The sequence below is a fragment of the Macrotis lagotis genome, chromosome 3, assembly GCF_037893015.1.
Source record: "Macrotis lagotis isolate mMagLag1 chromosome 3, bilby.v1.9.chrom.fasta, whole genome shotgun sequence".
NCBI classification, from domain to species: Eukaryota; Metazoa; Chordata; class Mammalia; order Peramelemorphia; family Peramelidae; genus Macrotis; species Macrotis lagotis.
In genome coordinates, this window is record NC_133660.1 from 275,557,323 (window position 1) to 275,620,343 (window position 63,021).

Consider the following 63,021-nt stretch of genomic DNA (forward strand, 5'->3'; position numbering starts at 1 on the left):
CCCTCAGCCAGTCACTAGCCCTGCCTGCCTCAGCTTCTTTATCTGAAGGTGGAGGATGGGATGGCACTGCTCTCCTAGGGCCTTGGTGAGGATGACAGGACTTACTGTCGGTAGAAGACCTGCCAACTTTAGTGTCCTGTATCCCACCTCTAAGCCCCAGGCCTCTTATCTGTTGGATGGGTAGGATGGCTCCCACCATGCCTACTTCAGGGGTGATCCTACGATGCCCCTCCATACAGACCAGCTCTCATCCTCCCTTTGTCAGTGGAGGCCAGGATTACCCCACCCTAACTCCACCAACCCATGTGGAACTTACGTGCTGCAAACAGCTGCTTCGGTTTCTCCATCGGTATAATGAGAGAGTGGGGCACTGTGTGAAGAGTTCTAGAAAGGACCAGCTATTCCAGCCCCAACATTTTACATTTGGGGAAACTGAGCTCCAGAGCAAAGGACTGAGGCATGGACTCAGGACACGCATCCAGAACTCCTGGACCTTTTCCACCACCAGCTCCAGGGCAGGACCCTAAATAAGGTGGTCAGGAACACAAGATACCCCCCTCCCCAGTCAGTGGGAGCAGGAAGCCCGGGGTGGGGTGCCGGGGCTAGAACTGAAGTCAGTTCCTTCTCTCCCAAACAATGGGGCTTCCCCCCAGCCCCACCCTCCAAGCACCCCCATCACCCAGGGTATTGGGGGTATCAGATCCTGTGCCAGGACAAACCAGCTTATGGTGGGAGGAGAGACAGGAAAGGCTTTGCCACAGCCCAACCCGAAGCTGGCTCGACTGCCTAGCAGTCTCCCTAGTGTTCTGGAAGCAGCAGAGCCATGAGGGGGTGTACCTGGGCTCTTCCTCTGCTCGCTCTCTCTCTCTCTTTCCTTCTCTTCTCCCTCTTGTCCTCCACACCCCTCCCCACTTCGAACCCTCTTTTCCCACTCCATCTGAAAACAAGGCTGCTGCTGCCTCTCCACAGAGCAGAACCAAGAGGGGGGGAGCAAGACCAAAGCCCCCCATTTGTCTCTGTTTCCTCAAGGGCAAAACTCTGGCTGGGTCCAGTGTTCCCTCTTCCTCCAATTGTTGCATGGATGTTTGTAGCAGCCCCTTATTGCAAACACCTGAGAATAGAACCTGGTGTTGGGAACCCCAAAAAAGGTTGAATTGCCAAGGACAAGGAAGGCACCAAGAACATGGCACATGGGCAAGGTCAAAGCTGGGATGGCCTTAGAACATAGAAGATCAGAGGTAGAAGGGTCTTTAGAACATGGAACCTGGGAAAAGTCAAAGCTGGGAGGGCCTTTAGCACATGGAACATGAAAGGTCTAGATCTTGGCCCTCAGACATCTTCTAACCTAGCTTTTTCTTATGGAGGAATCTGGGACCCATACAAGATAAGAGGCTTGGCCAAGGTCACACATTTTCTTTTTTTGGTCTAGGGAAGGAGAAAAACTCGTGGTCCCCATTTTTCAGGGGGGGATTTTGGGAGCACGGTGAGAAGGGTTGTGAAAGCTGGTCCAGTCTAGCCTTACTGGGCCTTCTGCCGAGGTAGATTTTATATTCCATTCTGGAGATGATAAGGAGCCACAGGAAGTTACTGAGGAGGGGTGAAGCCCTACACTTCAAGAGAATCCCTTTGGTGGCTGAATGTAGGCTGGACCGTTAGGGGAGAGACTGAGGCAAGCAGCCCCCGCCCCCCGGCAGCTGCTGCCATAGTCCAAGCAAGCTGGTTGGCAGCGCCGGGGGGAGGGTATATTGGAGAGATGCTTAAAAGGCAGAGATGGTAAGATTTGGCAAAGGACTGGATTACTGAGAAAGAGGCCTCCAGGGTAACTGGGGTGGTGGTGGGGGCAGGAAATCAGTGGTCAGAACAAGATTCACTGCCCCCCCAGCCCTCCCCCAGACTTCTAACCATCCACCTCCTCCCTCTCTCAACCCAAGACCTCCTGTCATTTCCTGAGCCCTGCTGCATTCCTGACAGACAGGCCACTGGTTTGGGGGTGATCTCATGTTGGGGACCCTCCCCTGGCCCCAACTGGTTGTTGTATGTCAGCTCCCTTCTGGAGGAATGAGTGCAGAGAGGAGCTGTGGGGGCTGAGGTCCCAGAGTTGCTGACATGAAACAGGAGTGGGAGCTCAGGGGACCCTGGGTGGGTCTTTGTCAGGGGCCCGATGTTGCCTTTGGAGGCTAGCCCATTCACCAGGCAGCCAGCAGAGCTCTGGGTGTGGAGTCAGGAAATCCTGAGTTCAAATCCATTTTCAGATACTTCCTAGCTGTGGGATCCTGAGCAAGCTCCTTATGCTCTGATTGCCTCAGTTTCCTCCACTGTAAAATGGAGATGATAATAATAATGATGATAAGCACTTTATTACCTCACACAGTAGGGGCCTTAGAGAGGCAGGACTGACCAATCCTCAGAGGCAGAGATTCTAACCTGTTTGACACCCAGAGAGGGCAGGATTTGAACCCATGTTCTCTCCTGGCCATGCTGCAGACCTCAGAGGCTCTTTCTTTCCTCCTGGATTTCTGAGCCCCGATGGCCTCTGATGATCTAGGCAAGGGCCCTGGGGAGATGGAGAAAGGAGGAGAGGCCGGACAACTTGGAAACAAACCCCTCCAGTGGAAAGCACTGAGGAGAGGTCTTCAGTGAGAGAGTAAAAGGAGCCTTAAACGCCAGACCAAGGATTCTGGATTCTATTGCCCAGCCTGCAGCCTCCATGGGCCTGCTGACCTCTAGCTTCCCTCTGTGGCTCGGGGGGCCTGGCCAGTGGGGCACTGGAATCTTCCCGCTGTGACCTTCTCCCCAACTTTGTCCCATTTCCTTCCTCACTGAGGTCTGGCGAGGTATGAGGGGAGTGTCACATTTCGAGGCTCTGTTCTTTTCCAGTTATTGGAATGAAAACTCAGGGTGGAATCATTTTTTTCTAAAGTAGAGAAGGCGCCCTGTATTTTTTCTTTCTTTACACTTCCCCCAATGCAAAAGCCGAGCCTGCTGCTTAAGAGAGCACCCCTCAACCCTGCTGTTGTTAGGCCTGCCAGGTCTGGCCCATGGGAGCCCCCTGCCCTCACCCATCCCTTCTCCCTTCTGCTAGCTTTTCCTCTCCTAACCCTGGGACCCTGGTCCTGTGGCACAGTATCCTCCAGTGGGTGTCTTACAACCTTGCAAACATAGCATCTTCCCTCCCCCCCCCCCGCCCAGTGGTGTCCTCCCTCCTGTTCCTACCTCCCAGAATTCTCATCTCCCTCCAAGTTCCCCAAACAGAACCCTGGGGATGACCCCTGGCAGTCCTCCTGCTGGGAGCTCCTTTCTCCACTCCAGTCAGCTCTACTTCCTCTGCTGTCACCTTCTTCCCTGGGTCTTCCCTTGGTTTGCTTTGTATAGATTTGTTTGCCTGTGGTCTCCCCACCTAGACTGGGAGCTCCTTGAGGTCAGGGACTGTGTCCTGTCTCTGCTTCCTCAGTGCAGAGCAGGAGCCTGGCACACAGTAAGCTCTTCATAAGCACTGATTGACTCATGGCTTGGCCAGGTGGCCTTCTCTTTGGAGCCTTCCCTGCTGCCCCTGGACCCAGTGGATCTCTTCTTCCCCAGGTTTTTCCAGAGCACTTTCCCCCTTTCCCAGAGTGCCAGGATCTCTGGATTGGAGGGGATTCTCAGAACAGGAAGCCCTTCCTACCATTCCCAAGAAGGCATGTCCAGCCTCTTCTGGAAGACTCTCCCATCCATTCCTTCTTCCAATCCTAGCCCAAGACAGAGTTGGGCCTCACTAACCCATCTGTTTGAAGCTGTGATCCCAAGCATGATTCAGTATTGGGGTTTTGTATCTCCCCAATATTGGGGTTTGATGTAAGATGTCTGAGAAAGAATTCACAAGATATGGGCTCTCTCCTAGGCAAGCAGGCATTTTATTGGGCACTGTGATGGCACAGTGGGCTGAAAGTTGGGAGATAGTCTAGCAAAGAGGGATCTGATATATTCTCATTTATATAGGGAGTGATAAAAGAAGAAGAGAAAAACTGATCTCAGATAAATAATTTAGTCGGTTTGAAGAGGGTGTAGATGTCAGAAGTTGGGGCCACCAAGGGAAAGTTAGAAGGTACAAAACTTAAAATTAAGTTAGAAACCTGCCTGTTTTGGAGATCAAAGAAGACCCCAGATTCTGATAAGTGATTAAGTCTCAAGGCATATCCTTAGGTAAAGTAATGGGAGAAAGAGAGCCCTAAACAGTGGGCACTGGTAACAAAAAAAAAATCCTTGGGCAAAAGCAGAGGTAACAGAGCCAGTAATTAAGTCATGGCTAGAATTCCTACTTTTAGTAAGGACCCAGGAATGACACTCAGAGTAGATCTGAATGCTGGGGAATAGGCTCATTAATTGGGACCCCTGTCATAATTCCCCCTTTAGAAACATGGGAATAAGTGCTTTTCATGGAAACAAGGGCCACAGGACCATCTTCTGTAATTTCTTCAAGCTGACACAAGGACGAAGGTGGGAAAGGGACATATTTCTCTAGATGATCTCTGGAGAGGGATCTGAACTGGAAGCCTACAGAGGTCAAGGAAGCAGTAGGAATGTGTTGATGCTCATCATGAGCTGCCATCTGGAATTAGAATGCTTGTAGTCTAGAAGAAACAAACTTAGCCAAGAGGTCAAAGAGAAGGCACATGAGTGTGCAAGTAGAATGACTCCCATTGGGTCCCCCATGCAAAGTATAAAAGGTGGCTCCTTGATGGGCTGTGACTTGCCCTCTTGGGATAGACCAGGCAAGAAAAGAACTAGAGAGTCTCAGAGGAACAGGTTTTGAACTACTAAAGCAGAGACCTATTCAACCATAAATCAAGGAGTTTTGTTAGAATTAAGTGTCCCATTGAGGTGTGGACAAATTAAATGAGGACAAAGGAGTAATGACACACCCAATGGTTTCAATGACCTGTGTTTGCCATAGCTGTACCCAAAGGAATTAAGAAGTTGTTCCTCCAAGAGTCAGAAGAGTTAAGAAGACCTTTGGCTGGCGGGAGGAAGAAAGAGAGGGAGACAAACAATAATGTGAAGCAACAAAGCATGGTGTCACAAAGACTAACCAACTGGGTTCAAGAGAGGGGGAAGTCATCACTCTCATAAGGGGTTTTCTCCAGACCAGGAGATTCAGATCTTCCAGTGGTCCATAGATGAATTCAGGATTGTCCTGAAGAATGTGTAGAGGGCAGTACAGGCTTTACCCTAGAAATATAAGTCCAACTGGGGAGACCTTCAAGTTTGACAGCTGTGCGAGTGGCAGAATGATATATAACAATAGAGAAAGGGAAGAAACACAAATAACAGAGAAGTATATAAAAAATTACTACTTCGTAATTCTCATCAAGTTTAGAGTCAGTTGGTGGTTGAGTCCTGTTTCCAGTTTATATCTTGTGACTGTTCCCTCATTAGGAGAGTGAAATTACATTGATCCATCAAAAATATAAGAATATGGATTTTAATACAAAGTGAAGTCATTAAAATTGCCACACTAATCTGAGTTTGTATAGTCATTTCAGAACAGTACATTAAAAGTAAAATATTTAATATTTAATATTTAAGTCATATATATATAAATAAATATAAATAAATATAAATATATATAAATAAAAATATTTAAAATAATTCAAAATCTTTAGCTGAAAATAGATTTCCTCTTTTTTTTGTTTTTTTCTTTTGCAAGGCAATGGGGTTAAGTGACTTGGCCAAGGTCACACAGCTAAGTAATTAGATTTGCTTTTAGGACAATTTTAAGATAGACCACAGGATATCCCTTTTCTGGTATAACTAACTGAACTGATATAACTAATTCCTTCCTTACAAAATTAAGACTATGATGTTAGAAAAACCATATCACAATGTCACAATATCTTTATCATTTTACTTAGCATTGTGAGAATCAAAGGATTTCAATTATTACAGGAACATGTAGCCAGTAGCAGATATCACTTGCTTAGCTGACTGCTAGATTTCAGATAACCGTAGGCCTAAATGGCTTAACTTTCATCCCTGTCCTAATAACGTCTTTATACTGACCACCTGACAATGATTATAGTAATTTACCATAAAGGCCCAGGACATGTGGGAGTTCCCTTATTTATTGGAATGTAAGCTTCCAGACCAGCTTATATAGATAGCCAACTGCATTGAGCCAGACGTAAGGTCTGCCAAGTGAGACAATGTTGGGGGCTGTTGAATCAGGAGAAACCCACTTTGGAGTTTGTTGAATAGAAGTTCTCCTGATCTTCCCTATGGGAATATCACCTGCAGTTTGCATGTTAAAAACCTCATAGGATTGCCAGCATCATTGATCATTGATCCAAATAGCATACCTTGACCACCATACCTGGAGCTAGATTCAGAGAGAAGGCTAATTTACAGTCTTATAAGATCTTTAAATAGCAAATTCTAAGGGCAGCTAGGTGGTGCAGTGAATGGAGCACCAGCCTGGAGTCAGGAGGACCTGAGTTCAAATCCGGCCTCAGACACTTCATAATTACCTAGCTGTGTGGCCTTGGGCAAGTCACTTAACCCCATTGCCTTGCAAAAATTAAAAAATAAATAAATAAATAGCAAATTGTAATATTTAAAACTTCACGTGAGTTCAGCTTATAAAGATCATATATTGGTGATAATCTTACAATGGCAGCAAGAGATTATCACAGGAAAATTACAACTCATTTGATCACTGCTCTACTGCCTCAAAGTGTTTATAACAAACAACAAAAGATTTGGGATGTGTCAGTACAAAATCCCAAACTGTATATAGAAACAGATTCTAAGAAACGTTGTCTATCGTAAAACACGTTCAATTATTAACCATGTTCAAATAGACATAAACACCAAACTTGCTTCCAGAGTACTTTTACACAATGAGAACATCTTAGGTGACTTTTATTTCTAGAGGTCTTCTAATTTCAGAAGAAAAAAAAAAAAACACAAGATAAATCAGATTTCCAAGTGAGGTGACTCATGAATTATACTTCACTACATATAATGAATATAATGATTCCATGCAGGAGTTTTATTTCTTAGAACAATGCAAATACCACAAAACATTTCTTTTTGTTTTGGTTTGGTTTTTTTAGTTTTTTTTTTGCAAGGCAAATGGGGTTAAGTGGCTTGCCCAAGGCCACACAGCTAGGTAATTATGAAGTGTCTGAGACCGGATTTGAACCCAGGTACTCCTGACTCCAAGGCCAGTGCTTTATCCACTACACCACCTAGCCGCCCCCACAAAAACATTTCTTAACCTTAATTTCATAATTAGGTGGGTTTCACATTTTTCCCACAAACTTGTATACTTTTAATTAAATATACTCATATCATTCTCTTTTCTTTTCTTCTTTTCTTTCTTTTAGGTTTTTTACAAGGCAATGGGGTTAAGTGGCTTGCCCAAGGTCACACAGCTAGGTCATTATGAAGTGTCTGAGGTTGGATTTGAACTCAGGTCCTCCTGACTCCAGGGCTGGTGTTCTATCCACTGCGCCACCTAGCCGCCCCACTCATATCATTCTCAAGAAGAAAGTGAGATTCTTCAAGAACTGAATCTTATACATGGCCTATAGCTATTGCTTATTATAATGATTTAGATGCTTCTTCATATTAACCCTATAGCGAATTGTTGTAGTATTGAAATGGCCAACCTCCCATTTTTGTTTTGTAAGAACAGAAATTTCTATGAGAGCTAGGAGCTCACAGAATGAAAATAGTGTCTATAATTCCCTCTTAACTGAAGGTAAAAATCCAGTTCTCTGGAAGGCAGGGACATCAGGGCCCAAACTTGCAAGCACTTCCTAATCACGAAATTATGTGCAGATTTTATCTCCTTATTTAAAAGGACAGACTGCCTTCTAAAGGAAAACTTATCCCTTTTTTTGAAGAATATACTCTGGACATTAACTTTCAAAATCAAGTTGCTCAAATCCCTTCATACGTCATCTTTTTATTTGAACAAAAACTAACTCAACATGCTTAGAACATCTGAAACTGGCCCAAGTCCAGCCTTAAGAAAGGCTTGGAGCATAGGGTCCCCCTGCCCACCCAGTAAACTTTACAAAGTCGATTTTATGCTTGCTCCCTTCTAAGGTCGAGCATCCCCCTAAGCAAAAAAAAAAAAAAAAAAAAATCCTCTCACAGCCCTTAATAACACAGATAGAGAAGAAAGTGTTCTGCAGAGAGAATGAGGAGGGAGTGAGAAGCTAGGTTCCCTTATGGGGACTTGAACTGTTCTCCATGGGGAAAGTGCTGAATCCTAACCACTGGACCACAAGATCCCTCCAGCATCTCCAGCAAGAAGGGGGGGAGAGAAATCCCAGAAGAAATGTGTAATTTTAAGATCTTGTGATAGAAGAAATTGAGGGTCTTTAGTCTAATCTCTTTAATCTTACCATTAAATGAAGTTGGACATTTTTCTTCGGCAAACCAAAAAAACTTTTAGAGATGTTTTAAATCTTACCCAAATCTTAACTTACAGCACTTACAAAGCATTTTCAAATTACTTTCTAGAAATCAGTTTCTCTTGAAGGCGCTAGACATAAGTAAAAATAAAGCAATCAAGCCAGTATAAGCAACTCTCCCAAGGGAGAGACTGCTAGAAGGAAAGGAAGCTCAAGAGAAGAACGTAAATTAAGTCAACTCAGAGAGCAGGATTTTTCCTTCCAAGGTGGCTTATTGACAGGTAAACAATGTCTTAGCCACATATTAGGCTGGCAAAGCCCAATTCTCCCATTCTCTAGTTTGAAAAGAAAAGGGAGAGAAGGAAATAAGAAGACACCCTTGTAGGGGAGGGAAGGCAGAGGAGTTGGGTGATGAATCAAAACTCAGAGACAGATAATAGCTAGAAGCATTCTAACAGCAATGAAAAGAAAATCTTAGACTGGCTTAGTTGTACTAATTACATAATTACCTGCAGGTTTCAAAATGTCTCATATTCTAGATAGCATTGACACCTGGAAAAAGGAACTTAAGTTGTCTGAGATCAGAGTGTTTCAGTGTTGGGGCTCTTCCACTCCTGCCCTGACTCTTGGGGTGGATTGGATAAAAGTATCCTGGTCTATCTGTGCCTTTGCTCAAGGGTCTTACAGGTGGAGAGTTTCCTAATTTGGGGGGGGGTGCCTGGTCCAGAGTGAAAACAACCCTTGATCACCTGATCTGCCCCCTTCGTCCATAATGAGAGAGGGGAAAAAAGTGTCTACTCCACCAAGAAGCATCCTCCTTAATGAGACTAGTTGCAGCTTTGGTTGCCTAGTAACCAAAGGGACCACATGCCTCTCTGGAGTTTCCCTCCAGCTCCCTAGGTAGAAGACCCAGAATTGTCCGAGGTTTCTGGGGGGCCCAGTCAGGGGACTCAGGGATTTACTTTGGATGAGAGTCCAGACAGGTCACCAAAAATGTTGGGGTATTCACACTCCAAAATTTGGGGGCTTGGTATAAGATGTCTGAGAAAGAATTCACAAGACACAGTTTCTCGCCTAGGCAAGTAGGCATTTTATTGGATACTGTGATGGCAGAGTGGAATGAGAGTTGGAAGATACTTTAGCAAAGAGGGATCTGACATTCTCATTTATATAGGGAACAAAGAAGAAAAGGGAAAAATGATCTCAGATAAATAATTAAATCTTTTCCAAGTGGATCTGGAGGTAAGAAATTGGGACTACCAAGGGACTGTTAGAAGGGCAGAACTTATAATTAGGTTAGAAACTTGCTCATAAGGGGGCCTTTTGAATGCCAAAGAAGATCTAGATGCTAAAGTCACAAGGCATACCTTTGGGTAAGGTAATAGGGCAAAGATAAAACCCTAAACAGTGGGCATTGGTAACAAACAACCAGAAGACCAAAAGACCTTGGGCAAAAGTAGATGGAGGAGAGCCAGTAATTAAGTTACAACTAGAACTCTTGGTTCTAGCAAGGACCCAGGAAGGACACTCAGAGCATATCTGAATGTTGGGGTTCATTAATTAGGACCCCTTCACTAAGATGTCCAGAGCCCAGACACTCAGAGACCCGGCTCATTATTCTGGCCTATTGGATTCACCACAGTGTCTGGCTTCTCCCAGGACCTCAACTTTTCCACTTCCCATGTGTTTGAGTTTATCTAGTCCTTGAGGTCAACTCTGAGCTTTCAGGCCTCCAACTGTTCCTTAAGGGACTGGGCAGCCCCCAGTAGTAAACTTCTCTCCTTGTGCTGATCATCCCCCTCCTGCGGGGCTCTGAGGCCGGACCACCTCTACCTCCAAATCCTGTGGAATACTTCAGTTTTAGGGTAAGACTAGAAAGATCTTAGTGCAGAAAGGGACATTAGGGTGTGGTCCGTCAAAGCCCCTCACGTCATAGATAAATTGCTGAAGCTCTAGAAAAGGCACATGGCCTTTCCCAAGTCTCCCAGTGAAAACCAACTCTCTCAGACCTCCTGACCTCCCCTCTGCCTTATAGCATCTCTTCTCTGGGGCTCTCAAACAAAGAGCTGATTAGTAGGGGTCTGACATAATGCTGCAGGTGAAGAAAATGAGAAGACACTCAAGACAAGGTGACTACATAGAGAATTCACCAACTTAGATTCACAAAGTGACAAGGACACAAAGCTTTCATCCAGAAGATAGTCAAGAACAAACAGCAAGATGAACCCCCAAATATCCCATAATGGAAAATGAAGAGTCCCCAAGTGTTTGTGGTGAGACAGGAGAAGCAAGACCTTGGTTTGGGGTGGATGGGACAATGAAAACTGATAGACAGGAGAAGACAACACAATCATCTCATTTATTTTCTCTGCCAAAAATGATGACTGTTGGGGTGGGACAGGCCAGAAGGGAAATGTGTAACTGGCAGTCGATCCTCCAGATAAGTAAGGAAAGATTTGGAGTGTGCAGAGGTAGGAAGTCAGAGCCCCTGGCCCACATGGGAGGCTTCCATGAGTCTCAAAAGACCTGGCAATGATGTTGGAATTGTTTCTGAAAGCCCATGGAAAACAGGAGAGCAACTGCCACAAGACCCAAAGGAGAAGGGCAAGCTTTCTCTGGATGTTCAAGACACAAGGGAACTGCATCAGCCAGTTAGAAGTCAGAGAGCTTGACTTTTGTTTCTGGCAGGATTCTAGAATGGATGATTTGATGAATGTCTGGAAAAGGACCCAGTGATTGCCAAGAGCCAGCCCGGCTCCGGCAAGGACCAGCCAAGCTGGCTTAGCTGGCTTTCCCTTCGGACAGGCTCACCAGGGTGGTGGATCACAGAATTCCAGGGATGCTGGGAGTGGTCCTTAAAGTCTCTTGGTCAGTCTGGAAGGTCTCCATGGAATGAATGAATGAATGAATGAAGCACCGGACATCCAAATACGAGAGAGGGCAAGACCATCCCTACTATCAAAGATTCTGCACTCTAATGAGGAAAACAACACATAGAGGAGAACTGAGACAGGTCATGTTTAGAAAAGGCCAAGAGGTGATGGAGAGGAGGGTCTGCTTCCTGGCCAAAGAAGATGAAAGACCACCTGTCAGAACTCAGGGTCTCAGGGCAGAGTCCAGGTAGAGTGGCCTAGCAATCTGGGCTGAGTGAGATACTGTTTAACCCTTTTATCAGTGCATGAGATAAGAACTAGGAGCTTGCTGAGGGTCAGGGCTGGGCCTACTCCTCTGTCTCTCCTTGCCTAGCCTAGCTTGGGAAGGTGAGGAGAGGAGTGGGGCATTCATGAAAGCTTCCTTCTTTACTGTACTGACATACCATGGAGGCTTCGGGGTTAGAGCTCTCTGGGAGCACAGGACCTGGCCTTTCTCAAGGTAGTGAGTGGGAATAGGGGCTAGCCCCACCACCATCCTAATTAATGTCTTGGAAACTCTGGACACTTGCTCACCTCTAGGGATCTGACCCACACAATGGGGACTCTGGCTGCAAGCCCATTGCTAATTAGGGGTTGGAATGGAGGCCTATTTTTAAGGGCACTTCCTTTTCATTGCAGATGACTTCTTCCTTCCCTCCTTCCCCTAGGGAGGCTTCAGGGCCAAGAGCTGGAGTCCCACATCCCATCTTTCCCAATGCAGCCCCATGAAGCCCCATGGCCTGGGCTTGGCTTGGGCTGGAAGCCCACAGGTCACATTCCAGGATGTGACCAATTCGAGAATGGAACTTGAGTCTCCAGGGATTTCAGTCATGAAGAAAGCCACAATTCACCAGCCCTGCCCTCCTTCATGACCTTCACAATCTGTCCTGATCCCCACCCACCCCCATCCTTCCTTTCCGATAATCCTCCATTCCCATATGAAATGGGACAGAGGTAGAAACTGCCTTCCATCCACCCATTGCCCCCTGCCACAGGCCTATGTGGACATAATACATATGTGTAACATACCTGAATATGGACCTGAAAACAGGGATGTGTTCTTGGGTTCATTTGTCCAAGCCCCCTCCATCTTCTCTCTGAACTTACCAGAAAGTGAATTCAGAGCTTAGAAAAGAAAAAGTCAAGAGTATAGGAGCCCCCCCCCCCAACTTCCTCTGACTGTTCTGTCCCCATCCTACACTGTTGGTGGGTGGGCGGGGCTGCCTAGCCCACATGGGCACACACATGTGCACATACACATGTACACATGTGTTTGCCTGTTCCTTGTGCCTTTCAGCACAGGAGCATCGCATTCCTATACCATAGCCTATTCAACCACTCTCCAATGGGCAGCCCCTTAGGTTCCAATTCTTAGTCATCAAGAAAAGAGCTGTTATTAATATTTTTGTACATGAGTTCCTTCCTTCCTTCCTTCCTTCCTTCCTTCCTTCCTTCCTCTCTCTCTCTCTCTCTCTCTCTCTCTCTCTCTCTCTCCCCCCTCTCTCTTTCTTTCTTTCTTTCTTTTTTTCTCCCCTTCATTCTCTCCTTTCTCTCTTTCTTTCCTCCTTTATCAATAGAGGAATTGCTGATGCACAGTAACTTTTTGGGCACAGTTCCAAATGCTTTCTAGACTGACTAGACCAATCATGGGTCCACTCTCAGAAGGTTCATGGACTTGTTTTCATGTGTTTGAACTATTTGGGTTTTCTTTCTGTTCATTTGTTTGTTTTGCCAATTTTGCTAATTTGATAGATGTGAGAGGAAACTTTTGAGTTGCTTTCATTTTCATTTCTCTAATATTAATGATTTGGAGTATTTTTTTTCACATAGCTATTGTTAGCTTGGATTTCTCCCTTTGAAATCTGGTTGTTTGTATCCTTTGACCATATATAATTGGGGAATGGCTCTTGTTCTTGTAAAGTTGAATCAAGAATTTCTATGTCTTCAAAATGAGACCTTTATCAGAGAATCTTGCTGCCAGAGAATTTTCCCTCCTAGTGATCTGTTTCCCTTCAGACTTCTGCTACATTAGCTTTCTTAATAAAAATCATTCCAGTTTTACTCTGGTCATGGCCTTTTTCCTTCTCCAGAGATCCAGCAAGATATCTTCTCCTTTGTTTTTGCTGTACTTTCCCTCCCAGTTGGTAACCTGATGGAGCTTGCTTTGGTGTATAGGGTAATGCTGGTTCAGATGGAGTTTCCACCCAGAGATTTTTGTCAGATCATGAGTTTCAACCCCAGGAACTTGGGTCTTGGGGGCTTATCAAACACTGGGCTGCTGAGAGCTTGTTTATTTCTGATGCTGGGTGCCTACTCACTTCTGCTGATCAGTGGCTCACTAGGAAGGATTTGTCACATAGTTTATAGAGGGTATAGGCATATAGGTCCTGCAAAGCTCCCTTCCTTCCCTCTTTTTTCACTATTTTCCTTGAGATTCTTGACCTTATGGTTATTAATGTTATTATTTGTGTTATTATTATTATTAGCTCCATAAAGTAATCTTTTTGGTAGGATGATTGGTCATCTCTTATTTTCTCGGCTTTGCCAACTCTTAACTTCTGTGTCCCGTGTTCCAGATCTGACATGCCAAGTTCTGTGCTCTAAGGGCCCTTCCAGTTCTGACATTCTGTGTTTTGGCATCCCCCCAGCCTGATCTTCCATGTCTTGGGACTGTAGGTTCTGCCTGACTCTGACTTCCAGTTTGCTTTTTAAAGGCCATTTTCACCTTGGTATTCTAGCACCTGGCATACCAAACTTAGTTCTTGTTAGATTGAAAGGAATCTTGTTATTCTCCTCTTGCAGATGAAGAAGTCAAGGCCTTGAGAAGCTGGAGGTGGGAGGTGCAATGATCAATCTGACCAAACATCCAGAGCCCAGACCTCCTCTATTCTCCATGGGTTGTCTAAAAGCTTGCTCTGCTAAGGTCCATTAGAATTGGGGTCTTCCCCAAGTATTCATGCATTCACTCATTCACTCACTCCTTCATTCAATAAGTGGACCCAACCCCACTTAGAAGGAAAGGATAAGAAGGAATTCCTCTGAGGAGGAATCTTCCCAATCTCAGAGCTGAGTGGGGGGAGGAGGAGGGGATCCCAAAGGCCTTTTGTCCAGCCTGTCACTGACTGCTCTACACCATCTCCAAGAAGTGGTCCTTAGAGCTCTAGTGGAGCCCTCCAAGGAAGAGGCTTTACCTTCCACCTGTACAGTTCCCCTGTGTTTATGACATTAAATTCTACCCTGGCCAAACAGATGAAATCTATGTCATGTCCCAGAGGGCAGCCATCTCAGTGGACCACAGGCATGTGCATTCTCAAGTCTCATGTCTGATTTTCATTGCTGTCTCCTCCTCATTCCTCTATCCTTCTGCTTAAATGACATGCCTATTCTTGCTTCCAGGTGTCATTAAGGGGTCTGTGTTCCAAAGTCTTTCTTATCCCCAACTTTAATCTTCTGTGTCTGGGAAACAAGATCATTAAATCGACTCTGATTGAAAGAAAACTGAAATAGTGGATGATCCTAGTGGGGGTGGGGTTCTGGGCTTTGTTGTAGAGGGTCACGATTTTCCAGATCACTAATCTTGGGCTAAGCTGGGCATGCCTGGAGGAAAGTCATGGAAGCCCTTGCTCAAAGCAAGGGACTCTGGTTTTCATGTCTTCCTCTCTCTTGTTTTTTTCCTTTTCTCTAATTGAATTATCAGGATGAGAACTAAAGGGGCAGGGTCCTCTTGCCACAAGCATCTCCATTCACTAAATCCCAGGGGGCTTCCTGGGGGGCAGCCTTTCAGGGGAAAGAGGTCTTCAGGATGCTTCCATTTCTCTTACAGGTCACTATCTTAAATCGAATGAAGGTTCTAGGGTTAGACTAGAAGACTTTTAGAGGTCACTGATCTTATACTGGAGTCAGGACCATGGCTTTAGATCCAGAAGTGATGGCAGAGGTCTTCAGATCCAGCTCCCTCCTTTTATAAAGGAGGAAACTGAGGTTGCTCCAAGATGGTCTAAACTCTCCTCCAATATTACAGTTCAGCCCTTCCTACTCCCCTCCCCTGCTCTCTGGGGGCCCCACTTAAGGTGACCAGAGAGAGGGCGCGTCTGGAGGGACTCTTCCGAGGACTGAGTCTCCTGCTAAGGGAGCTGCACATAAGAGACCGGTCATCTACTCTGTGCCTGGGGGAGGCACTAGGGAGGCTGGCAAGGAGAAAGTGTTAATAATGGGCATGGGCATGGGCATGGGCATGTATGTGTGTGTGTGTGTGTGTGTGTGTGTATGCATATCTGTATTGGGTGGTGGGGTAGATCACCAATGGCCTCATGAAGAAGCAGCACCAGAGTTGGGTTCTGATGGATTCTGAGAAAAGAGGAGAAAGAGGACAAACAGCCTGGGCAAAGGAGTGGAGGTAGCAGATGAGCCATCCTTACTTGGAGCCATCCCACACCTCTGAGAGGCCAGAGAAGTCACTGAAGATTCTTTAGGAAGAATGTGACACTGAGGTCTGGGCTTCAGGAGCATCCTCTTGGTAACTCTGAGGATTGCAGATTCCAGAGTTGTAGATGAGGCAAAACCACATTCAGTTGGCTCTCTCCAGAGACTTAGTTAAAGGCGGACAGGGTTTGAGCCGGGGTGGGGGGGCTACCCCAAGATGACCCAACCCACTGCCTGCTGGGGAGAGGGACTTTCCCATCAGTCCCTACAGCTGCAACCTGTTTTCAGGCCAGAATCTCAGAGTAGGACACCTCTCTTCTCCCTCTCAGACAAGCCTAGGGAAGTCCAGCCTTTGGCCAGGAAAGTATCTCTGATGCCTCTGAGTTCTTCCAGGCCCATGCCTCAGGGCTGAGGGAAGACCCCCGCAGCCTGTGTTCCCCTTAGTTTCTCCATCATTTCTTGGAGGGCCTGTATCTACTTAAGCATTAGTTCAGTGTCCCAGAACCCAGAGAGGATGGGAAGTCATCAATTCCACCTTGGACTTGAGGGAAGCCCCTCAGTCCCTGCTTGAAGCCCTTCTATGACGGGGAGCTCACTCCTCCACTTTGGGACAGTGCTTATGGTCATGAATGAACCAAATTTGACTAAACCTTCAGCCCAGGCAGCCTCTGTCAAGAACCAGGCCAGACCTCTTGAGGCCAGACCAGTAATCATTTTCTTCCATTGCACAGACTCCCAGCCTGAGTCCCAGAAGGCCCAATGGGCCAGAGGCACCCCAACACCTCTGTTACTCACCCTCAACCCCATGGCCTCAGTCATTGGTGGGGGTGCACCAGTCCTTCACTTTGTGGAGGAAAGTCCTGCCAAGCCCCTCTCCCCACTGGGCTGCCCTTTGAATCTTCTTCCCTTCTGTCCTAATGCTGACTGTGCCACACCATCCTAGGCACTGTGGGGAAACTCCTTACAACTGGGATACCTTTGGAGAAACCCAGAGAAACCCTCCAACCAGGAGGAGGTTAAAGGTGAAGACGATTATGTGAGGACCCAAGATGTTCTCTGAAATTGTGCCAGGCAAGGACCAGCTTTTTTTAAAATTAATATTTTATTTATTTCTTTTCCCAACCATATGCAATGGGAGTTTCCAATAATCATTTTTGCAAGGTTTTGAGTTTCACGTTTTTCTCCCTCCCCCTCCCTTGTCAGAGAACAATCTAACATAGAATAGACATGTATAATCATGTGAAACATTGATCCCTATTAATCATGTTAGGAAAGAAGAATCAAATCAAAACAGGAAAAAAATTAGAGGGAAAAAATGTGATGACTTTAAATGGAAGATAGTAAGCTTTGGTCTGCATTTAAACCACCACCCCCCAGTTCCTTCTCTGGATAGGGATGGGTATTTTAAAATTGTCTTTGATTATTGTGCTGCTATGAGCAAGCCTATCATAGCTGATCATCAGTCAATTCTGCTCTTGGTGTGAATGATGTTCTGGTTCTGCTCACTTCACTCAGCATCAGCTCATGCCAGTCTTTCCAGGCTAATCTGAAGTCCCATCTCTCATGATTTCTTATAGAACAATAGTGCTCCATCACATTCATAAACCACAATTTGTTCAGCCGTTCCCCAGTGGATGGGCATCCCCTCAATTTCCAATTCTTTGCCACTAGGAAAAGAGGTGCTATGAATATTTTTGTACTTGTGGGGTGTTTGCCCCTTTCCTAATCTCTTTGGGATACAGACCTAGTAGTGGCATTACTGGCTCAAAGGGGATGCACAACTTTATTGCCCTTTGAGTGTAATTCCAAATTCCTCTCCAGAGAGGTTGAATCAGTTCATAACTCTTCCAACAATGTAGTGTTCCAGTTTTCTTCACATCCCTTCCAACATCATTTTCCTTTTTAGTCATACTGGCCAATCTGAGAGGTGGGAGGTGGTGCCTCAGAGTTGTTTTAATTTGCATTTCTCTAAGCAAGAATAATTTAAGGTATTTTTTCATTTGACTCTGGAAAGCTTTAATTTCTCCATCTTGAGAATTGCCTTTCCATACCCTTTGATGGTTTGTCAGTTGGGGAATGGCTGGTACTCATAAATTTGACTGAACCCTCTATACATTTTGAAGAGTCCTTTGATCAGAACCAAGAGAGCATTGTTCATATTAACAACAACATTGTGAGATGACCAACCAGGATAGATGCAGCTCCTCTCAGCAGTTCAGAGATCAAAGACAACTCTGAGAGACCTGCTATGGACACACGCAGAGGGAAATATATGGAATGTGAATGCTTACTAAGTTCATGTTTGTAAACTTCTCTTACATTCTCCCTTCCTATCTCATGGTTTTCTTTCTTTCCCTTAGTTCTAATTCCTCTTACACAAAATGACTGATATGTAATATAACTTTTCTTTTCGGTTTTTATTTATTTATTCTTATCTTGTACAAATGTTTTATACATTATTAAAATATTCATATATATATAATATATATACATATATAATATATATTTATATATATATAACTTTTCCTAGACTGTTCACCACCATGAGGAAAGGGGAGGGAAGAGAGGATGGTAGAAAATTATGCAACTCAAATTTACAAATGGATGAATGTTGAAAAACTACCATAACATTTCATTGGAAAAAGAAAATCAAATTTCATTTAAAATTAAAAGAAATGAGTCCTTTGTCAGAAACAGTAACTGCAAAAATTGTTTCCTAACTTACTACCGTTTAATCTTGGTTACATTGGTTTTATTTGTGCAAAACCTTTTCAATTTAATGTAGCCAAAATTATCCATTTTGCATTTTCTAAAGTTCATTGTCTCTTCTTTGGTCTTAAACTGCTCCTCTTTGCATAGATCTGACAGGTATACTATTCCTTGTTCTCCTCATTGACTTATGATATCAGCAAAATCCATCTTTAAAAGGAAAAGAAAATTCAAAGCAAGAAAAGACAGCAAATGGGTCTCCACTGGGCCCTCAGACTCTGACCAGTCCTGGGCTAGGGATTACAGTTCCCAGGGTCCTCTTCTCCCTCAGACTACCTTTAGGAAGAGGATATACTGGGCAGCAGCTGGTTTTCCTAAAGAATGAGATAGTTGGGTCCTTGGATCACTGCAGCCAGCCCGGGGTCCCAATGATGTCAATGACCTTCACAAACAAGGGTCCAGGACATGCCTCCAGCAGGTTCACCCTGTTTCTCTCTCTCTCTCTCTCTCCAGCACACTAAATCTTGGTTTCTTTTTCCATTTCTCTGTCCCTCTTTGTCTTTCTCTGTCTGTCCATCTATTTCCCTTCCTCTCTCACTCTTTCTTTCTCTGTCTCTCTGTTCCTCTCTCTGTTTCTCCTCCCATTTTTCTCTTTGTAGCTTTGTCTCTCCCTGTCCCTCACATTCTCTCCCTCCTGAAAAATGAAGGGGAAAAAGGCTCAATCTAACTTAGGATAAATGGCTGAGGGAACTGGAAGGGGTAGGTGGGTGGGTGGGTGAGTGGGTGAGGCTTCTTTGGTTGCAGGGCTGAGGTGCTCCCTTGGGCTGGCCCAGCCCAGGGGGCTCTGGACCTGGCCAAGAGAAGCTCATGAGGTTCCTTGGCCATCCACCATCCACTCTACCAAAACAACACGCTGATGAGTCTTCACATAAGTCAACCAGAAACATGTGGATTAAATTTCCCTTTGACACAAACATGAGTTTGGTGGAAACTGAAATTGCGGGGAGAGCAGAGGTCGAGGCACAGGCTCAAGGCCAGCAGGGGTGGAGCAGCAAGAGGTCTGAGCAGCTCTCATGGCCCTGCCTTTGTGCTTGATCTCTCCCAAGAAGATGGGGAGGGAGGGGGAACAATGGCCCTGAGGGGTCCCAGTGAGGAAGCTGCAGGACCAGTGAAAAGGGGGAAATCAGCAGCCAAGGACTGGCCTCAAATGTAGGCTCTGCTGCTTACCCAATCTCCACTGGCCCAGGGCTCCATTATCTGGTTCCAGACACCATCTTGGCCCATGGGGAGCTTCCTTGCCTGCTGAGCCATTTGAGAGGCAGACCCAGAGAACCTTTCTTAGCTTTTTCATGATGAGCAATGTCAGACTTGGGGCAACCTTAGGATAAAGGATCATGGAATATCAGATCTGAAGAGACCTTAACTCATAGAACATGGAATATCAGGTCAGGAATGGACCTAAAGATAAAGAATATAGAATATGTCATCCCCCTTCTCAATAAACTTTGGAGGTTCCTCTTTATCTCGGGGCTAACATAATATCCTGTTTGGAGGAACCCTTTCTACCCTGTCCCTCTTACCTCTTCAGTCTTCCTTCATCTCGTTCCTTTTCTCTAGAATCTGGGGACCCCAACACTCCATGTGCAGCCTCTGGGGACCCCAACACTCCATGTGCAGCCTCGTGTCCTCCATGCTGGGAATGTTCTCCCTCTACTTTCAAGATTCATTTCATTTCCTCCCTTCTCCAAGAGACCTTTCCCAATCTTCCCTCCTCCAGGTTCCCTCTCTTCCAGTCCCCTTCAGTTTTCCCTCCCCAAGCCCCCTCCTCTAACCCAGCCTACAGCCTGCTCTCCATGGTTGTTGGTGGTTGTCTCCCCCATTAGACTGAAAGCTCCAGGAGGGTAGGGACTGAGCTTGCCTCTCTCTGGCATGCAGTAAGCTCTTAATAAATACTTATTGGCAGGGCCCTGACTCTTCAAACTCCAGTTACACTTAGTCAGCCGTGCTGTGGGAGTGGAAAAGGCAACTTGGAACCCTGGCACCTCTCCTCCCTTTTCTGGATCTCACTTTCCCATCTGTAAAATGGGGAGGGTAGACCAGGCAACCTTGAAGTTGAACCCTCTGCTCTGGAGACTCAGCCTCTGCCGCTGCCAAGTAGGTGCCCACTGGTCTGTCACAGACCCTGAACTCTCCCCGAAGGCAGAGAGCCCTTGCCTTCCTCTTCTCCAGGCTCCTGTGCCCAGGTCCTCAGTCTCAGGCCCACACAAGGAGGTGACTGGGCTGGGGTTCTGTCCCCGTGGCTGCCCCGCTGTCCCTTGGCTCGGGCTCGGCAGAACAGAATGACCAGGAGGCTTCTGGGAATCCTCTTGTCTCCATGGTGACACAGCCTTGGGCAGCCAGGTCTGAAGTCAGCAGGTCCGGTCCCCTGGCTCTGATCAGCTTGAGCCCCAGCTTCTTTTCACACCCAGGGCTTTGTAATGAACTTCCTAGAATTTCCCAGGGAATTAGTCCCCAAATCTCTGTCCGGCCCTGCAGAGCAAGAGGAGTTTCCATGGGACTAAAGATTTGTATGTTGAAGCAGGATTACTGGGGCCCAGATGCTGGCATCCTGGCCGCCCCATGAGGAGAATGTGGGGGCTGGGGCCAGGACCAAAGGACATAGGGCAGCAGCCCAGCCAAATGGTGGCCAGGGAGGACAAAGAAGAAGGTGATCTGTTGCCTCTGGCCCGGAAGGAATCTTCTATCTGGGCTCCTCTGCCCTGGTCCTGCCCAGCCTCAGTCCTGCCCAGCCCCAGTCAACTCCCTCTCTTATATTCAGCTTCTTAGAAAGTCTCTATTCCTAAACCAGAGCATGAAGGAATAACACTGGGCCTCCCCAGGGGTCCCCAGACCTGACTCTGGGCATTAGGCTTTGATCTTCAGTAGGATTGAGTGACTGAGTCCCACCAGTCAGCCAGTCCATGAGCATTTAATAATCACCTGCTCACTTTGGGCCAGGGAGTGGAGTAGGGGCTGGGGAGGGGCCACAAGGGATGAGGCAACAAGAATATGAAGGCTACCTTTCCCTGCAGTCTGGCCCATTGGTGCTGGCATAAGTCAATCATCAACGAAAACTGAGACCCAGAGAAGGGAAGGGTCAGCATTGTCATTGGCTTTACCATCTTATGGTAAAGACTTAAGATTTGGAGGGGACCTAAGGCCTGCCTCCCCAAGTGGGGATGGCTCTTCACTGCTGCTTGGGGTCTCATACATCTATGCCCTCACCCTGCCCCCCAGCCCCTCATCCAAGAGGCCTTCACCTTGTTTGTGCCCTGGACCTTTCCATCTGGCCTCTGGGCAGCCTCAGGACCCCTTCTCAGAGTCAGCGTTATTTTCTAAGAACATCTTTGAGTGAAAAAATGGATAAATGCAATGCAGAGGATGACAAAGGAACACATCCAAGTTCATAGAACCTCTAAAGTCCATCTACTGGTCCTCACAGTGGTCCATGACGGTCCACACACTCTGGGTCTGGACAAAGGGCCAGGGGCAACTGGGTCTGCTCTGAGACCTGGTGGCCAAAAGCCCAAGTTGTGCAACTGAGCAGATCCGGAAAGTGAGATAATTACCTCCCCGTGACCAGCCACTTGCTGGCAGAAAGACCTTGGAGAAAACACGAGTCAGGGAGTAAGGGAGCCAGAGAGGGAGCAGGGGAAAGAGGCTCTTATGTAAGTCAGAGTCTGACTCAGCCCTGCAGCGATTCTTGGGGGCACCTTTCCCTCCTGTCTCTTCCCAAAGAAGCAAAAAAGGGACCAGCCTGAGCCCTGGAAGTGCTGGGATGGGAGATATCCCACAGGGTTGAATCAGAAGACATCAGATGGCAGCTGGTCAAAGGACAAACAGATAAATGGACAGATGTTCAGATGGATGGACAGATGAGCAGTCAGATAGCAGATGAGTAAATGGATGGACAGATGGATCAACAGACAGATGGACAGGGGGATTAGTAGACAGCAGACAGATGGATGGACAGACGGATGGATAGATGGACAGACATGGACAGACAGACAGCAGATGTACAAATAGATGGATCAACAGACAGATGGATAGAAATTAATAGACAGCAGACAAATGGATGGATGGATGAACAGAGAGACAGAATATAGAAAGATGGACAAATGACAAACAGACAAACAGCAGATGGACAGACGGATAGATAGACAGATGGATGGATGAACAGACGAATGGACAGACAGATGGATGGATGAACAGACAGTCGATCAGAAAGACAGGCAGATGGGCAGACAGAAGGATAGAGAGACCTTTGTTCCTCCAGGCCTAAAGGATTTACAGCTGGAGGCAAGCTTAGAGGCTTGTTGGTCCACGCCCCACCATTTTTATAGAGCCCCATTCCATTCCTCATTCAGCAGATTCAAACATGTCACCCCCTACTCAATAAACTCCAGGAAACTCCCTGGGGTCCCACAATGAGTTTGTATGGCTCCCTCCCATATGACCTGTCCTTATCAGCCTCATAGTGGAACAAGTCCAGGATTCTGTCCAAGGTGCTCTTCCCACTCACTCACTTGGGGAACTCCTCAATGCCCCTGGGATCAATGACCCCCCTCCCATGTCTATATACAGTCCTACCCTCTCTCCTGATCTGCAGCTCCACATGTCCAGCTGCCTGTTGGACATCTTGAACTCAGCCTGCCCCGAATTGATAGATGCTTAATCTTTCTTCCCAAACCTTCCCCTCTTCCCACCTTCCCTCTCCTCCCAGTCCCCCAAGCATAAATCCTAGGCATCATCCTTGGCTCTTGACACTTTTCACCCCCTGACCCTATAGCCAGCTTGTTGCCCATTGAATTGACCTTTCTCAAGGTCAAGTATGCCTCTTGCCCCTGCCCCCATGCTCCTCACCTCCTGCATGGCCTATAGCCATGGCTGCTGGGGGACTTTTGCAGTTTCAGGTCTCATCTCTCTATATATCACTCCCCATTCCAACCAAGTCACCCCCTACTCAATCAACCCTATAAAGTCCCTGATGTGGCTTTCTCAACTTGGCCCCTACCTACCTACTAGCCTCCCCTCCATGTCCTCTGATCCAGGGTCCCTGGCTGGCTGACTGTCCCTCGTTCATGACCCTCCAAGTCCTTCTCCCTGGCCAGCTCCAGGCTAGGAATGCCCTCCCTTCTCACAGTCCCTCCTGGTTTCTTTCCTGGCTCTGCCCAAACCCCACACTCTTCTATTAGCCCCCTACCAGTTTCTTCCCTCTCTGGATGTCAAAGATGCTTTGTCATTTCCATGAGTTTCTCTAGGAGCATGAGAGTTCTTTGAGGGCTGTCCTTTCTTTACATCCTATCTCATTTAAAAAAAAACCTCATTTTACTAAGGGGGATACTGAGGTCCAGAGTTTTGCTTTCTCCTATTCTTCAGTGAGGGAATCTGGGGACCCAAGGAGACGGATGGTTATGGACACAGCCTGGGCCTCCTTGAGCCTTTAGGAGACTTGGGCCTGGAGGCAATTCAGAGACCCTGGTCCCCTTCCAGATGCTTCAGTCATGGATCCAGATATACCCTAAGAAGGGTTTTTGAAGAGCAGACTTGGAATCAAGTCTCAGCCCTGCTGTTTGCTATGGGGTGACTCTGGATAAGTCATGTCCTGCCCTGAGCTTCAGATAAGACTACCCAGAGTATCCCCACCCCCACCCAGTTCACAGCATCTGGGTGAGGAAAGCCCACAGCCTCCTGACAGGCCTATACAGGGACCAGTTATTATGGAGAATCAAAGAGGCTTCTGCTTTTCCCAGTCTCCTCATTGCCAGCCTCTGCCCTCAAGTATTCAGGCCACAGCTTGTCTGTCTATAGTCCCTCACTTGCCATCTGCCCATTAGAGCAGGGGGCACACAGGCCTCACTGAGGGTCTGATGAAGGCCGCCTGCATCATCGAACGTGTGTCCCGATGTGGATATGGCTGGATGCCGGCCCCCCCCTGCTGCCTCCAAAATCTATCTGTCAGTGATGGCCATCAGACACACTGGGAACACCACATCTCGGGACAGAGGAAGGGGGAACTCATGAACAGGGCTGTGTGGACAAAGGAAGGTGTCCACATGTATGCAGGGGCATGGGTGAGGGGGCAAATCTGCTGAGGGAAGGGACCACAGCCCAATGCGGGAGCAATTTCAGTTCTAGAAGAAGGGAGCCCAAGGATGAGCCAGTCCTCCGATGCAGGAAGTGAGCTCCCTGCCCCTGGTGGGATGTCCTCTGAGGGAAAATTGTTGGGGTATACTTGCGTGGGCAGGGGAGCTTGGGATCAGCTGAGTCCTCCGCTCTTTTCTCATTCTGAGATTCTGCCATTAGAATAGTCTGTCTTTCTCAAGTGCCACAACATTCTTAGAGGTTAGTACAGATGTCTTAACTCCCATTTCATAGATGAGAACATTGAGGTTAAGCATCTAACCCCAATTTACTCAGCTAATGTCTGAGTCAGGATTTGAATCCAGCTCTTTGTCCATCTAGCAGGGTCTGTCCTAGGCCCATGTGAGCTAGCCCTTTTCTCATCCCTTGGGAAGCAGCTGCCTTGGGATCATCTATGTCCTCTTCTCTCTTCCCAGAGACTTCAAGATGCTGGGGGCCAGGGAGCCAGACTCAGAGCCGGCATCCCAGCGCGGAGGATGCATGCCGGAGGGAGCCAGTCCCCTCCCTGGGCCCCGCCTGCCCAGCTTGGAAACAAGCAGAGATATTCTTATCAGCAGGGCTGCTGGCTTGGGCCCCGTCCATCAAATAACTAGAATTCCTGCTTTCGGACACATCTGTTACTGATGGAGGTGAGGGCGAGAGTTACAAGAATCGGGGAGAGAAATCGCCTCGGCCAGCCTCCACCCCAGGCCTCTAGGGCATGGCTGCTGGAGGAGGGGAGACTCTCCTGGACTCCAGTTGTATTTTCATGGAATGACGGAAGTGCCCCCACTAGGGGGTCGTTTCCAGAGGGGCGACAGGGCTTGCCCAGCCCAGAAACCTTGGGCTGCTCCTAGGGCTTCTCAGCCTCAGTGTTTCCTGGGTAGAATGAACTTTGTAGGCTCCTTCCCTTTTAAAAGCCCCTGATGGGCAGGTCATCCTGGGAACAAGAAGCAGAGCTGCTCCCGCCCTCCCCATCCAACCCAGGGCAACCCTCACTTGGCCCCTCCAGCAAGGAGGCTTCCTTCCACCCCTGGCCAAGTTAATGGAGAACCTTGTTCCACCCTGGTCAGATATCAGATTCCTATGTCTCTGACCTGACCTGACCGGAAGAATTGTTAGGAGTAATGAAGGGAGAGCCAGCTGTGTGACCTTGGGCGAGTCCCTTCCCCTTTGGCCCTTCCTTTCTTCATTAGTAAGATGAGGCCCAAGCACCAAGGTGACCTCTAGGGGTGCTTTGGGCTAGAATTCCTGTGATGCTGGGATAAGAAATAAGAGATAGAGAAGGAAACAAAGATGGGAAACAAGATGGAGATGGCCACAGATGCAGAAGCAAGAAAAGGGAGGGCTGGCGGATGAATCACTGGGTGCCCCCCTGCCAGGTATGCCCAAGCCCTCTCAGGCCTCTGGCTTAAGAACGGCTGGGACTGGGGCAGAACCCACCCCTGCTGCTCTCAGATTGATGCCCTGGAAGGAGGGCAAAGAGGAGCCTGGGGCTGCAGATGCCTACGGGCAAGGTGGAAATATTGGGGAGGTGGCAGAGGAAGAGGGAGACCTAAACAGAACCACCTTCTGTAGGTTAGAAGTTTGGGAGGGATGGAGAGCAAGGAAGAAGGAAAGACAGAACTGCAGACTCTGGGTGGACAATCCTTAGAGACTGTCTCATCCAACCCACTCATTTTACCGATGGGGAAACAGACCACCAGAAGAGAACCTGATGTGGCCGGTCCTCCTGATCCAAACCCAGGGCTCTCCCTCCTCACTAGGCAGGCAGAAAGGTGGCCAAGGCCAGACTGAGCCTTCCAGGAGGGCACCATGGGCACCTTTTCCCCCTCCAGGACCAAGCCGGCCTCTGCAGTCCTGGCAGGAGGGCTCAAAGCCTGCCCCCCCCCCCCAAGCCGGCTTCCTGGGCCTGCTGGGCCTTCAGGAGAAGGAGAGGCTTGGGGGCGGGAGCTGTGTTAGCCCGGGCCAGCAGGAGGGAGGGGAGGAGGCGGGAGGGAGCCCGGTGTTTTGCTTTGCCAGTGTAAACAGATTGTTTCTGTCTGCAGAGGGTGGGATGGGGTGGGGGTGGGGCCCAGTTGTCTTCTGCTTTGTTCTGTTCAGAAAAAAAGACCCAAAATGTGGGTCACAAACCACGAGAGCTCTGCCTGTGCCTGCCTAGCACAAACAGGCCTTCCCTGGCTGATTTCTGGCTGGCCCGGCTGCCCGAGATGGAACCGGCCCTGGCCCAGCCACTGGAACCCAACCTTTATGGGGGTGGCTCAGGCAGGCCATTGCACAGACCCCGGCCCCTGCCTCGGGGCCCTCAGCCTTCTCTCTTTCCTTGGATCCCTGGGAGGGCCCCTGCCTTGTCCAGCCACATCTGAAGCCACAGGCCATTGGCACTTCTCAGCTGTATTCCCATCACTGGATCCCTTTCCTTCACTGGGCCTCAGTTTCCTCATTCGTAACATGTGGAAAGAAGGGTTGGAGAAGGTACCCTCTGAAGTTCCTCCCCAGTGAGCACTTTGTGATTGACTGACCCCCCCCCCCCCCCGCCCCAGTTGGCAGGGCCTGGAGGCAAATAGAGCCTCATCTGGGATCCCATCACTTAAAATCAGTGTGACTGAAGGAAGTGGGTGCTGCAACATAGTGGGAGGGGTTTCACATGAGTATTCCAATCTCAGACTGCTTGGAGTGTTTAACTAAAGGGTTAAGGTTAGGGTGTAATTCAGAGGGGAGGCCATGAGGGCCTGCACCAGGGTGGGGCAGTATGAGAGAGAGGGTCCAGACAGACCACTGGGTTGGGAGCCCAGGGCTCTGGGAACTGAAAGACAATGGGGCTTTGACAGCAAAAGGGAATGGGGGGGGGTGGCAGGGGAGGGTACTTGAAGATGATGAGTTTCATATTGAGTTTCAGGTGACAAAGGGACGTTCAATTGGAGAGGTCCAATGACAGCAGTCAGTGATAACAGAGGCATCCGTGGGGAGGGGGCTTGTTCAGGCCCAGGTTGGAGCAGAGGCCTCCATGGTCCTTCTAGCCTGAAGAGTCTGGGACTGTTGACATTTAAGACCAGACTCCCCAGCTCTGAGAGCCTCTGGGGGGGCCCTCTGCCTCATGTTCCCAAAGACTCTTTTTTTGCTCCCCTAACATCCCCTCTGGGGGCCACAGAAAATAAGACCCAAGCTCTGACTTAGTGATGACTAATTCTCCTCTAACCAAATGCAAGTAAGATCTAAGGGGAAGCAGTGGGCAGAGGATTCTGGGAAGACACAGAAGATGTTGGCCAGGGACATGGCATCCCCAAAGCTACATTAGTCTCAGACTACTGTGAAAGAGGCAGCAACATTCAAAGAGGATGATCTTATCTGAATGAAATGACAGACTTCCTAAGAGAACCATCAGAGAGTAGAAGGAGGTCCAACCTGGAGGAGAGAGTCCTCCTGTTACAAATGAGGAAACTGAGACCAAGAGATGAAAAGGGATTCAAGGATGGTAATGCAGTTTCAAGCTGCAGATCTTTGTCAGGATCCATTTGTACCAGACCATCATGAAGGTTCTTTCCACCTTTCAACTCCTGTGATTATTAGGCCACTCTGGTGGGAACAGAGAGCCTGTGTATGTTGGGAAGAAATGGGATGCAAGTTGAGAGAGGCAGGCGAGGCCTGGGGAGGACAGTCTGGCAGCCTTCCTCTAGAACAGCAGTTTTTGAGCAGTCTGTTGGTCGATCAGTCAGTCGACAGTCAATGGGGAGGAGAAAGCTACTGCCCTAAAGGTAAGCCCCAGTAGCATGCTTTCATTCTCCAGTTTGGCTTCTCACTGTGTAAATGGAAGGGAAGGAGGCAGATGGGGGGAGGAATCCAGAGTTGGTTCTTGGCAGGATTTAATTGGGAGTGGGACTAGAGGAAACTGTAGAGCACTCAGGGGAGATGACCTGGGAAAAAACTGGGAGGTCCAAGGTGATGATGAAGAATAGGATCAGGGGCAGCTTACACAGGAACAGAAGGATGATGAAAAGTTGCCATGAGGTCAAGGATCTACTGACTGAGGAAATGAATCACCTGTGGGTGACCATCACTTTCAGGCAGCTGAGATGGAGTGGAGGGCTGGGTCAGTATCATCTCCTCTGCTTGTGTGAATCCCCAGGCCTCAACATCTTAGAGGGATCTTTCTTCCTCTGGAACATCCATCAACCAGGTTGGGTCCCTTTTCTAGGGGATCACCTGATGAGAACGGGGCTAAGACAGCATTCTTTCTTCCCCTCCTGCCTGGGCGTCTGACTTTCTGGTCTTTTGGGTTTTACCATGTCTCCATGTGCTCCTGCCCTCCACCTCCTTCACCCCATTCCACCATTTCTTTCCTGCTCCTGAGAGTGGAAGTGCCTAGGGGACTGTGTTTCTTTTTGCTTCTCTTTGTACTTCCAGTCCTTCACCCTGTGAGCACTTAATAAATGCACTTTGCTTTTCTGTTTGAGAATTCAGGAGAAGTATGAGGTTAGAAGTTTGAGGTGTTCCACAACAGGTGCTAAAGTCCCCTAATATGAGAGCCCAGGATAGGAAGGAGCAAGAGCCATGAGAGAAGCAGCGAGCCCACTGAGAAAGGAAGGAGCATGTCTGGGGGGTCAAGAGATAGACCACCAGGATCTGGTTTGAGTGACAAGTTTGGAAAGAGTGAACCCAAGGAAAGAGGGATTGTTTAGCAAAGATGGTCGAAGGAGAGGCTAGAAATTGCAATGGGAATCAAGGAGTGTTCGGGCCCTCCACCACAAATAGTGAATTGGAAAGAATGAGAGGATGGGTAGTCAGGGAAGCCCCATGATTGGGAGGGAAGAGAAAGAGACCTTTGAATGTCAAAGGAAGTCTTCAAGAAGGCAGTGCAGAAAGAGGAAGACAAGGGGGGAAGCTTAGGGTGGGCATGAGGAATAGTTTGCTCCATGATGGTCTTTAAGAAGATCATTTCTTCAGTTATCACAGAATAAATTGGGGGAGGGGGGATGGACTTGACCTGAGTGAGGAACCCTAGAAGAAGAGAGAGGAATAGATCTTGGCATGGGGGGTCTAGGCAAGAAGGAAACAGGAACAGCCTGGAGCTCAGGAGCTTGGTGAACTGTGATTGATGGTGCCCTCAGCATCAGGAGAGTGGGTGGGCTGGGGGTGAATAGACTGAGTTTAGGGCTGACTTTCAGATGAAGGAAGAAGACCCAGGCTATGTTCTCATGAGGTAAGGGATGCCTTGGTCTACCAAGGCTGACCCTTCTTGTTAAAGTGAGACCTGAATGTTCCCCCATCTGTCTTCAGAGGTTCTGCTTCATCACAGAGCTCTTGTGTTGAGAGCAGGTAGGAAGTGGGTTCTGCCATTTATTAGGTTCATATTGGCATATTATTTAGGTATTCAGGAGGAAGAGGGCAGAGGGAGATGCATGTGGGGAAAGATCTCTCCTCTCCTGTCCACACTTCATACAAAGCTCTGATTGCCTTCTTCCCATCACTAACTTCCAACTCTCCCGCCTTAGACATCCTGAAAAGTCTGTCAGGGTAATGGTTCTAAGGATCAGATCTGATCATGTCATGTCCCTCAAAAGCTTCCCATGATTCCCTGCTCAATTTCCTGTTCATCCATCCATCAGGCCTTCAACATCTTCTACCATCTCGACTTGGTGCTTCTTGTGGACCCTTCCCTGAAGAACCTGGCACTCCAGGGAGACCCATAGCTCTGAGCCTCTGCCTCTCCCCTCCCATTCATCATGTCTGCCCATTAAGCCTTCTGCTTCCCACCAGTCCCTCTCTATTGCCAATGACTTTCTATTGCCCAGTGTTCAGGGTCCTTCACCAGGAGGCCCTAGGGCTCCTCCTGGTCCTTTGGAAACGTTCTACCCTCCAGCAGGGACCCCTCTCTTTCCTGGCTCTGCCTCCTAGGTCTGAACCACCCCCATTTCCTTTCTTTCAGACCGATTTTGTCTCCATCATTCAGGTTGTTCCACAGTCTAAAATGGTGGCCCTGGCTCTCCCCTCCCCCAGCCTTCCAAGGCTTGCCTCCATCTGCCCGACTGACCTGGTGGCTCCCCATTTCTCATTTCTTTCCAGAACGCTTGTCCTAGTAGTCATTAGAAACCCTGGTCTCCCAGTCTCCTCTCCAGACCACCTCAGGGCTCTGGGCTGTTTGTACCCTTAGGGTGATAACCTCCATAGATTCCTCTCCTCATCTTTATGATGCCATCTTCACCCTTTTTCAGGTGAATTTTCAGAGTTCCAGAGGGTTAATCCGGAGAGGATAAAATAGGCATTCAAGATTCTGTGTTAGAAAAATATCCCTAGCCCAGAAGGTGATTAATAAAAGCTGGTTGAATTGAGCTGACCATAAAGAATTAAGGGATTGCTAAGCACCAGTAATAGCCCATGTATTTCAAGCATTCTTCTCCCCACCCCCACATGCGTCCAGCCCAACGCACGGTTTGGAAAACTTTGTAGGAATCTGTGTTTCAGCAAGGGCCTGGTGGGGTGCCCCTCTCCTTCCCACTGAGGGGAATGGAGTCCTCCCACTCTAAGGAAGGGGGTGGGGGAGGGGATGTCATCCTGTCCTCAGGGAAAGTGAAAGGACCAGGAGCTACTCTTCTCCTCCACCCTCTCTCTATCAAACTTTCCACTTCCCCCTCCATTCCCCTCCTTGCAAGGATCCCAGGAGGAAAAAGGGGAGCCAGAGTCAGAAGGCAAGAATAATTGGTTGCTTTATTGATAATGCAAGTTATAATATTTGCAAAACTTGAGAAGAGAAAGTTTTGCATATTAATTAAGCTGAGCATACATAAATGAATCCATCAGCCCGGATACAATATTCCCCACCACCCCCTGTTGTACAAAACAGAAGTCAATAACAAGGATTAACCCCCCAGGTTTAGTGGTCTTTAACTGATGACAAAGCCAAGAGAGGAAAGGATTCCTCCTTTTGGGTCATCCAGAAGCATCTGGGGAAGCCCTCCAAAGACCGAGTGGAGATGGAGGGATCAGACAGGATGGTTCTGTCGAGGTGATCCAGGGATGTCAGGACAGTGGAGAGCGTCGTGATCTTGGGATGGCCCTGGTGGGGCAGCCAGGGTTGGGGAGACACAGAGGGTCAGCAAGGCATGCTCGATGTTGATAGAGAGGCTATTCCCTTGGTGAGCAACTGCCCAGTTGGGAGATGGGGCAGCCTAGGACACCATATCATGCTCAGGACTGGCAGAGTTTCTGCTCTTGGCTCCGATTGGATGGAGAAGGAGCCCAAGAACAGTTTCTGAATTGCTTTTGGTAAAAATTGTCTGAGTTTTTAGAAGCCAAATAGTGTTCCCAATTCTAAATTCTCCGAAAAAAAATTTTTAAATGAATTTTCTTAAGTTTTGGGAAACCAATATAAAAGCTAATGATGCTCAAATGTTCCAAATTTTGATAGCATGGTAGATGCATCAGCAAAGGGGTAGTTGGGGCTATTTTAATTAAGTTTGAGAAGTCAATTGTTACCTAATTAATACCTAGATTTTGCTGAGGCATTTGATTTTAATAAGAATGTGATCCAGTCATTTGTTACTCTCCACCATTCCCATTAGCAAGGCTTTTTTAAATGTCTGCCATTTATTTGGGGGTAAGCCTGGGTCCCAAAGGGCTCTCTCTTTCTCCAAGGAACCGTCTGGGGTGGGTTTGGGGGGGTCTCTAAGTTGGTTAAAAGAGGTCTCTGGTAGAGTGGCTGAACTCAAAGCCAAGGTGGGTCAGAAAAACTTTCAGTTCAGTCACGCTACTATCAACCTCGGAGCTTGTGGCTTGGCCACTAGACCCTTAGACATATGGGTCCAAGGAAACCCGCTGACTCAACATTCAATACTCTATGAGATCTCAGTGATGTTACTGAGTTTGTCAAAATGTGATATCTCCCACCAAGCAACACTTCCACTAGAGACTGGAGCAGTGTCTCTGGTTGGAAAGGGGGAAAGTTGGTTAGAGAGTTGGGGTGGGGAGGTGTAAGGAAAGGAACTGTCTCCCCAAGTGCCTTAAGAATGGACATGAAAAGAGAGCCACTTTCCTCTACAACAGAATATTAACCTTCCCTTCTGCAGCCTCCCAACCCATCTGGCATGCAGGTTGAGCGTTGAGCCAATCACCGCCCACCAGTAAGTGGCTTCCCAGTCCCCTTGTAGGTACCCGGGAGCTCAGCTCTGCTCCCCAGTTCCTGACCTTGATAGGACCATTTCAAGGACAGGGCCCCCAACTCCAATTGTCTGCCCTCTCCCCCTTACAAACATCCAAGGTAGTAACAATATTCCCCAGTCACATACAGATCATTAAGGCAGCCCAACCACGCTCTCAGCCCAGAGTGCTGAAGAAAGCAATAAAGGAAAAGAAAAGGAAAAGAAGAAAAGATGGTCAGCAAGACTCTGGGGGCCTCTGCTCCATGAGAAGCAGGCAATGGAGGAGGCCTGGGCTGTCATTCCAGGAGACATCCCCTTCCTGGTATCTTCGAGGAAGGCATGTCACCATCCTCCAGGACTGGCTCTCAGCTTAATTAAGATTAATAAGAAAAAATGATTATATGCCTATATATGAGGAGACAACAAGAATGATACTCTGGAAGGGGCCAGGTGATACTTTTACACCTTTCCCTTGAGATGGCATTGAATATCTTTTGGTTTGGATTTTTAAGCCTCCCCTTTTTTTGGGAATTTTTTTGTCATTTAAAATTTTTTTAACCTTTATTATTATTTTTATTATTTTTTTTGGTTCAAAGCAAAAACTATCCAAGCTGTTGGGTGCTTGCCTTAAAGCAAAACTACGTTGCCTTAAAAAAAAGAGAGAGAGAGAGAAGGAAAAAATACCCCAGTGAGAAAAAAAGTTGATATAAATTTGAAAATTTGCTCTCCTGGGTTGTAGACCTGCTATCTGCAATTCATTCATGACTCTCTCTGACTTCCCGCTTTTCCAAAAAAAAAAAAACCCAAAACAAAACCTTCCCTCCCCCCACCCCCCCACAAATCCACCCCCCCCCTCTTTCCCTCCCCTGCTACATCTCTGACCTGCTCCTGCGCAGGCTCCCCAGCCCTGGGGTTTGGAGCGGGTGGGGAGCTTTCTTTGGAGAGGAGCAGGAAGGCCACCTGGAGGATGCTCCAGGTGGCCAGTGGTGGCTGAAGGGCCCTCGTTTAGGAGCCAGGGACCTCGGGAGGCACGGGCGCCTCTCCTTCCCCACCTCTGCTTTGGACCAATCTCATTCCTCGCTCGCTTGTCTATCCCTCTGAATCAAAATAAATAAAGGGAGCTGCTCTTCCCCAGGTTGGTGACTGTTGTACATGGTTGGGGCATGCTTCTTGGAGTGCCGTTCTGTTCAGGCCTACGTTGGCTCAATGGTGCATGATGAATGAGAAACAGAAGAGGATCCTGGCAGGAGGGGAACTGATTGGCAGCCTCCCCTCCCACTGGGGCTGAGGGCGCATGACTGATGTTGGCTATTTGGAGGGCAGATTTGGAGGCCCAGGCGAGGGGCAGGGTTCTGGTTCTCGTCCTGGCCGGCCCTCCCCCCCCCACAGGAGGAGGGCTGGCCAGGGCGCACCCCCAGGAGGTAATGCCACCTCGGGCTGGGCCTGCTGGATGGCGAGCCAGCCAGCCAAATAGGAGACCGAATGGTCCAAATCAAGATGCTGGAGCCTCTTGCCACCCCCAGCTCTGGCTTTTAGGGTCGCCCCAAGAGGAAGAATCCCACCCTTAAGAAAACTACGCTTAAAGGCAGGATTCCTCCCTCCTCCCCAGCCTCAGCCTGGCCGGACCCACAACCTTGCGAGAAGGGGCAGGGCCAGGGGAGGAGTGGGGGGAGGGGACTAGAGGCGCTGGGGGTGGGGGCGGGAGGGGAGAAAAAATGGAGGCTGAGGGACCTATTTTTGGAGGTGAAGGATGATACAGAGCGGCACTGGCAAAAGCTATGGAAAATTAAAAAAAAAGCTACCTGCTGTGTGAGAGAAGGGGGTTGGTGGGCACTCTGAGGGGAAGGGGAAGGCCAGGAGGGTGACCCATCTGCCAGGGGGGCCCAAGAATGCTCCTATTGCCCCGATTTGGAGACACACGCTGAGCGGTGTCTGCCAATTTGGTGGCTCCTTCCTTGTAGAAATGTATGAGTGCATGGGTGCCGAGTAATGTGTTGAGTGTAAATGATGGTCTGAGTGTGTGTGTGTGTGTGTGTGTGTGTGTGTGTGTGTGTGTGTGTGTATGTATGTGTGTGTGTGTGTGTGTGTATGTGACTGTGGGTGTGAGTATATATGTGAGTGTTTGTGTGTGAGATATGAGGAAAGTGTAGTCGAGCTCACCAAATTGTATGTCTCCAAATTGGAGCAAAGAATTGCATTCTCTATTTTTCTGGCTACCCAGGTAGGTCAGGATTCGCCCTCTTGGCTTTCTGGGATGAGGTGTTCCTTCCCTTCAGACCCAACCAACTCACTTTAGCACCATAAACCCACTAATGTAGGAGTACCAGGGTCCCCGGGATGACACGGTCCAAGAGAGGGACTAGCCAAGGGCTCTTTGACTGCAGGATGACATAGGGTCTAGGCCTGGCCTAGACTCGGATGAGCCCAGCAAAGGTGGTTAGACACCCTCACCTGGGGGACGGGGACCCGGCCTGTCTGCTCCAGGCTCGGTTTTTAGCCTACTCTCTGCCTCTCTCTCACTTTTGGATGATGAAAAGGTGCAAGTAGGCGCAGAATATTGTCTTTAGGCAGAAAAGTGAGTGACCCAGAAACCTGCAAATGGACTGTCTGTCTGCCTGGGGATTCCTCCTCACTGATGGTGGATGGTGGGAAAGGAGCAGAGAATATGAGGTTGGTTCAAAAAACCGGTGCTTTGGGGGTCATTTTAGAAGGGGCCAATTCAAAGGATCCCCAATGAGAAGTGAAGTGGGGAGGTGTCACATCTATAGTCAAGGCTCAGGCTCAGCTCCCGGCAGAATGGGCACCGGGAGCCCCCTCCTCTGGGAGCTAGCCACTCTCTTGAGGATGCTGTGGGAGTCCCTGCCCCAGTCTCAAGCCAATCTGACTGAGGAGCATGGGCTTAGAGAGGAGAGTGGCAAGACAGGAGGGGAGGCCAGTGAGCTAGTTGAGCCCATGGCACCTTGGGCATTGGCTCTTGGAAAGATCCTATAGATGTGACGGTGGGTGAGGCCATGCCCCGGAAAAAATGGTGCTGCCAGGGGACATGGCAACCCCCACTGTGGGTGTTGGAGCAATGAGTGGTGCCTCCAGTTGACCAGGGAGGCAACTACTCAAAGGCCCTTGGCTTTGAGGGCTGGGGGAGAGGGGAGAAGGCGATGGACAACGAGGGCAAGGGGGGGGATTATGAAAAAAGACCTTTGGAAGAATAGAGACCGAATTTGTTGAGAGCAAAGAAGAGAGAGCAGAGATGAAGAGGAATGGAATCCCAGGGGCAGAGTGGCAGGCACCCAGGTTACTTCTGATTGGTGGCTTTTTCAGGTGAGGCATCCTCCATTGGGATGGGGTCTTCGCTGGGCAGGGTGATCAGGGGGCGCTGACGCTGGGCCTCTCGGATCGCTTCCAGCGCCTGAGCTCTCAGCCGGTCCCTGCGGGCACGGAGGAGGGCGGGTAGGCCCCTCCGGAGGCGATGGGCTGACTTCTGCCAGGTGTCAAGCTTGAAGAACTTGCCCACAGGGAATCTGGGAAAGTTTTCCTGAGGGCAGGAGGGAAGGAGAAGGAAGAGAGCAGAATTCACGTAAAGGGCAGGAAGAGCGATGCCGATGCGGAAGGCGGGCAATGGGCCCAGAGCAGAGACGAGCCGGGAGCAGCCTGATCAGAGACAGCAAGTTTTCCAGGGGAGGTGGTCAGCAGTCAGCCATGGGAGCTACTGAGGATGGGGCAAGAAGAAGAGGCCTTGGACAGTGCTCAGGCCCAGGGCTGGCAGCCCCAGGAACTTCGAGTTTGTTCAGAGACTCTGCCACAGGAGGGACCTGGACCAGTGAGCTTACAGAAAGCTTGGAAGCTCTTGGGGGGGGGGGAGGTGTCTCCAGCCCACAAGAGACTCCACAGGAGTCACGACCAGGCCTCCTTGGCCAGGCCCCCCTCAGTCGGGGGCCTGGCTTGCCTTTCTAGGGCTAGCCAGCTCCCCAGGCCTCCCCATCCCTGCCCTGGGGTAGTTGTGAGAACAGAGAGTGGCTAGAGATGGCAATGGTCAGAACCCAGAGGGTCCCAACATGGACTCCCTGGCGGCTCAGCCTCTGCCTAGGGAAACACCTCTGAGCAGAAGGAGAGACCCAAAGACAATGAACAAATCTATTCATTCTTCCTTCCTGCCCATTAGTGGACAGAGCTGGTCATCTGCCCACTCCCATTAGCTCGTGAATTCAGCCCTGAGAAGGCTGGTCTTCTCCCATCTGGCCATGACTAGTAATGGACCTTAGGGGCCCTCTCAGTTGCCCATCACCCACTGTTCCCATCTCAAGACTTGTTCTGGTTCTCACAACAATCCCCAAAAAGATGCTCCTGTCTCCACTTTGCAAAAGAGGAAAGTAAGGTTCAGTGGAAGGCTATGGCTGACAAAGAGCACACTGTGCCTTCATGGAAGGTCTGGGAATAGAACCCAGTGACCTGATCTAGCACAGTGTGGACTCAGGCCACATGGAAATGTGAAAGAACTGGCTGGTTCTGTGAAGGTGAGACCCTTAGATGAGGACAGATTGGGGTGGAGTGGGGAGCATGGTGCAGAAGGGAGAGTGGTTCAAGAGGAAAGAGGCCTGAGAAGGCTTCTCGCCTCCAGGCTGGCTCTCTCTCCAGGACCAACTCAGGCATGGACCTTGGTTAGGGGATTCGGCCTCCTCCTGGGACGATGAGGAGGAGTCCGAGGGATGTTGGGAGCAGGGTGAAGGGTTTGAGGGGCCCAGGAGGGGCGTAGGCGGCGAGGGGGTGGAGGAGCCTGAGGGGCACAGGAAGGCTGTGAGGTGGGGTATGGGCTATGGGGGGTGGGAAGGACCCCTAGACTCTGAGCGGTGGTGCTGGGAGGACCCTGTTCTCCCTCTCTCGTGGCCTCGCTTCTGGTCATGGTTAGGCGTCTCCAGGCACTTACCGGGAGCACCATCATAGAGGCTGACAGGTCTCGCTCGGACTTGGCAGGGGTGGCACAGTAGGTCTCCAGCAGGGCCAGATCACAGCTGCGGAAGCAACACTCTTCCACGATGCCACGATTCAGGCGGCGGCTCACACGGCTCAGAGGTCTGCCAGGAAGGCCTAAAGGGAAGAAGGGAGAGCCTTTCAGTGCCTGCTGCCAAGTCAGGGTGGGAAATGGACACAGATGGAGAAAATGAGGAAGCCCTGAGAGGGGAGGGGATCTTCCTGAGATCCAAACACCTCCTAGACTGGAGACCACCTCCCAGGCCCCTGCCTACAGTCTGGGACTCAGCCTAATGCTGCAAAAGCCCCTGCCCATGGTCCAGCAATGGGCAGGTTAGTGTGATGCCCAGACAGCATTCATGCCAACACCAGGTGCTCTGAGTCAAGTTGGGCCTGCCCCCCACTTTACAGGAGAAGACACTGAGTCTCCAACTAAGTGTTGTCAACTCTGTCTGTCAAGATCTCCCTTGAAGTCAAAGGCACCTCAGAAAGTCTTTGGTCTAGTCCCCTGATTCAGGCCAGAAAGGCAGGGTCATACCCATTAAACAGATGACTCTCAGTGACTTGCTCAGAGTCACATAGGACATATGAATGGAAGGACAATTGGCGGTGAAGACCCCAAGCCACCAGCATCCAACCCAACAGAACTTATCATGAAGGAAGAGTTCAAAGGACCTGAGGGGTTCTCTAGGTCAAGCTCCCCATTGAACAGGAGGAACCTGAGCCCCTGAGCCCACCCATCTAGACTCCTCCTTGTGTACAAGTTGAAGGTGAGGCTTGGTGGGGGAAGAATTTTGCTCAAGGGAACAAGGAGCAGAGTACCCATTGCTCCATGGTTTGTCTGAGAACAGGTTCTGGGGGTATCTGGAAAGACCCCAGCCAGCTTCAGACAAGGGAGATCAGTTCCTAGGGGGCAGAGAGGGGCCTCCCTACCTGCCCCACTTCCCTGCCTGCAGACAACACCTGGATCTGGCTGACCCTACCCACTGGCCTGGGAGAGGCGCCTGCTGGGGGGTTGCGAAAGAGGGCAAGGAAGAAGACGGGAGGGGAGGAGTGAGTCGCCTTAAACAATCCCCAATCCATCTCTCCCCCCATCCTCTCCCTCACCCTCATCGGGCCAGGGACTGCTCTGGCAGCAAGCCTTCTCTCCCTAGAGCTGAGTCTAGCTAGGGGCGCCTTCCCGCTCCCACCTCCCCTCCCATCATGGGGCCTCCCATGGCAGGCAGAGCGGAGGGCGAAGAGAAGGCCACCTCACACGGAGCATGACCAGGGTCTAGGGAGCCCGCAGCGGGAAGTCTTGAACTTGTTACCCCGCAAAAGCGAGCCTGGCCCAGGGCTGTGCACACAGCAGGCGCTAAATCACTTGATCCAAACCCCGCAGCCTTTATTAAGCGTCTACTGTGTGCAGAGCACTGTGCTAAGCACAGAGGGGGACACTCAGAGAATGACAAGGACTGAGACGTGGGGTGCCCATGGAGGCCAGTGAAGGGCTGGTCCTGTGCTGCTCAGCCTTGCACATGGGTGTCCACACACACACACACACACACACACACACACACACACACAGACACACACAGTCTCTGTCTCTGTTTCTGTCTCTCAAATGGCCAGACTTCATTCAATCAGGATGGGGGGGGGGGAGCAGCAGCCTCAGATAAAGCCCAAACCATCGAATCGGCAGCCCTCTCCCCTGCATAAGCCAAGACTGCAGTGCCAGTTTCAACAACAGACCATCCTTTGTGATCCTGCTCCTGCCTTTGCCATCCCCAGCCTGAGCCCAGAAGCCTTGCTCTGCTCCCTTAATGCCCACCCCCCAAAAGCCCTGGCTCCTTTCACCCGGTATTATTGTGGCCGGCCGCAGAACCCAAGAATGTGCCTTGTCAGCTCCCACAGAGGGGAGCTCAATTCTTATCAGCTGTTGGGAAGGAGGAACCAGGAGCTGTTTATAAAGAAGTCGGAGCTTTGCTCCCCCCCACCCCCTTCCCCTCCCTTCCCTTCTCTTCCCTGTCCTTCCTTTCACTGCAGCTTGTTGCCTCCTACCCATCTGGAAGGCATAGCAGCTAGACTGGTCTTGGTCTGCGGGGCTTCTTCCCCACACACACGCGCACACACACACACACACACACACACACACACGCACATGCACACGCACCCAGCTGGACTCTGCAGAGGCTTGGGAAGAACAGTAGACATGGGTGGCCCAGGCCTAGGGGTCCTCGTCTCTTACAGGAGCCAGACCCTCCCTTTGAGAGGGAGTCTAAATTGCCCAAGGTGTTTCCAAAGACAACAACAGGACCCTAATTCATCAAAAAGTGAGAGGGCAAAGGGGGGGAGCAGTAGAAAAGGACGTGCCAGTTAGCAATATTGTCTCTCACTTGGAGCATCAGAAACGCAAGTTCTCACGGGACCTTCACTTTACAAAGCAGGGAACTGAGTCCCAGGAAAGAAGAGAGTTGCTCTAAGTCCTATAGACAAAAATCAGCCAAGCCAGGACTAACTTGGCTATTGCAGTCGTCTACACGGTTCTCCTTGCCCTCCTCTTGCTAAGAGCTCACTGCCAGGTGACTTCAGAAGTCCCCCCCCCCAAAAAAAAACAACTTTATCTGAGGACTGTAGTTTTAAGGCATCCTAAACACCACCTCAGTCCCTTCAGACCTCAAAAGGGAAAGGAACTCTCTCTCAGAAGAGAAGGGCCTGGGAGAAATAAAAAGGAGGGAGAGAGACACAACAGAGGAGGCAGGGACAGACTGGGAGAAAGAGAGAAAGAGACTGGGAGAGGCAAAGAAAGAAGAGAGAGAGACACAGAGGAGAGAGCCAGAACAAGGGAGACATAAAAATTATGTCACATGAGAGACAGTGACAGAGACAGAGAGTCAGAGATTGGGAGATGGGGGAGGGGAGGGAGAGACTCATTATGGGAGACACTGGGAGAAACAGAGAAAGAAGAGGAAAAGAGGCACATCGAGGGAGAGATTGGGAGAGACAAAGAAGGGAGACAGGCACAGAGAGAGGGGGAGAGAACAAGAGAGACAGAGACATTGAGGGAGAGAGAGACAGAGACAAACTGAAGGAGACAAAGAAAGAGAAGGGAGAAAGATAGAGCGGGAGAATCAGAAAAGGAAGAGGGAAGAGACACCCACAGAAGGAGAGACAGCAAGGGAGACAGGAGGAACTGGAGGCAAAGGTGGGAGCAGCGGAACATGAGCTGCCAGTTAGCAATACTGGCTCTCTTGCCCCCTCAGAAAGACTTCCAAGATCTCACAGGACTTTCATTTTACAAACGAGGAAAAAACTGAGTCCCGGGAAGAGCTTAGGAGAGACAGAGAAAGATGAGTGAGAGAGTCCCATAGGAGGGGAAACCAAGAGAGCGCATTTCTCAGAAGGTTCAACAGTTTGAGCCCACTGCCCCTTGGAGCAGTGGACAGAGAAACAGACTGGGAGAAGCAGAGAAAGAAGAGGAAAAGAGTCACAGGAGGGCTGGCTGAAGACAACCTAGCATCTGCCATTGCAAAGGGGGACGATGCTAGAATCAAATTCATTTCCAGAACAGCCAGGGCAGGGAAGAAAGGAAGAGAAAGGGAGAAAGGGACAGACCAAGACCAAGACAGAGAAAGAGAGAGAGAGACAGAGAGAGACAGGCGCACACACACACACACACACACAGAGAGAGAGAGAGAGAGAGAGAGAGAGAGAGAGACAGAGAGACAGAGAGACAGAGAGACAGAGAGACAGAGAGACAGAGAGACAGAGAAAGAGACAGAGAGGGTTTGGGGGAGCTATTTTGTAGGAGTTGAGACAGAAGGCACCAGGCAATTAGGAGACAGAGAGGCAGAGATCAAGAAAAACAGAGAGATAGAGGTACAGACAGAGATAAGAGGAGGCAAAGAAACAGAGATAGGCGGGCAAGGAAATGGAGACGGGAAGGAAGAGAGAAAAAGAGAGAGATGGAGAGACTGGACCAGAGGTAGACAAAGAGACGGGGACAAGAGGAATCAGAGAAACAAGGCGGCAGATAAAGAGACGGGGAGAAAAGAGGAGGCAGAGATTCAGAGACGACAGAGAAGGAGATAGGGAGAGGAGGAGGCCCCGAGACAGTGGGAGAGGGACAAAGAGCGGGAGAGGGAGAGAGTGATAGGTAAGAAGAGATAGAGACAAGGCAGAGACAAGGAGGGAGGGAGCGCCCCTCCCTCTCTAGGTCCCACTGCCTAGCCTCCTCCTGGGTGTGTTCCCTCCCCTGGCCTGGCCTCTCCCCATTCTTGCATCTCTGCAGAAGCCCGGCAGGGAGCCAGGTGGGCAGACAGCAAGGTGCCTCTGCCCTACGTTTCTCTGAGGGCTTTTCTATTCACAGGATAATGCTGTGGACAGTAGTCCGAGTCCAGCCCCTCATTTGGGGAGGGAGGGCAGAGAGGGGCAGAGATTTGACCGCTCACACAGTTAATCAGCGACAGAGCTGGGCTCTCCAACTGCACCCTTCAGACCCACCAGCCGGACGATGCTTCTGTTCATTCTTACTTGGGGGCCTCAGGAAACCCTCCTGGCCCCAGACTCCCGGCACTACAAAGAGCCCCCCACCCCCGCTTTCATTCAAACTCCCTTTAGAAGCAGAGACCCAAAGACCAAAGTTAAGTCGTCCTTACCAAGCTGCTCATCTCAAAGCACATTTTTTCTCTGACGAACTTTCCCCTGAGGGCTAAGCAGCTTTGGAAGGGTGGGAGCCTGCAGGGCTCGTACCCCTGTCCCTAGGGTCTCCTCTTTTCCAAGAGCTCCAGCTCAGAGCAGTGGCAAATTGATGGAAATGTAGCTAAATGTCATGTGCATGTCTTTTCCAGAATCACATACCTTGTCAGTCGAGTCCTTGAGCCAGTTCTGAGTGGACCAGAGGGCAAGGCTACCTACCTGAAGTCCATGCACCCCATCAGCTCAACAGTCAGACTATTCCCAGAAGTGGGTGGGCTCACCCAGCCAAAAGCAAGGACCTCTCTCTCTCTCTCTCTCTCTCTCTCTCTCTCTCTCTCTCTCTCTCTCTGTATGTATGTATGTGTAGACTATTCTTTCTCCAGCCTCCTACTATGCCTAAGACAAGGCTTGGCAAATAGGCACTCACTAGAAAGCCTTTATCTAAGGTAAGACTGGGTCTTTTCAACCAGATTCAGCAATGAACCTCTACTGACGAAGTGTCCCTTGGACTTGGAAAACCCTGGGCCAAACACCACCCAATTCAGCCTTTTTTCTCCTGCCCAGCCCAGCTTCAGAACACTCCACCAGCCCACCCTTGGAGACCCACTTACTGAAATAGAAGCCGCGGTCGCCACACACAAACTGGAGGGTGTCCACCAGCTCCCCACCACAAAGGGTCTCACTGGGGCGATAAGCAGCGTTGCAGCACAAGGCAAAGGCCAAAAAGGTGAGTGATAACAGCAACATCTTCTTCATTGGGAAACCCATCTGTGGAGGGAAAAAACCCCAACCCAAGATCAGTTCACTTCCACAAGCAAGGGTGTAGTGGTGGGTGTCCACCCAAGAACAATCCCAAGCCGGAGAGGGTGGAAAGGGCACTCCTCTCCATTGTGGAAGCCTGCTTCCTACAAGGAGGGCTGGGGGCAAGAATATAAATAGCCGCCTTCAGATGGGAAGAGATGTAGATGGAAGGGGTAGGGATGAAGAAGGAGGTGGGGGGGGAGAGAGTAAGCTTGTCCCATTTGCCCATGGGAGAAGAGGGGGGCAATGGATGGAAGAGGCAAAGAAGAAGAATTAGGCTTGATGTGAGAAAAAAATCCCCTTCATTGGAGATGCCTCACAAGAGAATGGAGGTAATCAGGAGGGCGTCGGCTGACCATCGCTAGAGATAGTCAAGTGGGGGCTAGATGCCCACTGGGTGGGTGAGGCTCAGCCGGTAGGGACTGGGAGGGAGGGATGCCTCCAAGGTCCATTCCAGCTCGGGGAGGAAGGGAAGGAGCCTTCCTTACTCCCGAAGCCAGCACCAAGCTCCCCCTTGACATCCCTCAGCCCTCTCGGCAATGCCTCTGAGGCCGGCTGCCCCAGATGTACCGTGAGCTCTTCCAAGGTAAGGAGGCTGTCTTCAGTCTCTCCACCAGTGGTCAGCAGAAGGCTCGGAGGGTGACTGCTCTGCTCTCAGTGATGGCCGCAACTGAGAGCTGATCTGTGCTCACACATTTATGTAGCCCCCAGCCCCCAAAGCCCAACCCAGTCCTTAACCACGCCCCTGCTGGCCCCTCCCTAGTCACCTCCTCCTTCTAGCTCCGCCCTTCAGCTCAACCAATGAAATCAGGGTCCCTAAGAGGCTTCTTGGAACAATTCCCAGATGACATCACCATGCCTAGGTCCTCAAGGATTTGCCAAAGTGGCACCACCCCCTACAGCCCTAGCCCCGAGATCCAACAGGGATCCAAGATCAGTATAAGCCTGCCTTTGACAGAGGTCTGTGCACAGGGTCTGTGCGGCCCAACAATTTGAAGATGGAGGGGCTCAACTTAGACTGAGGTGTGTGTGTGTGTGGGGGAGAATTCTCTGTCCTGCCTGACTCATGAAAAGATCTCTCTCTTACCCAGAGACACCATAAAGATTTCCTGAACTACTCCAGAATTGGAGTTGTCGACTGGGATACCCAGCTACCCCTTCCTCCCCCCAAGACTCGTTCTAGCTGCTCTGTACCTCAATTTCCCTTTGCCAATAGGTGACATCCATGGGGGGAGCTGAGATGGTATTTTTATAAGATTGGCAGGTCTGAACTTCAAACCTTTCCCAGCTTGGCCCAAACACCCCTTGAGCCCACATTTTCTGGGTGGGGAAATGGCAGGTGGCCCATTCCCAGAGAAGTCCCTAAAAGGTAGCAAGGCGCAAAGTCCTGAGTCAGCAGCTCCTGTCCCATCTGTCCCCAAGACTTCCCTCCTTGCACTGCCCTCTGAAGCCTCCTCTCCAAGATTTCAACACAAGTATCCATCTTATCTAAGGGATCTAGCCCAGGGTGGTCTGTCTAGTGGCAGAAACATGGACATCTGAGTTCAAAGACAGAGTCTGAAGAACAGGTCTTCCACCTCAGTAAGATGGTCTTGGTTCTTACATCATCTCCCTTTTGTGAACCCCCAATTGTAAGCCTTATGCCAAATGGGGAGGGGGAGATCATTTTATAATTCTATTAGCTACCTCGTTGGGTAGGTGTGAGGACAGAGTGTGTACAGTCCTCACCAGAGGGTTGGGGTGGGGGTAGAGAAGGCCCTTATCGTTGAGCACCTGAACACCTACTCAGTCCTGTCTGACCTCCCTAGTCACCCAGGGGCCTCCCTCCTCTCTAAGTCCCTTGCAGCCCTTCCTAGAGCTTTCCTCAATGGGAAGACCTGCCTTCAACTCAGGGTACCTTAGGTGAGTGAAGACCAGGCACCTCAGAGAACAGAGGCTGTTGCAAGACTTGGTCTGCAGCCTAGAAGGGCTGAATTCATTAAGAGGAGGAGGGTGGGTGAGAGCTACAAGGGAAACGCGAGGCTGCCCAAGTTTGCTGAAGACAGTTGGCCATTTCCCGGGAAGGATTGGGCAAGTCAGTTTGAGTAACCTCACTTAACTCCTCCTTGCTCTTTGTTGTTCCCCATCCCTCCCTCCCTCTCTGGCTTCTGAAATTCCTCCGGCGGCCCCACCAGACTCAGTTGAGCTCCAGCTAAATTGCTGCTAAGTCAGAGGTGGTGACCACGGAGAGCCGGACCTGGGACATTCCCTCCGGCCGGGCCAGGAGGAGGAGGAGGGGACCGGCGGCCTTGGGACAGAACGGAAAGGATGAGGGCAGTTCCAATTATGGGGGAGCCCGCCACCCCCCAAAACTGACCGCTGTTGAGGAGGACCCAAGTGGATTGGGAGAGAACTAGAGGAGAAGGACGAGGGGAAATAAGGGAGCCCCGAGGGTGTTCTCCATTCTTGGAATGAGGGAGGTGGGAGAGCCTCGACCTGGACTCCCGAGAAGCAAAGAGCCCTTTCTCCCAGTTAGACTGACGGAGGTCATTTCAAATGGTTTGCATTGCGGAGAGAAAGAGGGGAGAGAGGAGAGAAGGAAGGGGAGAAGAGAGGGAAGGGGGGATGAGGAGGAAGGAGGAAAGGGGAGGAGTAAGAAGGGGAAAGGGAGGAGGGGCTGGAGGGGGCGGAGAGAGGAGGGATTGGAGGAGGGAAAATGTCCCCCTAAGTGCTCCCACCCTACAGAACTGCTGTCACCTGTGCCTGGGAGGAGGCTGGGGGTTGTCCCAAAGAGCCTCCAGTCCGGCTGCCTTACTGATTCCCTCCTCCCTGTTGCGCCCCAAATGTCCTCCCCCTCCTCCCTCTATCCTCTCTTTCAGTGAGTGCCGGCCCCTCCCACCTCCCACTCAGCCCCCTCCTCACATGCTTTCCATCCGTCACTACTGCCCCCCCCAAATCTGGGAGTAGGCCAAGAGAGTGAAGGGGGGCTCATTCCCCTACTGGGCTTGTGGAACCGCCAGGTGCCCCCTTGCCTCTGCCTTCTCCTAACTGCGGGCAGTTTCAGGTGGATTCCTCCCTTCCCTCCTCATTGGATCTAGTCATTCCCCTTTCATTTCTTTCTCTTCCTAGACTACTGTGCCCCCCATCTGGTTCTCTGATGCCCTCCCCTTCTGTTTCTGTTGACCCCATAGTTTCTCTCTCCTTTTCCCTAGGCACTTGCCCCTGCTCTGCTCCCCCACCCCCCCCCCCCCGCCGCCGCTCAGCCTTTCTCTAACGCCCCCCCTGCAGGGCTGAGCTCGAATGTCTTAGTCCAGAGCGAAGCTCTCCCAAGTCCCCCTACCTTTCGGTTCTTGCACTAGAAGCCCACGAACCAGAGTTTGGGTGTCTCCTCTCAGACTGAGCCCCCCCCCCCCGCATGGACCACGCCCCTAAGCTCTCTGGCAGACCCCAAAGCCCCCGAACCTGCCCAAGTGTTTCGGGGGGGAGGGGTTCAGACAATCTGACGGTCCGATACCACCAAAGTCGAGCTTGGCCCCACCCTGCCCCGCCCCGCTAAGGGGGAGGTTCGTACCAGCCCCGGGCCCCTCCTCAAAAGAACTACTTCGGCAAACGAGGGTCGCCTCCAGAACTGAGCCCCCCATCATCTTACTCGCATTCTCCAAGAGTTCCGCCCCCCCCACCCCCCATCGCCTAGGGTGCAAACAACACCTCTGGGTTGGAGCCAGAAGGACTTAGAGAAATGGGGGGGGTGCTGCTCATGTGGGGGGCCCCCTACGGGCCGGACTGGGTCGCCCTTTGGGCGTCCCCTTGCGGACGCTTCTGGCATTGCACTCCAGCCCCGAGAGACACGTTTTTTTTCGGGGGGCTGTTTACCCGCCGGAGGGTGCTCCCCCGGTCCCCCGCTCCCTCTGGGCGGCCTTCCGGCAGCTCCCTTAGACGGGCCGGCGCGTGGCCCCCTCCCGGGGGCACCCCGAGAGCCGGAGCCGCGGGGCGCGCGAGCAGGGAGGGAGCGAAGGAGGGGCGCCCCGGCACAGGCCGCCCCGGGACCTGGCCGCCCGCTGCCCCGCCGCCCCGTCCGGCCGGAGCCGTCCCGCGACGGGGCCCGGGCCGCCCAGGCCCCACCGCGGGCCGGGGGCGGGGGCCGAGGGCCGCCGTCCGGGGGGGGGGGCTTACCTCCGAGCTGCCGCCGCTACCCCCCACCTCCTTGCTGCGGGACTGTTGTAGGGTGCTGACGCTCGCGTCCGCCGACCCTGGAGCGACTCCTCTCGCCATGTTCCCTCGCTGACGAAATCCCATGCTGGGCCTGATTCTGGATTCGGGTCAGCCTGGTTCTGGCTCTTCTGCTGGGGGCGTAGTCAGGCTTGTTGGTCTCTTTGGACTCGAGTGGCCGGGCTGCGGGGCGGGGCGGGGTGACTCGGTGTTTTGGGCGCGTCTGGGGAGATAGTGGAGAGGGCCTGGAAGAGCAGTGGACAGACCTAGCAGAGGACAGACAGACGGAAGGACAGCGCCAGGGCGACAGAGAGTCGGCGAGGGCGGCGAGCGGCGAGCCGGCGAAGCCAGAGGGGGCAGAGGGGGGAGAGGAAAGGAGAGAGGCCGAGAGGGCAGGGCCGAGGGTGCGGGCAGAGGGGGGCGGGACGGGCGGGGCGGGGAGGACCGGGGGGGGGCTGAGGGGGGGGAGAGCGGGCCGAAGGGGTGAAGGGGCCGGGGGGGGGGAGGGCAGACTGAGCGATCCAAGCGAAGGGCAAGGGAAGGGGACCAAACGGCCTCCCACGTCGGGGGGGCGCCCCGGGCTGGGCTCCCCGCCGGCCCGAGTCCTCCGCCTCCGGAGTCAGGGCCTAGAGAGAGTGGGCTGCAGTTTGGGGGACACTGGGGGGCGGGCGGAGGGCGGGGAGGGAGATGGGGCCTCCGGAGGCGGGACCTGCCTCTTCCCGTGAAGGGCGGTGGACCGAGATGAGAGCTGAGGTAGTGAGGGAAGAGGCAGCTCAGCGTCCCGCGCGGAGGCCCCGACTAGCAGCAACAAACGAGGGAGGGGGGAGGGGGAGGGGGAGGGGGGAGGACGTGGATGGACGGAGGGGCGCCGGGCGCCTGCAGGGTGGAAAGTGAGGCGGGGGCAGCGCCCGCGTCGTCGGATGGGCTGGAGAGGCGGCGGCGACGCGGCGATGGAGAGGCGGCGCTGCGGGTCCCCGACTACCTGCTCCGTCTAGGAGGAGACAGACAGACTCGGCCTCCCGCCGGCCTTTTATAACGGTTTGGGAGAACCCGCTCCGAGCGCGGGATGTCACCACTGGCGGCAGGCCCGACCCAATGGCCGGGAAGAGGGTTATCTCGCTCCGCCCCCCGGCTCCGCCCCGAAAACCGAGCCAAGCTGGGGGGGGGGGCGAGGGGGCAAGGGGAGGTGGCCCCCAGAGCTAGGGGGGGGGCAAAAAAGCGGGGATAGGAATTTTGGAAAGTCAAGAAATAAAAGAATGCAAAAATGAAAAAAAAATAAAAGACTCGGAATGAAAAGGGAGGAAAAGGGGGGGGAGGGAGAGAAGAAGAAAAAGAGAAAAGGCGAGGAGAAAGGCAGGCAAAGGAGGAAAGAGAATTAGACAAGGAAAGAAAAGAAAGCCGAGAAATAGAAAGAAAGAAATGGACAAAAAGAGAAAGAAGCGGAGAGAGAGACGGAGACAGAGAGACAGAGAAAGAGAACACAGAGAGAGGGACAGACAGACAGAGAAAGAGAGAGAGAATGGGACGGAGGGAGGAAGGAAAAAACTGAAAAGGTTAACAAAAAGGGGGAAGAGGTTAGAAAAGTAGGAAAGAAGGAGGGAATGGGAGAGAGAAGGTAAAGAGAATAAGAAAAGAGAAACAAAGGAAGAAGGGAAGGGAAAAGAGAAAGGAAGGAAAGGGAAGGAAGGTAGAGAAGAAAACAAGGGATAAAAGAAGGGGGAAAAAAGAAAATTTCAATAAAGTTTTTCCGTAGCGCCTTTGCAAACGACAGCCTGGTTTTTCTTTTCTTTTTTCCTTCTCTCTTCCTTTCTTTCTCTTTTTCTTTCTTTTTTTCCTTCTTTCTTTCTCTTTCTTTCTAGCTCTCTTTTCTTACTTTCATGTTTCTTTTTTCTTCCTTTTTATTTCCCCTTTCTTCTTTTCCTTCTTTGTTCCTTTCCTTCTCCTTTTTCTTCCTTTCTTCCTCCTTTTTCTTCCTTCTTCCTCTTTCTTCCTTTCCTCTTCTTTCTTCCTTTCCTTCTTTTTTCTTTCTTTCTCTCTCTTTCTTCCCTTCCGCTTTTTTCCTTCTCCTTCCTTCTTTCCTTCCTTCCTTCCTTCCTTCCTTCCTTGTTTTTCTTTCTTTCTTTCTTTCTTTCTTTCTTTCTTTCTTTCTTTCTTTCTTCCTTCCTTCCTTCCTTCCTTCCTTCCTTCCTTCCTTCCTTCCTTCCATCTTTTTTTTCTTACCTTTCCTCTTCTGTCTTCCCTGAAGAAGGATCGAGCAGAGACAAGAGTCGGGACGCTTTCGGGGCTTCTTGGCAGGTAGCGGCTTTGGCTGAGAGGGCTGGAGGGGAGCGGGCGGGAAGGGAGGCGGCGACCCCTCCAGATCTGCGGGCCTTCCCGAGGTGTCCAGCCTCACAGGTCATTGTCCGCCCCTGCGTCCTCGCGTCCAGCGTCCGGAGAAGGGACGCGCCTTCTCCCCGCGACCGAGTGCGTAGACGTGAAATTGACTTCGGGGGACCCCGCGCCCCTCCAGCCAAGTCCGCCCGAGGCCGGTTCTGAAGGGGCGGAAGCCGAGCCCGGCAGGGACCGGAGCACCCCCCGAGCGCCCCCTTCCCCCCAGGCGTCACCTGTCCTCTTCGCCGCCTCGGCCATTGCCCCCGTTTCCGCCCGAACAAGCCGGCCGGACCCGGAGGAGCAGAGCAAGGACACGAGCGCCCCGAGGCGCGAGCTCTGTGCCCCACGAGAAGCGGCGGCGGCCTCACTCTGCGGCCACCCGTTGCCCTCTCCCGCCCCGGGGTCCCGAATGCGGGCGCGCGCTTAGAGCCGGGGCCGAGCTGGCACCCCCCCCTTCCCCGCGGGGCTCGCGTGTTGCCCAACGTGCGAGGGTCTGACTGGAGGTCCGGGCACTCGCCAGTCTCGCCCTCAGGTCCCGTCTCCCACCTCTGCCCGCGTAGATGCGGGCTCGGGGCTCGGAGCCAGCCTAGCGCGGCCAGGCGGTCTGGGGGCGCGGAGCCGCCGAGCCGCGCTGCGCGCAGAGAGCGCACCGGAGGCGGCCAGCGTCGCGGCAGGAAGGAGAAGGGGCCGCGGGCGCCGGTCCCTGGCTGCCACGGCCCCCCCCCCCCACGTCCCTCTAGGACGCGAGCCCGGACTTCCCCGGCTGCTCCCCAGCCCGGGCTAAGCCTAAGGGGACCCCCGTCCCGTCCCCAAACCCCGAAGGTGGGACAGAGGGAGAGACAGCCTGGGGCCCAGAGAGCGAAGAGACCCCAACCTGCTGAAGCCTCGGGCCCCCGACCGGCGAGCCCAGAAGGCAGGCTGCATCCGCGGGAGCCCGAAGGTGAAGCGCTCCGAGGAGGGACTCTGCAGCCTGCCCCCCTTCACCCCCAGCGCCGGGCGCGCCTCCCCCCCCACAGCCCCCCGACGCCCAGCCAATCTCCTCCCTAAGAAAGACTCAAAAGAAAGCACCGGCGGAGGCCAACTGCCTGGGCGCAGGAGGTTGCCTTCCAGTGCAGAAGGGGCCCCCGAAATGTCGGGGTCCCTGGCGGCCGGTGGGCCCCCGCCAAGCCGCAGCCCAAGAACAAGCGTACCCCAGATTTGGCGAAGGGGCCGGCGCTCGGCGGTCCTCAGAGGCTTCGAGCGCTTAATTGCTCCTCGGTTGGCCTCCTCCTCGGTTGGCCTCCTCCGTGGCAAATAAACAGCGAAATGTGTGTGTGGGAGGGGGGGAGTGTGTGTGTGTGTGTGTGTGCGTGTGTGTGCGCGCGCGTGTGAGAATTGTAGGGGGGCGGCGCGGGGACAGAGGACAGGGACAAGGGACGGGGAGCCGAGGGGCGTGCGCCGGGGCGCGGGGCGCCAGGGAGCCGAGGCGCGCCCCCTTCCCTCTGGGGGCTGGGGAGCCCGGGGTGGGGAAGGCAGCCGGGGAGGCCAGGGGCGCCCCGAGCCTCCGGCTCACTCCGACTTGACCTTAGTGGGGAGCGGCGAGGCAGGCGAGTCCGGGTCCCTGGCCGCGGAGAGTCCAGGCGCGCGCGGGCGGAGCGGGGTGGCAGGCGGCCGGCTAGCGGGGGCACCCCTGGGAGCCTTCTTTCTCCTTGGCCAAAAGAGCCTTTCTGAGGCAGCGGAGCCCGCGGCGGCCGCGGGGCAAAGTCCGGCCCGGGCTCCGAAGGCAAACAGCCGGGCACAGCTAGTCCTTGGGACTCCGATCGAAAGGAAGGGCCAAAGTTGCCTCTGGGGGATTGTGTAACCGCCCCGGGGAGGCCGGAGGGGCCGGCGCAGGGGCCGGCCGAGGGCCCGGCGGCCGGAGCGCGGCGGCGGCGGGGCAGGGAAGGAGGGAGGGCCAGAGGCGGCCGCCGCAGCTCTCCCTTAGCCGCTGACCAACCTGAGTTCGCGTCTAGAAGGGCCTCTCCAACAGCTGGCCTCGGGCAGGGGATGGAAATGAGCTGGAGGAAGGGAGTGCGAAGGGATCTGCTCTACGGCTTTGGGGATGGCGCTCTGAGCAAGGGTGGGGTTGGGGTCCCTCTTGGCCGGACGGGATGAAGGTCAGGGGGAGGCCCAAAGTTAGAAAACCGGGCCTTGGGGGACCCTCGTGGTTCCGGCGGGGGTTAAGCCGCATTTCCCTGACACTGAGGACACTGAGGCAGCGGCTCTAGAGATGCCCCCATAAAAACGCAGCTTCTCCCCCCAAAAAACGCAGAGTGGGGGCTGTCCCCCCTTTTGGATCTCGATTCAGCTTTCAATCCACTCCAGAAGACCTGACTTCGCTCCCTCCCCATGACTGCCTCTCCCGCCCTCCCCATTGTCCGGGCCGAGGGCCGTCCATCTCCGGTGGCGTGTCCACCTTTGCCACGGGCTCACAAAAGTCTCCGTGGCTACAAGTTCCTCACCTGGCCTCGTTCCCTTTGTTGAGACCCCGTGGAACCTGCACCCGCAGAGATCGCTCCTGTTGAGCTGGCACTCCCTACCTTTCCCACGGAGGAGGTTGTGCCTTTCCCAGCTTCACCCGGGGCTCCCACAGGACCCTGTCTCCCGAACCTTCCCTTCCCCAGCCCAGGTCTTGGTGTAGCGGCCTGGGGTCGGTCAATGACGGGTCCAGACTCTCCCTTTCTTTTCTTTCACGGTAGACTTCTCTGATCAACCTGGACCTGTGGCCTTCACCGCCCCTCAACACCTCGATCTTTCCTCTGCTGAAGAGGGAGCTGCGAGGGACCCCAGTGGGGCTGGTACCCCTTCCCCAGCCTTTGCCACTATCCCAGGACTCTACCAAGGCACCCGTCCCCCCCTCCCCTCCAGCTGTCTCTCTAGCTTAGACTTGGCTCTCTGTGGCCAAGAGTTAAGCGAGATCTCAAGTCCTCTTTTAGCGACCAAAGCCTGAAGTGCCAGTCCTCTTCGACAAAGGAAAGAATCCCAGAGCAGAGGGCAGACTAGGACCTGATGATCCTTGGGCTAAAAGGAGGTTCTCCCCTAGCACCCACTCTCCATCCCCCCAAATTCAGTCCACCCTGCCCTCTGCTGGAACCCCTGTTTAGGCAGACACGGGAGCAATGGCATCTCCGCAGCCCTCGGTCTTCTTTTCCCTGGTCCCCAGGGCCATTCGAGACCCGACCCAAAGTAAATGAATCCCAACCTGAGCTTCCCATTCAGGAGGAGCCCCCAGCTCCCTCCCCCTCGTGCCCGAACCTGGGTGAGTCTTAGCCTGAGGCTGCATATAGCACACAGCAGCCTGGGTGCCCCTGGCATCGCCCTGGCTTTCCCTTCCTTGATTCCCACTTGCGTTTGGAACCCCAAGGTCCCACAAGCTGGTTCTGGCTCTGACTCAGCTTTTGGTCGGTCTGAACCCCAGGAAACCTGGTGTGGTATTTTTAGCTCCCTCTCTTGATCTCTCCTGCCCTCGTCTGCCTTCCCGGAAAAGAAGACCATTCCCAAAATCATTTTGGTCTTTTACTTTCCTCTTGGTCTTAACCCATAGACGCCCCCCCCCCCAATGAAGAGACCCTCCCTCCTTTTTTCTTCCTCTTTCTCCCATTCACTCCCACCATGACCTCAAACTCCTGCTCAGTGTTTTTTTTTTCCCCCAATTCATTTCTTTTAATATTCCCCATGTTCACGTCTGTTTTCTGGGTCCACAGACCCAACAACTGAGTTCACTTTGGGGAGATTGATGGGTCAGGGGAAAGGGGAGCCTCTGAGGTTGATACAGAAGTAACTTCGATTCCAGGGCCCTGGAGCCTGCAACTGTGGGAATCCTTAGGGAAGGACCTTGGATAGGGGCTAAGGAGGCAAAGGGACAGAAGAAAGTGGCAGCCCAGGCCCGGAACCTGGGGTCCGGGGTCGAGACTCGGGCAATGTCCACCACTGGGCCGAGATGGATTGGGGAGCTATCCGGGAGAGGAGGAGGGGGCGCGCAACCCCGGGTCACTTTGGCTGACTTCCCAACTCTCACTGCGCCTTTTTCTCCCCTCAGCCACAACTTGGGGGGAGGGCTGCCCCTCCAACTCTGGCAACTCCCTGAGTCGGAAGTCCGCCAGGGGCTCGCACCCCCGCGAGCCGCGACTGTCACCCTTCTACAGCCCCGCCGCACCCGCTGCTCCCGCCCAGGGAACACTGGGGATGGAGTTACTTTGGAATCTGAGGAGACCGTGCCCTCGACGAGCTGAAGTGGGCAACGGAGCCCCTGGCTGGGGACAGGGGCCGCTGGGCCCCTCTTGCGGCAGCCTCCGGAGCCCCGGAGTCAGCCTCCCTCCCTCCCTCCTGCACTCCTTCGGTGCGACTTCTACTTCCCCCGTGAGCCTCCGGCACCCTCTCCTTTTCCTCCAGGACCCGGGGTGGAGGGGCTTGGGGTGGGGTGGAGGTGGCTAACCCGGGGGTTCATGAGAAGGGGCCCACGGCTGTCTTGCAATCGGTGCTGCAAAGGAGACAGAGCCCGAGATTGGGGCCAAGGGCTAGGAGAAGGGTGATGCCTTAAGGTCCCCTCGGGCTTGGCGTCCCAGCTAGGGTCTGGAATTCTCTCTTAAGCCCCCTTCGGGATCTTTTTAGCCCTTGCTCGGTTCGGGTTCGCTCTGAACCCCCAAATCCAGAAACTAGCCCGTGAAGAGCGGGAGGAGCTCGCCTCTAGCCTCAGCGAGCGCCCGGGGCTCCGACCCCGTGGGGAGCAGACCCTGAATAAACCGGGCCCTGAGAGGGATGGGGAAGAAGTGGGGGGGGGGAGGCCGAAGAGGAGCACAAACTAGTCTGCGGCAGGCGCCTGCAAGCTGCCCAGTCCAGGAGGGCCACAGCAGCCACCGACCTAAGCAAGGAGCTGCCTTTTTTCTTCCCTCTCTCTTTTCCTCTTCCTCTCCCATTACCTTCTTCCTTTCACTCTGTCTCTTTGTCTGTCTCTCTCTTAGTTTTTCCTTCTTCCTTCCTTTCTGTCTCTTATCCTTCCCTCCCTCCCTCTTTATCTATTTTTCTTCTTCTCTCTCTCATTTCTCCGTATCTCTATCTGTCTCTTCCTTCTTTTCTCCCTTTCTCTCTGTCTCTCTTCCTTGCCCTATACCATGTCCATTCTTTCCTTCCCTTTCTGTCTATCCATCTCTCCTCTCTTTTTCTCTCTCTACCTCTGTCTCCATCTATTTCTTTCCTCCTCTCCTCTTTCCCCTTCCCTTATCCTTAACTTTCTCTCTCCTTCCTTTTCTCTTTCTATCTCTCTCTCTTCCTTTCCCTCTCCTCTCATCTCTTTCTCACTCTCCCATTCCTTCCCTCCCTTTCACTCTCTATCTCTGTGTCAACATCTGTTTCTCTCTCTGTCTCTCTGTCTCTCTGTCTCTGTCTCTGTCTCTGTCTCTCTCTCTCTCTCTCTCTCTCTCTTTCTCTCTCCCCCTCCCTCCCTCCCTCCCTTGCTTCTTCCTCCCTTTCACTCTGTCTCTTTGTCTCTGACTCTCTCTGTCCTATCTCTCTGCCTCTAGCTCTGGTTCTCTCTCTTCCTCCCTCCTTCTCTGTCTCAGACTCTCTTTCTCCTTCCTTCCTCTATCCTCTCCCATTCTCTCCTTCATATCTGTCTTCTCCCTTCACAAAACATCAATTTCTCCTTTGCCTCCCCCCTTCTTTGACTTCCTCTCCTTCAATTCATCACAAGCATCTCTCGCCCTTCCCTTTCTACTTTATCCCGAGATATCTTTCTTTTTGTTCTCTATTTTTCACATCTCCAGTCTCTGTATCTTTCTATATCTCCATCCATATATTTGCCCCTTCCACTGCTTAGCATGGTTCCCAGAATTTTATAAATGCTTAGTGAGTGCCTGACTGATTGTCCTTGCAGCTTTTTCTCTTCCCTGCTACTCCCCATATTCTGATCTCCTGCCCTTTTCCCCAAGTTTGTCCTCCTGTCCCAGAATCTCTGGTCTTTAAACTTTCAAGAACTCCTCCAGCTTGGGAAAGGGGCTGATACCAGCCTACCCTGCCCCCCCCCATAGGAAGGTTCCATCCACCGCAGAGGTTCCATTCCCTCAGTTGCACCACCTCACCTTCCCCTTCCAAGATAGGTAAGCCAGGTGGAGATCCTCAGAAGCAACCACAGAATGGCCACATTGTGACTGATGCCAGAGGGAAAAAACAAAGCTAGGAAGAAAGGTTGGAGGGGTTCCTGGAAGGCTTTTCTCAGATCTCGGGGGTGGCAGCAGCCCAGGGTGAGATGGTCATATGGTTGCATGATTGGGTTTCTTTCCCAGAGGGCCCCCGCTCACCTACAAGCCTCTCCAAGTCTTCCAGGACTCAGGTCCCAGTGGCCTTGTCTCAGAGGGCCTTCTTGCAACTGGACTCTTAGACTCTCTCTGCTTTTATCTGAAAACCTGAGCTTCCCCTCCCCTTCCAGATGGGCTTCGGTAGGGGTTGGGAAAGGGAGGAGAGAGGGAAGGTCACCATCAATCCCTGGACTCCGGGGTATCCCCTCCACTCTCTCCTGGTCCAATAACTTTCTTTTCTCCAAAACAAAGAGTCAGGAAGTAAATAGTTGCCCTGCTCTGGACTAGGGGGGTTTCTGATTTACTGGCCCTGGAGAAGAAGGGTGGAGGTTCAGGGGCTGGGGCACATATCTTTATCTCCCCACCCTCAAGATCCCAGGCTGCCTTAGAGGGCTAGGGTGGAGTTTCTTGTCTGCTGCATTGGCTGTATCTTACACAGGTCAGTATTTAATGGGGGTGGGGGAGTGGCTTTTCTGATTAAAACTTCAACTCTGTGAAAACCTAGAAAGCAAAGCCCTTCCCCAGGCCCCCATTCCCCATGCTAAAAGTGCTTGGGTATCACGGATGTGGCCACCTAGGTGTCTCAGTACCTTTGAAACCCTAGTGTTTCCTTCTGCCTGATTAGGAGAAACCCCTCATCCTGTCCTCCTGTCAGCTTGGGTGGGGGGAGGTGTCTCATGACTTAAAAGATCTGTTCATATCTAGCCAAAACTGATGATTAAAGCGTGTGACTGAAAAAGTTGCTGATTGTTCATTTCTTTGTTGACCTTTCAACTTCTGATTTTCTCAATTCTCCCCAACCTTCACCTCCCAACCCTCCACCAAACAGTCCTCCCTTACCTGGCACAAACATTGAAGAAACACAGCCCAAAGAGTTTTACACAGGTCCCTGTAAGGTTGGGTGGGCAACTAAGTGGCACCACAGTGGATAGAACACTGACCCTGGAGTAAGGAAAACTCGTTTTCCTGAATTCAAATGCAATCTCAGACACTTACTAGTTGTGAGACCTTGGGCGAGTCACTTAAAACTGTTTGCCTCAGTTTCTTCATCTGTAAAATGAGCTGGAGAAGAAAATGGCGAACTGCTTTAATATCTCTCTGCCAAGAAAACCCCAAAAGGGGTCACAAAGTGTTGGATATGACTAAAAATGATTCAACAACAACAAATTACGTTGTTCGGAGGCCTGAAGGTAAGACTTTCCTGCTAAAAGGCTCCCCCCCACCATTTCTGACTAGCCCTGGTCCCTGGTTCAATGGGAGATTCTGGGCTAAAGCAAACATGACAACCCTGGTTCTGATGTTCCCAGTTGCCTTAAGCGTATAGGAGCCTAGCACTAGTGAAGGGTTGAAGGGGTAAGGAATGGGGCTGGCCTGCCAAGATGAACAGAGGTGCAAACCACCTCATTCCTGGACTGTTCTGCAAGCTATGGAATCTTTTTGTTCTTAGCGGGACCCAATGTGCTTGGGAGTCACTGAAAGTCAGCAAGGTCTGGGTTCAAATGCCACTCAGAAATTCACTAGCTGTGCTACAGCAGGCAAGCCTTTTCATCTACAAGTTGGGGGTGATAATTATCCCTGCCGTCTCCCCCTCCATGACTGTTGTTCAGTCATTTTTCAATCGTGTCTAACTCTTCATGTCCCCCTTGGGATTTTTTGGGCAAAGACCCTGGGGCAGCTTGCCATTTTCTTCTCCAGCTCATTTTACAGAGGAGGAGACTGAGGCAAGCAAGTTGAAGTGATTTGCCCAGGATCACATGGATAGTAAGGTTTTTGTGAGGCTCAAATGAGAGCACTTGCATGAGGATTTTGGCAAAGTTTAGTTAGCCCACAGTGCATAGAGTGTGTGTGTGTGTGTGTGTGTGTGTGTGTGTGTGTGTGTGTGTGTGTGTCTGTGTGTCTGTGTGTGTCTGTGTGTGTGTGAAGTGTGTCACTCATGAGCCCTTGCTTCCTAGCTTTTCCAGTCAAGGCCCACAAGTGTGCTCTCACAAATTTCAGGCAGCAGGTGCCTATTGCCATATAGCTCTTGGTCTAGACTTAGGATTTCATGGTGGAGGGAAAATTTTGCTTGGAAATCCTCCAGTGATGAAGAAGAGAAATCTGACTCTAACTGAGTCTGGTACAAAGGGGACATTTAATCAATGATCTGTCATCTGTCTTTCTACCCATCTAGTTGTCTCTGTACCCCCTGACCTCTCGGATTCCATCAGCCTCTATTTCTGTCTACTGGTATCTGTCCATCTGTCTGTCTATCTATCTGACTACGCACCTACTATCTGTTCATCCATTCATCTAGCTACCCATCTATCTCCTTATCTATCTGTCCATTGGTATCTATCAGCTATCTAGCTTGACCAGTCTAAGGGGTCGATGGTGACTTGCCCAGGACCACACAACCATCTCATAGCAGACACATGATGGCAAGTCACCTCTTCCTATCTGGACTTTGAGTCAGTCCACCATGCTGATTTGTAAAGGACCACTGATGCCAGTATGATTCTTTCCAGCCACATTCATAGTACAGGGAGAATTCATCCAGTGCAGGGATGGAGATAGAGGCAAGGTAGTCTGACCCGAGCTGGTTCATCTCACACACAATATCTGGCAGGGCAGATCTTCACCAGTATCCTACCTCCCACTGCTATCATCTTTGATGGTTATAAAGCAGTTTCCTCCTAAAAACCCTGGGACGAAGGGAGGGGAGGTATGATTAACCTCTTTCTACCAAGAAAGAAATGGGCTTTCAGAGAAGAGACTTCTCCAAGATCACCAAGACAGTAGGCAGAAGAGTTAAGCATTAAACCCAGACCCTCTCACTCTGTTTATTCAAAGGCAGGTTCTGAAGCCAGCTAGTGCCCTGTCCTCCAGCCTAGGTCTCCTGCTGGATCTCAACTGGACCTTAGAGATTTGGAGAACTATAGAACTACAGAGTTCAGAAGACATCAAGGGGACCATCTGATCCAGCTCCCTTATTGAATAGCTGGGAAACTGAGGCATAGTGAAGGAGGAGGATAGCGTCAGAAAAATCCCTGAGTCCTCTTCATCCTGAAGAAGGGAGAAGGCAATGACTAGGGGGGATGCCTTGGTCTGGAAGGCAAAATGGGCTTCAAGGGCTCTCAGGACCAACAGTCAGGAGACCCAGGTTTGTGATTAGACAAGTCATTCTCCCTTCAGCTAGAAACTAGGAACACTGGGGCTAGGCCATACCTCAGCCCCAAGTCTGGGGCTTTGGACAAGTTCCTGTGGCAGTCCAGCAAAGGCAGGGGGGCTCCCTGATTTGGGGGGGGGAGCAGTGGCAATGGAGGCCTCCTGTCATTGCCAGCTCCAAGGTCTGCTTTAGTGGCTCTGCTCTGACCCCTGGTGGGAGTGTGTATTTCTCAATGGCCTTCAGAGAGCCAGACTGAGGCCTCTGACCCAGACCCAGGAAATCTTGATTCTTTGGGGGTATCTGGGAAGACTGGTCAGGAGTTTGACCTGAAGAGGGGAGGTAGAGTGAAAGGTCCTTCACCTGCCATCGGGGAGTTCCCCCAGGACTTGACATAAAAATAGCCCAATCCTCTTCTCCTTCTTTGCTTCTCCCCTTATTCTTGCTCCTTCTCCATTAACCTATTGATCTGGGAACCCCTTCTCAGTCTGACCAGAACTGAATAAAAGGTTGGGAAAGGAGTAGCAGGGGTGGCAAGTCATGGTGGGAGGAAGCAAGGGCTGAGCAGCAGAGACTTAAATGACCTCATAGAAGGTCACCCCACTGAGGGTCCTGGTTTCCTCAGCTCATAGGAAGGTCAATCTCTTCATGTCACCTAGGAACAACCAAGGCCAGGAAAGGTTAAGTCGCACACTTAGCAAGCAGCAGAGTCAGAATTTGAAATTTGGCAAATTCAGAATGCTCTCCCTTGTGCAACATCATCTTCTGGGGAGTTGCCCAAGACTCAGAGAGGTCAAATAACTTGCCCAGTGGCACCCACAGAGTGTCCAAAGTGCGATTTGAGCCCATTTTCTTAACTCTGTGTCCACAATGCCCTCCCAGTATATGATTACCAGCACAGTCATAAATCACCTTGTCAGAGTTGTAGGGGACCTTAGAGATTTTCCCAGAAGTCCATCTCCTGCTTTTACAAAGGAGGAAACTGAGGCCTAGAGGTGTAGAGAAATGAAGGGATCTCATTATATATCTACAGCAAATTAGTAGCCTAGGACTCAGAAGCTCTGACTCCCCAGCTGAAGATTTCTTGGGGAAAGAAGGCGATGGTGAAGATGACTTTTCCAGCAATAAGCCAGAAGAGTTCATGGAAACAGTTCCCCAGGTTTCCCTTAGAGTGGAAGGTGCATGGGAGCTCCAAGATACATCAGAGGTCATTACGCTCCCCACCCCTTCATTTCACAGATGAGAATCGGGCCCAAGAATTGTCCACGTCACCCAGGCGGTGGTCAGCCACAGGTGGGAGGCTGAGTCCTAGCTCACTGGGCTAGAACCAAGCTCCAAGAGCCCAGTCAAGCAGCCACAAAACAGACCAGGGCCTTCGGGGTGAGCTCCTCCAAATGACTGCTCAGGACCTGGTGGAATCAGGTGGAGGTAGCATGACCATGGTCTGCCCCCTGGTGGCCTTTTGTGTAGTTGTCAAGTTAGCTTTGGGAGGGTCTCACCAAGCTGGTCTGTTCTGGGGGCCTAAGAGACCAGCTAAGGGTGTGGGTGTGACAGAAGGGCATCAGTCTCCTGCCAGGACCCAGCCAACCTGTGGTCAACTGTGGAGGATAGAATCAATCAATCCACCCATCAACCCATTAACATTTCTTAAGTACCTGGATAGGCCACGTCCTTAGGCTAGAAAACCAGGCCTGGTTCTGCCAGGACCACCCTGACCAACTGCTGGCCTGCCAGGCTTCTACACTGTGAGATATGGGGCTCCCCTGACACCCTAGCAACCACAGGCCTACTTGGGGTCTCCTCGGAAGGCAGACTCTCAAAGGACTAGAAAGAATTCTGAGGCCCAAACTTGGGAAGGACCCCAGAGAGCCTGGGCAGAGGCCTTATCTGAGCAAGTGGGTTGGACTCAACCAAGGGGCATCCATGCCCACCTGTAGCTTTCAAGGCAGAGCAGCTGCTTCTAGCCCTGAAGTCCATGTCTGATGGAAGAAGTCTGCTTCTGCCATCCAGTCTCTGTCTGCTTCTCTACCCCATCACTCCCGTAGCTCCCAGTTCTGTCTCTTGTGACCAAGTCGGCTGATTTCCCTGCCTGGACCAGTACCAGGCTGATCCCTTTGTCAGGGGACACTGACCTCACGCTTCCCTGGAATCTTCTTTCTTCCAGGTTCTTCAGTCATGAACAAGGCCCTTCCCCATTCAGCTATAGAAGTATGGATGGGCAGTAGGAACCAGTGAGACCACAGAGTCTGGCAGCGTTTTGACCCTTACACCCTAGAAAGGACCCAGGCCGAGGGGGAGTGGACTGTGCTCACCCACTTGGCCTGGGGGGAGCCCTTCCTCTCACCCAGCTGCTGACTCCCAGGCTCTTTTGTCCTGACCCTGGGACTCCCTCCTCCCCTTGGCCCAGAGGAGACACCATATCCCAGTCTAGTTGCCCTTCAGGAGGCAGAGCAGATTTGCTTCCATTATATTCTGTTTCCTGGGGTTGTTGGCCTAGGAGTGACCAGTTTGGGGTACAGAGAAAAAGCAGAAAAGTGGGAGCTCAGCAGGGGAGAGGGTCTGGCAAAATGGAGCTCCTACAGCCCCTGAGCCTCAGTTTCTCCATCTGTCAAATGAGCTTTGTTCATGATCACAGAGGATAATAAAGACGGGAAGAGAGTGGGGAGCAGTAGTGGGAGTCAAGGGTCACTCTGGAGGCCAGGCTGGCAGTGAAGAACCATCCGAGCATCCCAAGGCTGAGGACAACCCCAAACTCCCCCCTCGGGTCTCTCGCTGTGGTACCATGGTCAGAGGCTGCCCCCTGGTGGCCATCCCCCGGCTTCTCCAAAGCGGCTACATCAGTACAACCCAAGCCCACCCAAAACAGGCCCCTGACCACTTTGAAACCCGGGTTCTGGGGGCTGGTGGTGGGGAGTCTGAGGTCAGAGTCTCCGCTAAGACCCACAGTCCATGGGGCACCTGGGACAGAGGCTGGTTCATCCTGATGCGACAACCTTGTTCAGGAGGGGAAACTGAGCCCCTGGATCACAACGAGCTGGGCCAGAAGCCAGATCTGAGACTCTCAGGCTCCAGAGGCACCCCCCACCCCAGCACAATGGTCCCCACGATCTTCACAGAAAAGGAAAGGGGTGCCATTCTGAACCCCTTGTGCCAGTTTGAAAGCTGACTCTGGGGAGGGGGAGGAGATAGGCTGGGGTTGGACCCTCCTGAGGCCAAGCTGGAACCTCATACCTACACTCTACTGTGGGGGGCCCCCAGGATTGGGTCTGATGAGCAGAGGCCCGTTCCGGCAGGCCTGGTCAGCAGCACCCAAGGCCAGGCCTAGGGGCCTCCACTTCTGTCCTGGAGTGGGGAGGACCCAGCCAGGCCTTAGCTAAGGGCCTCTGGTTCCTCTTCTGTAAAAAGAGCCAGTTAGACTCGGGGGTCTCTAAGGCCCCTCTCCAGCTCCCATGTCCTACGGCTTGGAAGTCTTTTTGCCAACAGAGGAGAGCATTCACCCCCCAGCCCAAGGGAGGGCCGGCCTCAGAGGCCAGCGGGTCCGAGCTCTGCCCTCCTTAGCCCCAGACCCAGGGCTACCAGAGAAGGCCAGGATCTCAGGGCTGAGCTGAAAGCCCCCCATACACATGTGTGTGCACACACACAAAGACACAAACACACACATGTCTGACACACACACTCACACACAGAGACACACAGACACACACACAGACATGCAGACACACAGATAGACACACATGCCTGACACACAGACACACACAGAGACACACAGACACACACAGACACACAGACAGACACACATGCCTGACACACAGACACACACACACA

General features: G+C 51.6%; 1 protein-coding gene across 6 annotated transcripts; it reads right to left on the reverse strand.

Annotated features, from left to right (window-relative positions):
• Positions 1 to 34,752: 34,752 nt before the first annotated feature.
• IGF2 (insulin like growth factor 2) lies at positions 34,753 to 51,400 on the reverse strand. 6 transcript variants are annotated; one of them, XM_074230801.1, is made up of 4 exons: positions 51,307 to 51,400; positions 42,996 to 43,152; positions 37,664 to 37,824; positions 34,753 to 36,274 (listed from the first exon to the last, which is right to left on the reverse strand). In XM_074230801.1, the coding sequence occupies exons 2-4, from the start codon at positions 43,150 to 43,152 to the stop codon at positions 36,035 to 36,037; spliced, it is 558 nt and encodes a 185-aa protein (XP_074086902.1). In that variant the 5' UTR covers positions 51,307 to 51,400; the 3' UTR covers positions 34,753 to 36,034. The 6 variants fall into 6 exon arrangements, with proteins under 6 accessions (XP_074086902.1, XP_074086901.1, XP_074086905.1 ...); XM_074230800.1 differs by lacking the exon at positions 51,307 to 51,400 and adding an exon at positions 50,934 to 51,071; XM_074230804.1 differs by lacking the exon at positions 51,307 to 51,400 and adding an exon at positions 50,618 to 50,641.
• Between the last annotated feature and the right edge of the window lie 11,621 nt (positions 51,401 to 63,021).

Coding starts and splice junctions, on each gene's coding strand:
- IGF2 (XM_074230799.1), bottom strand. CDS start 47,460: ATGGGATTTCGTCAGCGAGGGAACATGGCGAGAGGAGTCGCTCCAGGG. Junction 37,825..42,995: donor CGACCGCGGCTTCTATTTCA/GTAAGTGGGTCT, acceptor TCTTCCCTTTAG/GCCTTCCTGGCAGACCTCTG. Junction 36,275..37,663: donor CCTCTATGATGGTGCTCCCG/GTAAGTGCCTGG, acceptor TCCTGCCCTCAG/GAAAACTTTCCCAGATTCCC.